We start from the raw sequence: 70,525 nt of genomic DNA, 5'->3' as shown, positions 1-70,525 counted from the left end.
AAACCATGCAATGTAGTATTTGCATATTTTTTGCTTACACCCTGTCTTCTTCAGAACTCAAACTAAACTCAGTATCCAATTAATAGGTAAAAGAATGACCAATAACATATTTGATCAGTCGTAACATCCACAGTAAAAAATGTATAGCGTGCTCCAGAGATGCTAAGAAGCAAAATCATTTTCAGGAGACAGTCTGTGGCTTTAAGTGCATGCTCGAGTATCATTAGAGGGTAGTGAAGTTGCTCCTGAAAACGCACCGTGTTGACCACAACCCATTAAGAATTACATTAATCTCCATTAGAGTGATCACAACTGTGTTTTGCTGTTTGAGAGTGACAGGTTATGACTGACCGGCTGGGGGATTATTTAATCAATTCCGTAATACTAATTACTTATAGATTCTTCCAGAGTGACTGCTAAATGGACCACTTTTCCGTTCACCCTTGGATTCAAGTCGATGATGCTTGATATTTACAAGCAGTATTGCCCCACTCAGACTCAAAACGGCAGTGGCTTCCTCAGTCCATTTTTACTCTGCACTGCAGTTAAAGATTGCCAGCTATAAATTACTCTTCTCATCACATTTTTCTGCCTCCTTACAGCAATATGCAATATTTAACGTTTCAGGTGACTTGCAAATCAATACTTTTTGTATCATGTCATCCTGACATTGCAGCTCCCTTACGCTCTCATACAGCTCACTGCATCCAAAAACACATCTTGAGTTTATCTCTGCAGGGGTATTTCATGATTGTCAAGTCAGTTTTATTTGTATAGCCCATTATCACAAATTACAAATTTGCATCATGGGCTTAATAGCAACACAATATCCTGTCCTTAGACCCTCGCGTCGGATAAGGAACAACTCCCTAAAAAAAAACATCAATGCCATAAAAATGATTGCAATTACTTTATTGTTTTGGATGCATGGTGTTGTAATTTTCTGACATCTCATGGGCAAAATTAGCAATGCATACCCCATTGCTGTGGGTGGGCCTAGGTGGGACTGGGCCCACCCACTTGGCACTCAGGCCCACCCAGTCAGAAGGCTTCCTTTTTTGTTGGATCAACCAGTGAATAGCAGTCAATGAATACTGTTTCACGTATCTGACTGTGCGACCAATAAAGAGAAAACGTTTCTTGGTGCCTGCTTCTTCTTTACCATATGATGACGATAGGTCAGATATTTTAAGCGGCAGGGCATTTCGCAAACACCAGCTAGCGAGCAGCTCCTCCTCTTTCACTCGGTGTACAGCCGGCGCATTGCACAGAGGAGCAGAGGCCTGCTTTCCGCTAGCTAGCTAGCTAGCTGCTTGCAATGTAGGTTAAGATAAAAATCATAGCTAAACAAAACTGTTTGCTTAAGTTTGTCACAAAAAAAGAAAAGTGAGGCGCAGGAGGAAGAGAATTCAGCTCAAGTTCAGGCATCATTCTTACCTTACCAGTGCCCAGTCATCTCCTGCTGTAGTCATCAGAAGTAGGCTGATTTATCCATCAGAATAAGCAGTAAGCGAATTTACTATTTCGGACTGTAGTAGCCTATTGCCTATTTCAATGTTAGTGTTAATTGGGTATAGTTTTTGTTGGGTGTACAGTTGGATTTTATGTTGATGTTGCTGCGTCTTCTCGTGTGTGTGTGTGTGTGTGTGGTGTTGTGCAAGTTTACACTTTACAAGAGCCAGCTCAAGGTTCAATTCACACAGATTAAAATTAACTAGTTCATGTTCGTAGTTCACAATTTTAAATTTTGAACTAAGTTCACAATCCCAGAAAATGAACTAGTTGTCGTTCATTTCTTCTTTTTTTTTTTTTTTTTTTTTTTTTTTTTTTGATGAGCCTACTCCTTCAGTGGTTGGATGCTTCAACTCGCTGTGTCGTTTCATGGCAAATGGATAACAAACTCGTTATTTAATGATCTGAACATACTGTAATGACCGCGGATGTGTAGACTTGCTAGCCCTTGGCTAACGGGTCTGACCCTTTAGTTGACTGGTTAACGCAGTCGCCTGTGGTTCGGGAGACCCGGGTTCGCGTCCCGGCTGCGGCGGTTCCCAGCTGCCCCCAGAATTTGCTACATTGGTGTCAGAAGTGGGATGGTGAGACAGTGAGTGGGATGGTGAGACCGTGGTTGGGATGGTGAGACCGTGAGGACATCAGAAGCGCGTGCGCCCAGAGGCGTGAGGGAGCTGATATGCTGAAGCGCGGGGACACGCTTCTCGAGGAAGGGGGGTAGTGTAACGACCACAGATGTGTAGACTCACTAGCCTTTGTCTAACAGGTCGGACCCTTTAGTTGACTGGTTAGCGCAGTCGCCCGTGGTAGAGGAGACCCGGGTTCGCGTCCCGGCTGCAACGGTTTTCGGCTGCCCCCCGAATTCGCTACAATACTATACATCAGATTTACATGGAAAAATACATACTGGGACCTTAAACAGCCCAAACATAGGCGGTGTTTATGTAAACGTCTTTTCCAGTCTGGACCTTGATCCTGACCGGGCTCGCGCAGGTCCCCCTGCTCCAGCGGTGCTATACGGCGTACGGCGTCGTGCGTGCTGAGGGCCGACGGAGCTGCAGCAGCTGTTGGAGTTGGACCCTTCCTTGACCCAGAGCCCAGAGCAACTGACCCGGTGTTTCCCCAGTGTTAGCAGCCCTGTGTGTACCTCTATCTACTATACACTTGACTAATAATGCTGTTGTGTCTGTCAGCTGTGTGTGTGTGTGTGTGTGTGTGTGTGTGTGTGTGTGTGTGTGTGTGTGTGTGTGTGTGTGTGTGTGTCCGCTGTGCCAGGCTATGAGATGCTGTTGTTAATGTTCGTCTTGGTGCCTGTAACATTACCTCTGATGGTGTATGATTAAATTGTGTCTTGTATGATTAAATTGTGGTGCATTCAGGCAACTATAGTTGTAATGGACTATTTTGCTCAACATATTCATTACAGAACCTATTAAGTATGACTGGGCTTGGACGGGCTATAGGCCCACCTGATTTTCTCTGTGCCCACCCACACTGTGATTTCTGCCTACGCCACAAATACCCCGTATCCCAAGTAAAAGAAGAGAGAGACAGTATCCTTACCATAATACTGGATGAAAAATCATGTCTCGGGAGTGTGGTTTAAGATGCACTCTGGGGGCGCTGGGAACTACAAGGTAAGTCGATTTTAATTAAAGGCTTCCGCTAAGCCAGTGGTAGGGTTTTAAGGTTGTTAGGGGTAGATGTCATCACCAGCCACTAGAGATGGACACGGAAATTCAGCAATGTTGGTACGATCCCTCAGGGGCGGCATGACAAGAGGTAGTGCGGGTCGTACGGTGATCGAAAGGTCACTGGTTCGATCCCCAGCTCCTCCAGAGAGCGTATCAAAGTGTCCTTGAGCAAGACACTGAACCCCTAACTGCTCCTGATGAGCAGGTGGGTGCCTTGCATGGCAGCCTCCACCATTCATGTGATGGCGAATGTGAGGCATACGTTATAAAGCGCTTTGAGTGGTCAGTAGACGAGAAAAAAAGCACTATAAAATGGAGTCCATTTACCGTTTATTCCATTTACCTCAGCAAGCTGTAATAACTACAGTTAAGTCAAAGCTAATGTGCACCAAACTCTTAACAACGATAAGTTAAAACAGCCTCTATGACTGATCTAGGAAAGCCTTTATGGAATAATTTCACTGTTTTATTGAACCTTTTTAAGTGAGAAATATTACAGCTCTTACCTTAAACCATAACTGTAAGCCACTGCCACATTTACAAGTCATGTTAACTGAAAGTAGACCTGCTTGAACAGCAGATAGATGTATGTAAGCCGGGACTGGTCCTTGTAATAAAACACATATTCAAATTTAAACAGCACATCTACACACACTAGTGAGCAATCCACCATCTAAAGGACAACTAGGCTTATGTAATGTGAATGAGGGCTAAAGCCTCTCGCAGCTAACCTTTTTATATCAAACAGAGGGGCCATATGAGACAATAAAATATGCTGTCTTTCCCAACAGCTTTCTCTAAATTAAACACCCAGGAGGAGGAGGAGGAAGGCCAATAGTCAATGCCGAAATAATTGCTTGAGATCGCTGTACCATATTTTCATACGCACTTAAATCCACATAAAATCCTCACTCACCCAATACAGCTCACAATCACCAATGATTAGGAGATAGATAAGATAGATAGATAGATAGATTATGGATGATAGATAGATAGATAGATAGATAGATAGATAGATAGATAGATAGATAGATAGATAGATAGATAGATAGATAGATAGATAGATAGATAGATAGATAGGTTCTTTATTACTACTACTACTACTACTTTCGGCTGCTCCCGTTAGGGGTCGCCACAGCGGATCATCCGTTTCCAAGATTCTTTATTACCATACTTGGAAAAAATAGTTCAACACATCAGGAAACAAGCTCACCATACATATTTACATATACATAAAAACCTCCATACCTCCAAACTAACTAAGACTCCAGAGTAAGCCCAACCTTAGAAATCCCATTATCTGGGTTGATAATCAGCACTTCTGTCTTGTCAGTATTTAGCTGTAAAATCCTCGATGGCCGCCAAGCAATCATGAAGAACCAGCAATCAGGCTTGTGAGGGTCGACCACCCACGAAGTGTTGTGCAGCACAGCATACACTGTGCCAAACAAACATTACACAACTTGTTATTTCCTTGTTGTGTCTCCTTGTGACGGTAGCCTGTCTCTGTATTAATACCAAAAGCTGTGGTGGTCGACTATGGGATGAAGTTTGAAAGACAGGGAGCGAGCAGAGCCGCATCTGCTCCTCCTCATCTCTGCTTCTCTCATGGTGGAAAACCGCCAACATTACACACAGGTGGCCATACCAAAACAACAAGTATAGTCTTAGTGAAGGTACCTACGTCATCGTGTCAGCTGCAAAAGTTGCCAAAAAATGAGTTAGTTTGGCACCTTGCACAGCAAACACAACCTTACACCCTGATTTGAATTGGTGTTTACTTCCAAACAAAAAGACAGAGCCAGTCAGGAGGGTTTGTTTGTTGTAAGCTGTGAGGTAGGAAGATAAGAAGCCTCACATCTCAGTTAAAAAGTAAGGTGTCCAACTTAATCAAGTTCCACTAAAAACAAACACCCCTGCACAGGGCCTCCCATAAGAGGGGGGGGGGGGGCGGAAAGCTTTCCAGGACCCACCCGCTGGGGGGGGGGGCATGGAGGCCAGCAATAATCATGTTCATCCTAAATATATGCAATGATAATGTTTAGTAGATCTTCTTCTTGCTAAGATTTTCACTGGGAGTGACGAAGAAGAACGGGATTAGGAACGAGGATATTAGAGGCACAGCTCAGGTTGGACAGTTGGGAGACAAAGCAAGAGAGACAAGTTGAGATGGCTTGGACATGTGTGGAGGAGAGACGCTGGGTATATCGGGAGAAGGATGCTGAATATGGAGCTGCCAGGGAAGAGGAAAAGAGGAGGTTTAAGGATGTGGTGAGGGAGGACATGCAGGTGGCTGGTGTGACAGAAGAAGATGCAGAGGACAGGAAGAGATGGAAATGGATGATCCGCTGTGGCGCCCCCTAATGAGAGCAGCCGAAAGTAATAGTAGTAGTAGTAGTAGATATGTTTAGTTGGATAGAGAGCACACACATGCGTTGATGAGCAAGGCAGATTTGGGGGGAGGCTTTTCAGGGGCCCCCAGCCATTTCTATGGGCAGGCCTGCCCCTGCGAACCCCCTAAAAAACAAACCCCCTATAATAATTCATGGTTGCCCCTAGTTTAAGCATAATGTTATCAAAATGTAATGGTGGACATGTTGTAATTCTTACATTCATTGATAGAGGGGCACTTAGAAATACACTAGAATATTTTTTCATCAGTTGTTTTTCGGAGGATAAACCTTACTCGGTGCTGTGAACCTATCTGGTAAAACGCCCGAGGACTTGGCAGTTTTGACAACGAAGAGCTGAACAGCTTATCAACTTGACAAATATAACATTTAGTTGTAAGAGGTGAGGTAATTGGCGTCGCTATTGATATTTTTGCTCAGTAAACCGACAGTGTGTCACTGTGATGATATGAACAGGGAAACCTAATGAACTATGCAGTAAGTCCAAGCATCGACCACTAGGCAAAGAGCTTAGATAACAAGAGCGGACGCTCCGTTGGTTCGTCCATGTAACACCTACCAGAATGGATTTTCTCTTCAAATAGACAACACTGGTCAGTCAAATGTGTTTTTTTGTACAGCTATTTGATTTGCTTGATGTTTTATTGTCTTTATGCCCAGCGGCCCGGCTGGGACGTGTTTGTTGAGTTTCTTGATAGCATATTTATATGCCCAGTGGGATTACTTCCAGTAAGGCTGTGTGTTACACCATGTCGCCACACGATGTCGCTGTGGTGAAAGTGTCAAATAACGATGATTGTGACGATAACCACTTTTGCGACTAAAACATTGTAGCATGGCGATGTGACGGCTGTCTTTGGGTAATTATGAGGAGGTGACGCCTCACCGAAGGCCTAGGTCTGAAATGCACGGTCCCCTACTGGATTATAAAAAACCAAACACCAAGGCCTGATTTCCACTATTACGATCTCACTTTTATGACGCTGCAATTATTGAACCACGCACTGGCCTGGAAAAACAGATCTCTTTATGATGTCGACCAAAGACAAGCGGCATCGTTTGTCGGCTAAAGAGAGGTGAGTGTTTTCTTCTTGAAAATCTTCCCAAGGCTGAAGTCTTCTTCATGGACCACCTCCTTCCAGAACTTATCTGCCGCTGCAAAAGACCCCCCCACCTGGCTGAAGTAATCAAATGTCTGTACTGCAAAAGGCCTTGCTTTGGCAAAATGACCAAGTGCACAGACTGCTGCCAACACATACACTATGCATGTGTGAGCAGTACCGGATACTCAAAAAAAATGAACCCCACTGCCATCTCTCCTATACATCTCCATGCCTCCGCAGGTATGTCATCAGGACCAACTGCCTTTCCACTCTTCATCCTCGTCATAGCTGCCCTCACTTCCTCCTTGCTAATCCACCGCACTTCCTGATTCACTATACCCACATCATCCAACCTTCTCTCCCTCTCATTTTCTTCATTCATCAGCCCCTCAAAGTACTCCTCAGCACACTCTCCTCGCTTGTCAGCACATTTCCATCTCCATCCTTGATCGCCCTAACTTGCTGCACATCCTTCGCAGCTCGGTCTCTCTGTCTAGCCAGTCGGTACAAGTTCTTTTCTCCTTGCTTAGTGTCTAACCTGTCATACAACTAACTCCCCATACGCCGTATGCCCTTTTCTTTGCCTTTGCCACCTCTCTCTTCGCTTTACGCTGCATCTCCTTGTACTCCTGTGAGGTCGGAAAATCCCAACTTCCCGAGTTGTCTAGAACGCAGCGTAAGCAGAATGACCTTTTCACCAATGTTTACCTTATGTAGTGTTTGTGTTGTGAAACGTGCCGTAACAACTCTGTGGTTGCCGTTTCCATTCAGTTGATTTGTGCTTTCCTGTAGGTCCCCAGTAGATGCTTGTCACGTTCAGAGACTTGCCATACAAACATACGTTTGCTGCGGGCGTCCATGTTTTCCCAAGGAGGACTGGAAGTCAGGAATACCGACTCGAAACTATCGACTTCCAACTCGCAGTGGATTGCAACGAGTTTCAACCCGCCCGCCCACTCATCACCGCCACTCCATCACGGGTGGTGTTATCCCGTGAGACAAGATCTCCTGTCAGTCACGCTGACCCCCAGGGACACAGTGACATTTGGGGAGTAGAACAATGTCACTGGCTTTTTACGTGACCTTTTAGCAAGGCTGCAGCAACAGTGTGTAAGACCGGACGCACCGACATGATCTCCACGGCTGTTGAGGACAATGCAGTCCTCACAAACACTTGAGTGATGCTGTTGACTTAAAGGCGTGTGTGTGTGTGTGTGTGTGTGAGAGAGAGAGAGAGAGAGAGAGAGAGAGAGAGAGAGAGAGAGAGAGAGAGAGAGAGAGAGAGAGAGAGAGAGAGAGAGAGAGAGAGAGACACACACAGAGAGACACAGAGAGACATAGCAGGAATTTTGAGATTTGTTCTCCTCTTCATTCCGGCGCCCTCAAAATCCCATACCTCACTTTTTAATACATCGTTTAATGCAGAAAATGGCTTATTTAATGGATTGTGACGGTTCAGAAAATACTCTTCTCGCAAAAGCACGTGCAGCTTGCAAGAGTTGAAATACAACCCTCTCGATGGTTTTATTTGTTTAAGCCCCTCTGAGAAGAGCAGGGGCAGATACGCCTCCATTTACACCGAAGCATGAGTAAGCAGAGATGGCAAACGACGCTTTCCTTGAAAAGAAACCATCATCAAGGAGGAAAGGTGCGCCCCATAAGAATTCCTTTGTTAACACTGTCACCTAGCGGTCAGGAGGAGAATTGCACCCAACTCACAGCACCCGAGTGACACTATTCAATTACCATAACTGCAAAATAACAATTCACCCCTTCCACAATAATAAATTGTGGTCACGTCACTTACTCCATGGGTGAGCTTTCATTAATCTAACAAAACCCCCCATTGTTTAGCTTGGCAGGGATGTGGCCACAGTGTTAGTTTGTCAAGGAGATTCATCCTTTTTCTTTCTTTCTTTCTTTCTTTTTTAAGTCAAAGGCCAGTAAAGTTTACAGACTTTGAATGCTGATAGTGATATTGGGATGCATTGCATGTATTGGCACCCCGGCGTTGATGCAGTGAGTGAATACAAAGCCAGGAGATGCATGCACACACGCAGAACTAACAGCTCAGCCTTTACAATATGAACACAGTATTTATCTTTAAGGTTGTTAGGGGAGCCTAAGGCTAAAGTGACCCATTTGTTGTCTGTAGTTCTTTATTCATAAACGATGGAGTGGGTGGGGGGTGGGGGATGGGGGCAGCATATGCTCTGAATTCCAATCAAGGTGACCTCTTTGTCCTTCTTTCTCATTTCTCTCCGTGTTTCCCATACTCCACTTTTCCCATTATTACACAGTCTGATTGAACGTTGATTGTAGCCATTGTTTCCTGCTAATGTTCCCTCTCAATGCAATCACCCCTTGTAGCAAATTGCCAATCCCACAAATCTCACCATCGTCTACTGTAGAACTGCGATGCCACTTTCTATATGCAAATGTCTGTGGGAAGCTACACTGGCTCTCGGTGTGAGCCGTTTGTTGGGAAACGCCAGACCAACAGGACTTCCATTGTAGGACATCATCAATTGAGCAATCGAGTCACGTATTCAATAAGTTGCCAAAAAGCATGCCGGCTATTAGGTTTGCAATCCCCAGCAGCCTCGCATAGGAGCACAGAACAGTTTTCATCCCGACTCTGGTTTCCGCGAATGGATCAACACGGTAATTTCATATTCCTTGATGTGATCTAGGGAAGACCAGGGGAGGATAGGACCCAAGCGTTGAATCGTCTGCATGCTGTTTCTCAAGGTGATGCCAGACTTGCGTGGTGTTGTTAGCAGTTGCCTATAGCGGCTATATTTGCACAGCCTCGCTTTCTCTGTTGCAAGCTCCTGTTTACACACATATATCTGTGTGAATGCATATATTTTACAGCACAGAGCACAAAATACTACTCATCCGCATTCACAAAACCAATAGCTCTGCATGCATACTGTCTGGTAAGGACCTCGCTGGGGTCTTTAACAATCCTGTATTTCAAAATACCACAGCTTCAGTACTTGAGTCGACTTGAAACTTGAATTAATTTGCTTGGAACCCAGTGGAGAATGTAGTTTTGCACGTTTTGTTTACCCATATTATGCTCAAACAAGAACACCACGGGTTTCAAGTATCATCTCTCGAGTAACCATGATAGAATATTTTTTAAAAAAAAACACCAAATAGTTGGATCCTTTCCATCTCTGCTTGAGTTCTCTGACCAAGGGAAGGGGTATCATCTGAAAATTAATCCATCATATGAAATTGTGTCCCGTGGGGTTACTATTTTCAATTGGGCAGAAATTAGCATCGGAGTGGATGTGGGCCACAGCTTCACTGGCGGATGAGAGTCCTGCAGGGTTGAGGTGAGAGAGAGGATGAAAGAGGAAGATGAGTGGCGCTTCAGCACAAGTTGTCACGTCGACGTCCAAATGTTGATCGATTATGGGTTCTGTCACGTCATTCTGTTTTATTATTCATTAGAATGTTTTTCAGGATTGCATGTTCTGTTGTTTTTATTTATTCTGTCTGTTTGCTTCTTTGCTCGCTACCATCTTTTTTATTTTCTGTGCACTTTCACGTCACGTGAAGTGCATTGCATTGTATTTTTTAGGGCAGGAAGTGCGCCATGTAATTAAAGTTTGATTGATTGGTGGAAATATGGGAATCTGCAGCAGCCGCATTTCAACTCAACGGGCAAATTGTGGTGTAAAAAGGTTCAATTAAACTGTCCTGCGGCGCTATTGAATGACCTCACATTCGATTATGCCGTAATGCTGCATTTCCCCGTCTGTTGAGACGGTGTCTGCTGGGCTTTGACGTTTCAAGAAAACGAGGCAGGATATGAGATGGATGGATGAGCGGAGGGAAGGACAGGGTCCAGGATGTGACTTGATTTTGATTTATGTTGCTTTGTTTTGTTCTTGTTTTCGTTTTGACTGTTTTGTATTTGTTTGTGTTGATGGTTTTGTTTTGTTTATTTTTAGTGTTTTGTTTTTGTTGTTTTGAGTTACCCTTCTGCTGTACTATTACTGTACTATTACCACTGTACTACTACTAGTACTACTACTGTATTACTACTAATACTACTGTATTACTACTACTGCTGTATTACTACTACTAATAATACTACTGTATTACTACTACTACTACTACTGTATTACTACTATTACTACTACTGCTACCACTTACTACTACTGTATTACTACTACTACTACTACTATTACTATTACTACTTTCAGCTGCTCCCATTAGGGGTTGCCACAGTGGATCAGATCATCCGTTTCCATCCCTTCCTGTCCTTTACATCTTCCTCTTGCTTCTTCTTCCTCTTCCATAAACCTCCTCTTTGGCTTTCCTCTTCTCCTCTTCCCTGGCAGCTCCATATTCAGCATCCTTCTCCCAATATACCCAGCATCTCTCCTCCACACATGTCCAAACCATCTCAGTCTTGCCTCTCTTGCTTTGTCTCCAAACTGTCCAACCTGAGCTGTCCCTCTAATGTACTCGTTCCTAATCCTGTCCTTCTTCATCACTCCCAGTGAAAATCTTAGCATCTTCAACTCTGCCACCTCCAGCTCCACCTCCTGTCTTTTCATCAGTGCCACCGTCTCCAAACCATATAACATAGCTGGTCTCACATATATGTTTAAAATGTGAATTTTGCATATGCAGACTGGAAAATAAAAACCTCTCTCTACTGTAAAAAAACAAAAACAAAAAAAAGGAACACAGTTTGAAGAACTCAGAATCATGTTTATTGGCCATGTAGGTTTGCACATACATGGAATTTGACTCCGGTTTCATGGCTCTCTCGGTGTACTTCACATAGAATAACAACACCACAACACAACTATCTTCAGATATTGACGTATACAGGCGAAATAAGAGGTGATAAATTGCAATGGTGCAGTTCTGCACCAGTTTGAAGAAATCCCAGGAAAGACCCGTCTTGGCATAATTTGATGTCACTGTGTCTGCATGTGTCCCTGAATGTCAGCTGCCTATGTCTCTTATAAAGTGGAAAACAGACCCAGTTTCCAAGGATGCAAATTGACATCACCTCAGAGGTCTGTTATGATAATCAGTGGGAAGGAGCATGACCGGTGTCAGATTTCTCAGGGTCTGCCCTGTTTCTGTATTGGAACATTTAAGCGTTTACATGAGACGCACACATTTTTAAAGTGATGTAAAACACTGAACAGTAACACTGATCACAGTCACCTCAACTACTACATGCCTGAGAAATGATGGCTCTATTTAGGGGGAAATGAGTTGGAAACATTAATGCGTTATTAGCAAGGCTCAGCGTTTTCGGTTTTTATTTTTCAAAGCCATCCAGTATGCCGAATTTCGCCACAAGAGGGCACTGTTACATAACCTCACACGAACAGGAACAACTTTTGGATCCGTGGAAACATAAAATCCGGGTGAAAATCAGTTTAAACCGATCTGCTCCTTTTAAAAAAATCTGGGTATTTTTCTGTGAAAATCGGTAAAAACCGGAAACGCTGAGCCTTGATCATTAGTCATGTAAAAGGATGGCACAGGGGTTAGTGTGGTCTCCTCACAGCAATTCTGGCTTTGAGCCCTAGGGTAGTCAAACCTTGGGGGTCGTCCCGGGTCGTCCTCTGTGTGGAGTTTGCTTGTTCTCCCCGGGTTTCCGCCGGGTGCTCCTGTTTCCTCCCATAGTCCAAAGACATGTAGGTCAGGTGACTCGTCCATACAAAATTGCCCCTAGGTGTGTGTGTGTGTGTGTGTGTGTGTGTGTGTGTGTGTGTGTGTGTGTGTGTGTGTGTGTGTGTGTGTGTGTGTTTGTGTATGTCGGCCTTGTGTGATGGCCTGGTGGCCTGTCCAGGGTGTCTCCCCGCCTGCCGCCCAATGACTGCTGGAATAGGCTCCAGCATCCCCACGACCCTGAGAGCAGGATAGGGGGCTGGGATAATGGATGGATGGATAGTCATGTAAAAGCTGCAGATGTAATGTTGCTGCAGAATCTCAAGGAGCTGGTAACATAACTTGACTTTAGGCTAACTCCAGTCAAAAGGCAGCTTTAAATATGTTGTGGCTCTCGAGTTCTTGTCTTACACTATTGATTCAACGTGGTATGCTGCATAAGCAACAACATTTTGCCCATCTGTTTCTCGGGGACGCGGCCTTGACCTCTATCTGCTGACAGTAAATTATTGTTTTTATGACCTCAAGTGTCTTTCTGGGGTGCAGCTCGGAATCACTTCAGCATCGAGCCTCCTCTAAGGTGGTCCTCAGCCCATGGCTGTACAGATACCGCAATTCCTGTGAGGTCATGTGTGTTACTTGGATATACCGTAAAACTTGATTCGCGACTACTTTCAATTTACGGCCTGTCATGCTCAGTCGCCTGGAAGCTGTTGGTATTGGCAGATAAACATCTGCCGCTAATGAATATCTGTCAAATGATGCTATGTTACTGGTGAAACAGCAGCTGGCACAACCGCCCGGCCATGCATCATGCTGCCGCTAAACCATAACTGCACCCCGTAGACAAATGCTTTGCAGGTCTTTAAAACGGAATATTTTCTGCCAGTGGAATCAGAATATTCCACAATTTCATGTTTTGTTTTGTTTTTTTTGGGGGGGGGGGGGTTGTGAATTTTTCCTCCTTTTTCTCTGGCCAGTTACCCCACTCTTCCAAGCCGTCCTGGTTGCTGCTCCACCCACTCTGCCGATCCAGGGAGGGCTGCAGACTACCGCATGCCTCCTCCGACACGTGGAGCCGCCGGCCGCTTCTTTTCACCTGACAGTGAGGAGTTTTACCGGGGGGACGGAGCGTGTGGAAGGATCACGCTATTCACCCCCCCCCCCCCCATTCCCCGTCCCCCCTGAACAGGCGCCCCAACCGACCAGAGGAGGCGCCAGTGCGACGACCAGAACACATACCCACATCCGGCTTCCCACCCACAAACACGGCCAATTGTGTCTGTAGGGATGCCCGACCAAGCCGGAGGCAACACGGGGATTCAAACCGGTGATCCCCGTGTTGGCAGGCAACAGAATCGACCGCTACGCTACCCGGACACCCCTTCGAATTTCATGTTAAAGCATTGTCTCTAAGCGGCCGTCTCTAATAAAATCCGGAGGGTTTCGGTTTTGTAAACAAATAAAATTGCTGGACGAGAGTTGCATGTTTCACAACGCATACTTTCGGGCACTGATTTCCTCTCAAACACAGGAAGTCCCCTTTTTTTCCCAAATCACAAGTACACATTATAGTCACACATTATTCGTACATATGCGGTGTTGAACAGTGCGCTGATGTGACACCTTTCACAGTGAAGTGGATGAAGCAGCTGTGGGAAACCGTTAGTTAAGGTAAGAAATGCTTTACTGATCCCTGAAGGGAGGCTTCTGCACAACACAGCATGCATTTGTTGGGAGCCTAAAAAACTTGACACTACAACGGACGGATAGAGACAGATAGACCCAGCTGGATGGATAAATGCATGCATGCACACATTACTTCGAGACCATTTACCAGTTCACCTGTACTGTGTAGATGAAAGAGAGGCTGCAGTGTCTTACAGAGAGAAAGGAAACTGGATTTATCTCAGATCTGTTTTCCAACGGAGGTCATTTTTCACGCATTTGCGGACACATTCATCGCCGTCCAACCACAACTTACCTCCAGGTTTGGGCCATTTGAACCGCGGACGGTTATCAGATGGTGTTATCTGGTTCCGGCCTTGTCCAAAGTAGCCCTGGGCGCACACGGGCCGTGATAAGCCTTATAAATGGCAGCCGGACGCTCTTGTTTTTCCTCACCCCAACGGACCAGAGAGCTCAGGAGGCTACCAGCCAACCAGAGGAGGAAAGGTCTGTATGGGATAAACGGAGCGGAACACACACAGAAAAGCAGTATTTGCTTTGTTCTGGGACACAACTTAATGAACAGAACGGATTCAGACTCACGAGGGAATAATGGAGAAATTGCTGGCGTGTTTGATGCTCTCGTGGCTTTTACATTAGAAACCTAAACTAGCATCATGTCGCTCTGCAAGGCCAGAACTCATTAGGAAATTGGTGCATCACCTCTGGCGGTCCTCTAATAGTGGCCAAATATGACAACTAGGCCAGAACAATCTGCGTAGAGTCGTATCCATATCTGGGTTAGTGTGACTTTGTCTTCTTTTTTTTTAACCATAGTCCTTTCAGTCATTGCCTTTACTGCAAAGCACTTTGTACCTTATGTAGAAGCTGCTCCTCTAACAGATGTGTGTATAACCCATTGCCCTGTCCGGACGCCGTGGTTGTCGTGCTGTCTGTCAAACCCACACTGTTCACACACAACTTCAGGGATTAGGAACATTTTGTCGTCTCGTTTCACAAAATATCGTTTCCCCCAGCCCACAGCAGTGTAACACAAAGACAAAAACACCTATCCAAGAACTACAAGAACACACATATCGAAACTAACACATGTATCCAAACTAAACAAAAAATCACTGTCCTACGGAATGAACGCCAGCCAGGATGACTGTCGGAACTGCCGGTCTGCATGGGCTAGCAGTTAGCTTAGCCAGCCCCGCGTCCGGTCAGACCGCCCTCGGTGTTTTCTCTTCGAGCGCATCTCCGGGCAGGGGCCATGGTCCTTGGGCCCACTGGATGCAGCAGACCAGGCTCCCTCAGCCGATCCAATGCCAGCTCTCCCAGCCAGACACCCTCAACACACCTCCCCGCACTCCACACGACGACACCAAAAACACCACGGTCAACGCCAGCCGAGACCGCCACCACACCACCCTCGGTGTTATCGGAACTGCCGGTCTCCATGGGCTAGCAGTTAGCTTAGCCTGCCCCAGTTCTGTGTCCTGTCAGACCGCCCTCGGTGTTTCCTCTTTGGGCACAGCTCCAGGCAGGGCCGTGGTCCCTGGGCCCACAGGATGCAGCAGGCCAAGCTCTCCCAGCTGATCCAGCGCCAGCTCTCCCAGTCATCACACGAAGACAAACTCAGACATGGACGTGGACAAAGACACTGCATGGACAATACAGAGTGAGTGAGTGAAGTTAGCATCGAATATTACCCCAAGATCCCTAGCAGCCTGCTTAAGGCTACCGGACAGACCACCAAGATCAGTAAGGATAGGAGGATAACGCTCATTATATTGATTATGTTTTGATCACTCTGTGTTTTGCGGTCTATACGTGTGAGAGAGTGCGTCTACATGTTTTTTCTATGCGCGTCTCATTGTGTTTATTTATGCACAGGCTTATTTTCATGCACGCTTTGGTGGCTGTGTTTCCGTCTGGTACATTCAACTCCAGGCAACAAGCGTAATTGCACAACAGGGAGACTCATTCAAAGATGCAGAATGGAAAGTGAGGCAAAATGTGGATCCCCCCCTCCTCCACAGGCGCCGGGGTAATTGGTTAACCAAGTAACAAATGTGAAGTAATTGGTTAATCAAGAGATGATGTGGATGTCCCAATAGCTCCATAATATCAGTGTAGAACTTAATCAAAATAATGAATTATGTATCGTTACCCCTCATGTGTCATTTTGCCCCAGTCCTACTGGAGTTAATGGAGAGAAGATGTGACAGCGCGCCAAAATCCAAACATTGCCTCAGACCAAATTATGAAATTTTAGAGCTCAGCAACGGCTTTGTGATTTTAAAATATGACTGTTCTTCTTGTGTCTGTGGATATAATCATGACTTCCTTGACAGCCAGGCTGGTTTCTGGCATTAGTATATAATCAAGGCTCAGCGTTTTTGGTTTTTACCGATTTTCACTGAAAAATACCCAGATTTTTTAAAAGCAGCAGATCGGTTTAAACTGGTTTTCACCCGGATTTTATGTTTCCACGGATCCAAAATTTGTTCCTGTTCGTGTGAGGTTATGTAACAGTGTCCTCTTGTGGCGAAATTCGGCACCGAAAACACTGAGCCTTGTATATAATGAACAGCAAACAGACCGAGGTGCTCTGACATCACCACATTCAGTTTTATCTCCTCCACTGGAAGGAAAGGATGGGTGGGTGGTCATTGAGCGCTTTAGAGAAACCACACGTCTGTCGAAAACACATCCTGACCTCTACGACTTCCTTTACCACCGCCTTGTCTTTACCATTAAAGTGCCTATCTTGAATTTATCTGGTTTTGGTGGACATGGCGATATCTGTTGGTCGCAATTTTTTGTACTGCAAATCAATTTCTATTGGGGCATCCGGGCGGCGTGGCGGTCTATTCCGTTGCCTACCAACAGGGGGATCACCGGTTCAGATCCCCGTGTCACCACCGGCTTGGTCGGGCATCCCTACAGACACAATTGGCCATGTCTGGTGGGTGGGAAGCCGGATGTGGTTATGTGTCCTGGTCGCTGCAGTAGCGCCTCCTCTGGTCGGTCGGGGCACCTATTCGCGGAGGAGGGGGAACCGGGGGGAATACATGGTCCTCCCACGTGCTACGTCCCCCTGGCGAAACTCCTCACTGTCAGGTGAAAAGAAGCGGCTGGTGACTCCACATGTATGGGAGGAGGCATGTGGTAGTCTGCAGCCCTCCTCGGATCGGCAGAGGGGGTGGAGCAGCGACCGGGACGGCTCGGAAGAGTGGGGTAATTGGCCGGATACAATTGGGGAGAAAAAGGGGGAACCCCCCCCCCAAAAAAATCAATTTGTATTTGAAACTAACGTGAAAGGTCAGAGGTCACAGATTTTGATGAAACACCGGCAGTAGGAGCATATCATAAAGGTTATCCCGCGGCAGCGTGCATATTTTAGAGAGCGAAGACTGATCAACAGTGTCATCCGGCATGGTAATACTGAGCTACATATGATACCATATCCAACATATAACTAAACCTAATTAAATGTTGATTAATGTTTAGCTGTATTTCAGCACCATAATGTAGAGTGGGAATCATACAATGATCATTGGGGGGGGGGTGACTTGTTCTGCAGGGCGTAAAGGGAACCCAGGCCTGTGTCTTCAGTGGTTATGAATAGGTTAACAGCTGGTACAGACGGAGGTAAAACAGACGTTTCTGCATCAAACCTTCATTATACCGCTTGCAGGCAGCAAGCACAGCTACCGTGCTTTAAGGATGGGAAGATTTTTTTATTTATTTATTATTATTTTTTAGGCACAATAGGGTGTTCAGTAATGTACTAATCAGTAAGTTTGATGTGAATGTGAAGACAGCATGTGATGTGTGTGTGGGGGGTGGAAGCATTTATGCATGAGTGTGTTGAATGTTGTGAGCTGGAGGGACACGTGTTGAAAATGAAGGAATTAATAAGTAGATGTTGGAGAGGTGGTTTGTTGACAGGATGGGGTGGAGAGAATTGTGGTTGTTTTGGGGTGGCTGGCAAAGTGACGGATGTGATGTTAGTTTATTAAATTGTGTTTTAAGCCATGACAAGCTAAGGAGGAATACAGCCCATTATGGAAAGAGGGGAGCTGAGGTGTGGAATAATTTTAGGAGTGTAATGAAAGAGGTGTTGTGTGGTTGTGTTAGAGAAGAAGAGTTGGTTGGTGGGTTCGCAGAGGGGAGCACTTTCGTTGTGACTGGGGAAGGAGGGAGAGTGATGTTGGATTATAGTTAAGCAGTATACTGTGTGTGGTTTATGTGTATTTTTTGTGTGATTCTGTGATTGGTGGAGGGGGGGTTTCTGTAGGCTGGAAGCCACACCGAGGCCTACAGGTTACCTCGCTGTTTCCTGTTTTGTCTACCTGTGTTGTAATCTTTGATTCTGTAGAGCTCGATGGGTTTGTGAAATGTTTTATTTCCCTATTTGTTTGGTATATGTGTGCTGTATTTTGAATGTTTTTTCTATAGAATAAAAAAAAAAAAAAGGGATGGCGCCGATGGCTTTTACAATTGACACGGTCTCCATTGAGGTCTTTATCTGTGACCCCGTGAGCTGCCTCAGTGGAATCCTCTGGAAGCCCTGTTCGTATCGGCGAATGAATACATGCAGCTAGTTTCAATGCACAGGACAGCCCCCTCATATCGGACCCGTCTCAAAGCCTCCGGTTGTCCTTTAGAAACTACAGCCGCCGGAGGCCTTGAAAATGTACTCTCGCTTCAAGATGGCATAGATCGTCCCGTTGTAAAGCATCTATAGTAGTGGCCTTGTTTACTCGCGGTTAGGTGGGTTTATACGAGTGACCCCAAGTGGTAAACACAAGAGAGGTGCAGAGCCAGGAACGGGGTAAAGGTGAATATTTATTGCAAGGCCGTTGGGCCAGGAATAAGCGGAGCAGAGCGGATGAGCAGATATGTGAAGAGCCGGGCTGGTGACCGACCGTGCAAAGCGTAGCCGAGGCTGAGCGTCCCGGGCTGAGAAGCAGGGCAGACAAGACCAAAACTGCAGACGGGGGCGGGGGGGGGGGTGGCTGGAGCGGAGCAGATGGAACTGCAGGGAGAAAACAGGGTCATGAGAGGGCAAGACGGGTAACAAGCAAGATCAGCAATATGAATGCCTCAGCACGTAGACTGACTTGGCGGGCGCGGGCAGCGTGGATGTGGCAGAGCCGAGTATAGGACGGTAGGAGACCGTGGTGATTGCAGAAAGAGCTGCAGCTGGTGGGGCGCCGCTTGGACTCCGGCAACCCCTGTCTGCTCTCGGACAATCACAGAGAGAGAGGGGGAGAGAGAGGCTGCAGGTTAGGGGGGACACAGTGAGAAGTGGAGGGCATCTCAGGGGAGGCAGCGAGGGCAGATGTGACACTCACACCTCCAGCAGACTTTTCCTGCTTTCGCTGCCTCTTGATGGAGACTGTGCTCACTAGAAAAAAGAAAACGAATTCTCTTGGCTTCACTGACACCTTGATAAAAGCCTGGGCAACAGCCGCGGGTATTATAGCCGGCCTGCTGGTCTGCAAAGATCCCACCAGTCGTGTTCTGGACCGGCCTTTGGTTATCTTTCAGAGACTGCACACAATGGCTTAATAATCTCCCAGAGCGTAGCATCAATTTGATATAACGGCCTGTTGACTCATCAGCCTCTGCATCAGTAGCCAGGATGGATCAGGAACCGCTGGGGCCTCTTTAGTCCGGTTTTGTAGTCTGTAACGATGGTGAGCGGTCGGTGATGGATGCTGGCAGTGAGGTTCATCAAGACTACCGTGCTGAGGGAGAGGAATGACTTTTGTGTCCCATCTGACTCTATCAGGGAAGCCGGGTGGAAGAGATGTGTTTGCTCCTCCTGCTCCTGCCTGTAACCTCGGTAAAAGACAATGAACGGGAGGTGCTGATTTGCATGGCTTTGATTTGCAAAAGGGTGACAGAACCTTTCCTCAAAGCTGCAGAAGCATGGCTGATTTGTGCTTTTGCAAACGTTTTGAAGTCAGCGAAGGGAGAGCTGGGGAGTTTTCTCCTTTGTCAGGCAGCAAAAAGTCCTTGAGGTCCCCTGCTGATGTCTCCGCCATCTCCGAAACAACTCAATTCACATGTATTTCTGAAAGAGAGTACAGCCCAGCTCCTCTTCTACCTTGCTGGTAGAATTAAAGATTTTGACCAGCTGTTTTGGGCGACACGGTGGTGCAGTGGTTAGCGCGGTCACTTCACAGCAAGAAGGTCCTGGGTTCGAGCCCCGGGGTAGTCCAACCTTGGGGGTCGTCCTCTGTGTGGAGTTTGCCTGTTCTCCCGGTGTCTGTGTGGGTTTCCTCCCACAGTCTAAAGACATGTAGGTCAGGTGAATCGGCCATACTGAATTGTCCCTAGGTATGAATGTGTGTGGTGTGGTGGTGGTGATGGGGGGGCTGGCTGCCTGCTTGTGATGGCCTGTCCAGGGTGTCTCCCCACCTTCCGCCCAATGACTGCTGGGATAGGCTCCAGCATCCCTGCGACCCTGAGAGCAGGATGGACGGTTTGGATAATGGATGGATGGATGATGGATGGATGGATGGATAGACCAGTTGTTTTAGAAAAAGGACAGTCCAGTCTGATATTACTATTCTTGAATCCTGGTTGGACGCTGATGGGTAACAAACACTATGGACGCTGTAATGACAGGAGAGGCGTGGTCAGCCTTGCTGGAGATGTCACATATACATAACCATGCCTGTTAGTATTCAGCTGAGATAGAAACCCAGCCACATGTTGTGGTAAGCCTTGTCTTGTTCGACTGTGTGTGTTAATGTGCGACTAACACACTTCAGGAATTTTCTCGATAGCTCTGTCCCTTTACAGGCCACCGGCAGAGCGGTGGACAGCTGTGCATTGACGCTGATCCTGAATTGTTTCTGCCATTGTGAGCAGAGAAGGAATTCTTTCCCATTGGCCTCAAGCAAAATCAATGGCAGTAAATCGATCCAGCCATCCATCCATTATCCCAACCGCTTATCCTGCTCTCAGGGACGTGGGGATGCTGGAGCCTATCCCGGCAGTCACTGGGAGGCAGGCGGGGAGACACCTGGACAGGCCGCCAGACCATCACACAGAGCCGACACACACACACACATTCATATCTAGGGACAATTTAGTACGGTCGAGTCACATGACCTACAGGTCTTTGGACTGTGGCAGGAAACCGGAGCCCCCGGAGGAAACCCACGCAGACACGGGGAGAACATGCAAACTACACAGAGGACGACCCGAGACGACCCCCAAGGTTGGACTAACCCGGGGCTCGAACCCTGGACCCTCTTGCTGTGAGGCGACCGCGTTAACCACTGTGCCACCGTGTCGCCGCAGTAAATCCAGTAATTGACAAATTTATGCTATATTTTATATAGTGTTATTTTAGCTGCAACACACACACACACACACACACACATACTCACACACACACACACACTCCTCCTATACACAGATGGCGGCGTCAACCAGCTCATCAGAAACAGTTAGGGGTTTAGGTGTCTTGCTCAGGGACACCCTGACATTGTTGCCAGGACGAGCCAAGGATCGAACCGGCAACCGGCAACCTTCCAGTTACCACACGACCTGCTCTGCCTCCTGAGCGGGACGACACAATCATCTATGCGGAGCTCTCGTCTGCACTTCATCTTTCCAAAGCAGCAAATGAAAAATCCGCCGGGGTCTGTTTGCACTTGTCTCTTCTACAAACACAATTTAATTTGGAAAACGTCCACTCTGAACTCCTCCATTTACACTGAGGGGGACGTTTTGCTTTCGTTCATTCACCTTCAGGTAGTTAAAGGACTCCACCTACCTACCGCCTTTCAAACTGGCCGGCCTTGAAACCGGAAACGCCTTCATGCACGTTGTAGACTTTACACTGTTTAGTGTGTAGCGCACGTTGACTCGCTCTCATAGTAAATGAGACGTCCAAGCTTATTTTACATTTAGGGGGACGGCTGTCATTTCCCCACCTCTAATTTCATTGCCTACCTTCGATATGGGTGGCGCGGTGGTTAGCGCGGTCGCCTCACAGCGAGAAGGTCCTGGGTTCGAGCCCCGGGGTAGTCCAACCTTGGGGGTCGTCCTCTGTGTGGAGTTTGCCTGTTCTCCTCGTGTCTGCATGAGTTTCCTCCCGGGGCGCCGGGTTCCTCCCACAGTCCAAAGACATGTAGGTCAGGTGAATCGGCCATATTGAATTGTCCCTAGGTGTGTGTGTGTGTGTGTGTGTGTGTGTGTGTGTGTGTGTGTGTGTGTGTGATGGTCTGGCGGCCTGTCCAGGGTGTCCCCCCGCCTGCCGCCCAATGACTGCTGGGATAGGCTCCAGCATCCCCGCGACCCTGAGAGCAGGCTAAGCAGTTCGGTTAATGGACGGACCTTCAGTATGATGCTTTCTTTATGTGCCATATCCTCACAAGCCAGAGCTGCAAGTTATTACCGATAACGGACCTTACAGTGGATAAACGCTACACGTGTAAAACAGCAGCTCACACCAGGGCGTCTCTTTATACATCACAAGCATTAAATGGTACATGTGTGCATCCTGCAAATATTTAAGGCATCCAGATTATTTATTTATTTATTTATTTTGGAAATTCTCAAACCCGGCCTCCATGGGAGGATATACCTCCATGCAGCATGGTGAAAGTGCCTGATAGTAAATATTGATCTCTCTCTCTGAGTCTGAGGTGGGTTTTCTCTCTCCTCCATGAAAACAGCGCTTCCTGCTGGGGAAAGAAGCCTCGATATGCATCATGTGTTTGTTCTCCACCGCCTGCAGCATTTCTCCCCATGTGCTTCCTGCACATCATGATGGTTAAGATAACAGGGCTTATTCACTGTGCTGGCGGCCGGTGCGGTGCTTGTCTTGCTGGAGGGTTCCTCGGCAACGGCACGTGTTTGCTAAGGAAGCGTCACGAGCTGTTTTGTCCTTCTGCTCGAGTCGTCACTGCACCCCGTTAAAATGAGGGCGAGCCGGAGAGACTGGGGGGGTGGGGTTGAGGAGTGAATACGGTGCAAGATACCCCTCTTGTGGACAACAGGCTTCATTGCAGGCATCACTTGATATTTCCGGTCTCGTCCTTATAGATGATCGAGCCAGCCTGATGACTGGCAGGTCCTATCCGCCCTGCGAGGGTACATTCCCACTGCCGGGTGTGACTTACAGTAGAGCATTGTTCAGGTAAGAGATGGCGGGAGGGATTGTATAAACATGGTCGGTGCCAAAGTTCATTTCTGCTGGAGGGGTGACAAGAGATGATTAGTCGCGAGCAACACTCGAATTCCCCTTGTCACACATGTAAGTACAGGAATCCCCCTAATTACGAAGCACACTCGTTTTCTTATGACTCTCCGGCATTAGAGGGGGCGGATACCTGAAAACCAGGTGCAACCACACTTGCTGAGGAAAGACAACAACGGTTCAGCATATCGGTTCATCAGTAGAGGAAATCAGTTTCCCACCCATTAAACTTCCAGAGTCATCCTTCCTTCTCATGTGCGTTAGATGTTGAGATGAGAGTTCTTGTGGCGCGAGGTTCTGGGGGGGGGGGGGGGACCAGAATCTCGCACCACAAGAACAGCTTCTTCCCTACAGCAGAAAGCCTTTCTAACAAGACCCCCACAGATACTGACACCCCCCCCCGCCCGCTACCCTACTGTGATCTATGGACACCCTGCATAAAACCTGCACTACCCTGTAAATAACTCTTACACTGTAAATATATATACTGTATAATACATCATAATAGTAGTAATAATAATTATTATTATTACATTTATATAGCGCTTTTCTAGACACCCAAAGTGTGTCACAGTGAAGGGGGTAACTCACTTCAACCAACACCAATGTGTAGCACCACCCGGGTGATGCACGGCAGCCATTTGCGCAAGAACGCTCACCACACATCAGCTTGAGGTGGAGAGGGAGGACTCATTGGGCCAATTACATGGGGGGGGGGGGGGTGAATAGGTGGCCAGATGGAGAGAGCCGGGTTGGGATTTTTGCCAGTGCACCGGGGAACCCCCTACTCTTGGCGATAAGTGCCATGGGATCTTTAATGACCACAGTGAGTCAGGACCTCGGTTTAATGTCTCATCCGAAGGACGGCATCTCCTACAGCACAGTGTCCCCGTCCCTGCCCTGGGGCATTGGGATTTGATATTTGTTGTTATTATTAGGACAGGAGGGAAGACTGCCCCCTCCTGGCCTGCCAACACCACTTATAACACATAATATAAATATAATATACTGAAAATGACTTGCTAAGATTTTCACAGGGAGTGACGAAGAAGAACATGATTAGGAACGAGTATATTGGAGGGACAGCTCAGGTTGGACGGTTTGGAGACAAAGCAAGAGAGGCAAGATGGAGATGGTTTGGACATGTGTGGAGGAGAGATGCTGGGTATATTGGGAGAAGGATGCTGAATATGGAGCTGCCAGGGAAGAGGAGAAGAGGAAGGCCAAAGAGGAGGTTTATGGCTGTGGTGAGGGAGGACATGCAGGTGGCTGGTGTGACAGAGGAAGATGTAGAGGACAGGAAGAGATGGAAACGGATGATCCGCTGTAGCGACCCCTAACGGGAACAGCCGAAAATAGTAGTAGTAGTGGTGGTGGTGGTAGTAGTAGTGATAGTAGTGATAGTAGTAGTAGTAGTAGTAGTAGTACTGTAAATACCTTTTTAAATTTTTCATTTAACTTTTTCTAAACACTGCTCCTGCCACCAGTGCCGGGCATCAGGGGCTGCCATGTGGTCTCATGTTCAGCTCTGAACTGGTGGTGATTGCACCTTATTGCGCCTCACAATCATTTTTACTTAATTTTATCTTGCGTATATATTTTATTCATTCTTCTTTTTAACTTTTATCTTCACTATTTACCGTTAATTTTTCCCTCTTGCACCAACATACCTAGACAAGTTCCTTGTATGTTCTTGTACTTGGCAATAAATACAACTCTGCTGATCCTGATCCTGATCCTGATCCTGATCCTGATCCTGATTCTGATGTGGCCTGAGTGCGAGTGTGTCTCTTATGCTGTTATGAGGGTCTGGCGTGCGCGCGCGCGCGTGTGTGTGTGTGTTTGTGTTGATATTAATCCCAGTTGACATCAACTGAGACATGTTGTCCTCTGTGCGGGGATGACCCAACACAACAAATACAAAACACTACCTCCAGAGATGTTCACACCTTTGGTAAAAATGACCTAAAAACAGTTCTGACGAGATCAAAACGAGCACACAAACAGGCAGACGCTCTTCTGTTGTGGTATCTCCATTGACTTCCATGTGTTCTGCACATGTAGGCATTCAGAAACTGAGTCAATACAAACGGTGTTTGACTCATTTAAGATGCTTATTGTCGGCGGTGTATGTCTTAAATTCTGTCGGCTGCTCTTCAAGCCGGCCGAAGACCTTCTGCTATGTTGAGTTTCAGATGTGGAGCTTTTGCATCACAGTCAACCAAAGTGCATTGTTTTGTTATTATTTTACCCTCATCGGTTTATTCAAAGGAATGTCTCTGCTTTTCAGGGTCGCGAGGATGCTGGAGCCTATCCCAGCAGTCATTGGGCGGCAGGCGGTGAGACACCCTGGACAGGCTGCCAGGCCATCACAGGGCCCAACCACACACACACACACACACATTCACACCAAGGGACAATTTAGTACGGCCGAATCACCTGACCTACATGTCTTTGGACTGTGGGAGGAAACCAGAGCCCCCGGAGGAAACCCACGCAGACACGGGGAGAACATGCAAACTCCACACAGAGGACGACCCGGGACGACCGCCAAGGTTGGACCACCCCGGGGCTCGAACCCAGGACCTTCTTGCTGTGAGGCGCCCGCGCTAACCACTGCGCCACCGTGCTGCCCCCGCAACCCTGAGAGCAGGATAAGCGGTTTGGGTAATGGATGGATGGATGGATGTCTCTGCTTCTGTTAGAAAAGTAAGAATAAACACTAAAATTTAAAAGCAGGAAGATTTTCTCAAGTATTTTAGAAAATAACTTTGTGATTGTAAGTAAAAAAAATAACCAATTTAAAGTTTTTATCACTATCTTAACAGTAAAGTCTTACATAAGTATGGACTATAAGACCGTAACTGGGGGGTTAGGTCATGGTGACCTGGACACGAGCACGGCACATTTCTCAGGTCATCATTTAGAGATAACGTGTTTCTGTAAACTTCAAAATACATTTGACTTCTGGGTTGTTTTTTTGTTTTGTTTTTTTGGGAGCCGAGCCGCACAACATCGACGCCTCAGTGTAAGCGTGTTTTCATGGTAGCGTGCTTTTAATCACCATATCATTTAATTTCAACATCACCTTATTAATATTCAAAAACATCTGAAGAGGAATAAATCAAGTCAATTTTATTGTGTAGCCCAATATCACAAATTACAAAATTGCCTCAAGGGGCTTCACAGCAACACAACATGATTCACTGGACAAAAGTCTGTTCTGGCTTCACTTTAAAGGCCTTGACTGTTGTTGCATAAACAGTTTTCTGTTACAGTGAAATGCTGCGGAAGAACACCATGTAGAAGCCTGCGGTTCCCACAGTCCTACCTTTTCCACCATCATCATCATCATCATCATCAGGTCGAGTACCCTCGGAAGTATGTATACCTTTTCCATCATCATAACTTACTTCATCGTTGGCTTTGCGTGAATGAAACCCCCTTGCCCAGTTGCTGCTTGGTAATATGGTGTGTAGGTATGCCTGCACAGGGTTTTCTGGAAAGACCACCTTGTTGTCTGGAAAGACCACCTTGTTGACCGTGCAGGTTCTCGCTTTTCGACACCGACCTTCCCCAGTTTGTGAGACGTGTCCAGCGCACACCGGCTAATACTGCTCATAATAAACTAGTTGAGTCGACCATTACAACCATTAGCGTGGGGGGGGGGCTGCAGCTCCCCTTAGAGGTGGGTGCAGCGCCCCCCCCCTCCCCCCTCCCCAGTAGTGGCAGGTGGCTGTGTAACATCTTAGACACAACAGTATGCCTAACTTTTCCTAACGTACAAATGCAAAAAAAACAAAAACATATTTTTGTTTTCAGCAGTGGGCGGGGCTGCGTGGAGTGGACATTTTTAATAGTAAAGTGAGTAAACACTCCATTCCCAATCTGCTACACACGCGCCTTATGATCAAAACAATGACGTCATACTGTCGCTCTGACTGTCGGCGGTTCTGCGCTGGGGGAGCACAATGGCTGATGGGACTGTTAATGTTAGATTTAAAATTGTGTTTTAATGAAGTGGTGTTCGTGCTGTGGTTGTTCTTGTGTTGTTGTTTTGGGAGTTCGACTCAGACTAAGTAGGAGACCGCTGACCGTAGGACCGTGACTCAGACTGATGTCGCCACTTGTGAGATGAGGGGGGGGTCGTTGCATTGTTGTCAGTTCTGGTCCGTTCTGAGAATGAAAGAGCACTCCCGGGGTCGTGCGGTGCCGTGGGGCACGGGAGTTGCGATTAAAACGAAATCGCTGCCTCTTGACTCATTCTTCCACGCCGGCTTGCCACAATACTTTGGGTTTTAGTTGGCAGCCCCCCTTTTGTTGAGGGGGGCTGCCAACAGACAAAAATGAATGGACCGAAACCTTTTCAAAATTCACGCCGAAGCTTTTATTTATCCCACAAGCCAGACTCCCTGTTCGTCCATCCCGACTTCTCCTTTTGTGGACTTGGAGAAGGCTTACAACCGTGTACCCCTGGGCACTCTGTGGGGGGTACTGCGGGAGTATGGGGTACCAGGGCAGTTGCTACAAGCCATCCACTCCTTGTATAACCAAAGTGAGAGCTGTGTCCGCATTCTCGGCACAAAGTTAAACACGTTTTCGGTGGGTGTAGGACTCTGCCAAGGTTGTCCCTTGTCTCCGATGCTGTTTGTGATATTCATGGACAGGATCTCAAGGCGCAGCCAAGGTGAGGAGTGTGTCCGTTTTGGGAACCTCAGAATTGCATCTCTGCTCTTTGCAGATGATGTGGTTTTGTTGGCTTCATCAGAACGGGACCTCCGGCACACACTGGGGCAGTTTGCAGCTGGGTGTGCAATGGCCAGGATGAGAGTCAGCACCTCCAAGTCTGAGGACATGGTTCTGTACCGGAAAATGGTGGATTGCTCCCTCCGGGTTGGGGATGAGTTGTTGCCTCAAGTGAAGAAGTTCAAGTATTTCGGGGTCTTGTTCACGAGTGAGGGTAGGATGGAGCGGGAGATTGACAGGCGGATTGGTGCAGCATCAGCAGTAATGCGGACGTTGTACCGGACCGTTGTGGTGAAGAAGGAGCTGAACCGGAAGGCAAAGCTCTGAATTTACCAGTCAGTCTTCGTTCTGACCCTCAACTATGGTCATGAGCTTTGGGTAGTGACTGAAAGGATTAGATATCGCGGATACAAGCGGCTGAAATGAGTTTCCTCCATAGGGTGTCTGGGCTCAGCCTTAGAGATAGGGTGAGGAGCTTGGAGTAGCGCCGCTGCTCCTTCGCATCGAAAGGAGCCAGTTGAGGTGGTTCGGGCATCTGATTAGGATGCCCCCTGGGCGCCTTCCTTTGGAGGTTTACCGGGCACGGCCAACTGGGAGGAGACCCCGGGGTAGACCCAGAACTCGCTGGGGGGACTACATGTCCAATCTGGCCTGGGAACACCTTGGGATCCCCCAGAAGGAGCTGGAGGCTGTTGCTGGGGAGAGGGACATCTGGAGTGCCCTACTTAGTAGCTTGCTGCCACTGCGACCCGACCCCGGAGAAGCGGCTGAAGATGACATGCGATGACATGACATGAGATGAGATGAGATGAGATGAGGTGAGGTGAGGTGAGGTGAGGTGAGGTGAGGTGAGATGGCAGCCCCCCTACTTAGAACATCTTCCCGCGCACCTAACTACAACCTTACGTCTGCTAAAACCGCGTGGCAGTTTAGCAACTCACAACGGTGTACCAATAGCCTACCCGAGTAACCATACAGTAAAATAATAATAATAATAATAATAAAAGGAACAGCAATAACCAGGGGAATCAAATGAAAGCAGTTATGTTGAGAAGCTACAGTGGTCAACTGCTCTACACTGCGCTACATGCCCCCACTCCCCAGAGGTTTATGTCAGGAACACCATCAGTAATTAGCTGTCAATGATAATACTTTATCCCTTAACTTGGTATGATTGTGTTACTGTACCCAAAACATTTTCTTTTTTCCCCTGCATATACAGCTCGAACCCGGAACCTTCTTGCTGTGAGGCGACCGCGCTAACCACTGCGCCACCGTGCCTTGGGGGTCATCCCGGGTCATCCTCTGGGTGAAGTTTGCATGTTCTCCCCGTGTCTGCGTGGGTTTCCTCCGGCTGCTCTGGTTTCCTCCCACAGTCCAAAGACAAGGTCAGGTGAATCGGCCGTACTAAATTGTCCCTAGGTGTGGATGTGTGTGTGTGGGTGTGTGTGTGTGTGAGATAGCCTGGTGACCTGTCCAGGTGTCCAGGGTGTCTCCCCACCTGCCGCCCAATGGCTGCTGGGATAGGCTCCAGCACCCCTGAGAGCAGGATAAGCAGTTCAGATAATGGATGGATGGATGGATGGATGGATGGATGGATGGATGGATGGATGGATGGATGGATGGATGGATGATGCATAAACAGCACTGTTCACAAAGGAGTGGGGCGGAGATCTGGTTGTGTTAATGTTTTTATCTGGATTTATTTGTGGTGCCTGCTTGAAGGATGGCAATCCATTTATATCTTAACTATGACATACACCTATGTAGCTTGCTTAAGTGTGACGTGGTTACTTCGAGGTTAAAATCCTTTTCTTTCTTCTTTTTTTTCATGTGGTGCTTAAGTTACTGTATCTACCCCCGATAAATCTTCGCATCATAAAGTACAGCTTATTCCAGATAAAGGAAAAGTAATAAAGACTATGGAAATGTTGCATGACAAGCAGCGAAGCTGGAAAAAAAATCATCTTCCGTGTGCTTTCGTCAGCTAGACTATAAGAAAGAAAAGAGAAGGGAAAAGAAGAAAAAAAATAGAAGAAGAAGAAAAGGGATATGTTGAGAAGGAACGAGGAAACTGAGAAGGAAAGGAGAGCGTCTCTGAAAAACAATAGGACCTCTCAAATTACCTTCCTCTACACAGATCAGCACACCAGACTGACGAGCTGAAGGTTGCTGGGAAACCCCTCCATGGCATGCTGTAGACCTGACCCTGGGAGCCCCAGCTAGCCCCGCAATCACACACACACACACACACACACACACACACACACACACACACACACACACACACACACACACACACACCCCTCTGTGAGCGCTAACTGGTAAATGAGGATAAATGTTCCCGCCCGTTAGCAGAGATATGAAATGAGAGGAAGTACAAGAAAGTATGCACAATTTATTTATAAACAAACTGTAAAAAAAGAAAATAAATTACACATATATATATACCAAGAAATATCATCAGGATCTTGAAAATATTGCGGCAAGGTTTCCAATGAGAGCAGACCTCTCACTCAGCTACTGTAAACACACATCGGGAGCGTTTCAGGTGCGGCGATGTTGGACGCCAGTCTGACCAATCACTTCCAGAAACACTACTAGATTTATTTCAGGCCCAACCCAAACCCATTAGTGGCCATTTCACCCCCATTTGAGAGGTACATAGAGACAAAAATACTTTCTGTTATCACAGAGTAATAAATACTGCAGTATTTCCCGTCATGTTTCCGATAACAGGTATCTTTTTTTTTAACCCCCCCCCCTTTTCTCCCCAATTGTATCCAGCCAATTACCCCACTCTTCCGAGCCGTTCAGGTCGCTGTGCCACCCTCTCTGCCGATCCAGGGAGGGCCGCAGACTACCACATGCCTCCTCCGATATATGTGGCGTCACCAGCTGTTTCTTTTCACCTGACAGTGAGGAGTTTCACCAGGGAGACGTAGCGCGTGGGGAGGGGGGGGTCATGCTATTTCCCCCCAGTTCCCCCTCCCCCCTGAACAGGCACCCCTACTGATCAGAGGAGGCGCTGCGCTAGTTCAGCGACTAGGACTCATATCCACATCCGGCTTCCCACCCACAGCCATGGTCAATTGTGTCTGTAAGGACGCCCGACCAAGCCAGAGGTAACACGGGGGTTCGAACCGCCAATCCCCGTGTTGGTAGGCAACAGAACAGACCGCCACGCCACCCGGACGCCCCGATAACAGGTATCTTAATGTTGAAAATATATCTCAGTCTTTGGATTTGGATTAAAATGTCTTTTTTGAGTTGATATTACTTAGTTTGAGTGTAAAACCTGACCCTGTGTGATGCCTGATTGACACTAAGTGGTGGCGACCTGACGGAGTTGATCTGACGAGGTTTAATCCCTGTGACACCAAAGGTCGAGTACAAATCCATGTAAACAGAGAACTCGGAAATGAGAAGCTGTGCGTATTTCTCTGAATATACTGACAAAATGCAAAAGCGTGTTCCTGCACATTCCCACATGAGGCTAATTACACACTAAGCATGTGCACATGCACAAACACTGTCCCATTAGATTGTCGAAAATGTGTCCTTCGGGGGAAACAAACATGGGGTTGTGGTACCCCCAGCAAAGAGGATAGAATAAGCCCTTCCTCTCTTCCCGGTGGTAAAAAAAAACACCTTTTTAAATCCTTGGAGAGGCCTGCTAATCCATAATCCTGCTTGGCCCTTCACTGCCTCCTTCATTCTCTGTTGAAGGCCTGACCCACAACACACAGGTCCGGGTGTGAAGCAGAGCGTGGCGTTGCTCTGAGATCTGACTGGCTACTCCACATTTCATCCTCCCGGGTTGGTTCATCCTCCAGCCTATGAAAGGTGAAGGGAAGATGTGGTCATGGGAGATTAGTGAAGTAGGCCATGTGGGTATGTTACAACACGGCACGGTGCATCACAGATTAGCCACTTACAGTAACACAGTTATGGTCTGAAAATATCAGAGTATCCATAATAACGGCACAAAAAAACCTTATCTAATTCCATAATTGTAACTTGTAAACATAGAAAGTCAGTTGTTACATAACTGAAAAACAACTTATTGTAGGATAAATATGTTGAAAACACAAGCCTGGCCAGGGTTTAGTTGGATTTTTTTTTTTTTTTTTAGGTTTACTTGTGGGAATGGATGTGTACAATTACCTGTGATTGGATAAGTTTGTTTGTTCTGCCAAAACTGTGTTAATTTGTGATGAGAAATGAATTAGTGTGTTTGATATAACTCAGTAATTAGTGAAACAGTGTTGAATTACTTACATTACAATTCTGTTCATGAAATTGCTTGCAGAGTTCATTGTAAAATAATAAAGTCCAATTACTGATATCTGCCCCTCCTCTGTTAATGTCTCATAAATAGTCTTGGTTTTTTCTTTATTTATGTGTATATATATATATATATATGTGTATGTATATATGTGTGTTTTGTTTTGTTTTTACTCTCTCTTCTTGACTGACTTTCATTTCACCGTATACATGCCACCTTAAAGTAAGTATCACTTTGTGAATTTGGCTGGCATCAAAGTTGAATGAATTTAAACCTAACCAGAAATAGAAATTGTTTCTCCTTCTGTTCTAGTCATGATGTGGTAACGATAATGATGTCATAGCAACAGCGTTACCAACTAAGCAACAGGTGAAGATATTTGTGGCATTGCAGGCAGCGAGACTTGACTAATATGACTCTGTCTCTGTTTTTGAGAAATGCATCATGCCTCTCGAAAGAAGTTTGACAAAAATAGATGTTTTGACACAACAACAAAAAATTGAGCAATACAAAAACATAGAGGTCTGCATATTCGTCAACTATTATTTCAACAAAATTAGCAGAGGTTAGAGCGGTTAGTAATAATTACAACATGTGAACCATTTTCTGAGTGAGCAGTGTATACACTACGGACCTAGCTTTCATTATAGTCTTTAGAATACTACACCCACAGGAATACATATTAAGGTTTATTTAATCTTGTTTGGTAGATTTGGGGAATGCGGTGCCTTATATCAAGGTCTAGGATGTGAACCATGGATAATACATACCCTTGTGTGCTTATTGCTGGCTCACTCCCACAAGTGTGCGCCACTGAAATGTTGCAAGGTGACCGTGGTGGCAAGCTTAGACTGGGCCTTCGGTCTGAATGGCTGCGTCGGATGAAAGATTGTGGCCCTCGCACAGATAGGGGAAACCTGCCGTTAGAGCCCCAAGGACGTGGGAGAACAGAGACCCCAGTAGAGGACCATGCCTGGGGAGGTTGGGGCACTCGACAAGGCTGGGCCTCAAACAAAGATGGAGAAGCAGGGCAAAAGACAGAGCGAGCGTTGCTCATTAGCCGAGGAGTAGGGGAGTCTTCATTGCTGTTGTTTCTTGACCATCTTTGAACTTTTGGTGAGGCTGGCGGAGATGGTGCCTTGAAAGAGTAGGAGGGGGCTGAGTTTTGATTTGAAATGTTTTGCCTTGAAACGGGTGGACTGGGAAGTCTCCTCTGAGCTGCTGGTGGAGTAGGGAGTTTTCGGGAGACTGGGGGGCTACCAGATGAAGAGGGTGGGGTAGGCTGCCTTCTGAAATTCTGGGGACTGGGAAAACGCCGATTCGAGCTTTTTGGAGTAGAGGGTGTGGATGGTAGCATCCGTGCCCGAGACATTGGTGGGGTGGCTGGTGGCTGGCTATTAGCTACTGACGTTGGAGGCACTGAAGACATTGCAATGTTAGGTCTAGGCACTAGAAGGCTGCCTCCATCTTGGTCCTCTATTGATGCAGCTTGAGTGGGAGATGGCTTTGAGGCTGAAGGACTTTTATGGGATTTCTCTAGAGGAGAGTCTGCAGAGTGCTGCAGGTGTATGATTTTCCTAGCTTGCTTGTACAGAGAGGCAGCTGTTTCTTTTTCTGTATCAATTTCTGGATGAACATCTGGTGGATTTATTCTTGACTGGACAGAAGTGTCCTGAGGGGATGCTATGCTGTAACTCTGTGGTGGAGGGCCTTTGCTAGGCAGCACTGTCCCTGACTGGACAGAGGCCCTTAGACGCTGTGATACTACAGGCCTTCTTAAAGCAGGTGATTTGTTTCCTTTGGCAGCCCCTTCGTCTGATACACGAGCTGAAAGATTCTGGGCCCCTTCAAAGGAATTGTCCATTAATACTTCGAGTGGAGGCGGTGGGAGACTTTCCAGATCTAAAGCATCAGTTTTCTCAGACGATGTTGGTTCAACTCTACAGCTGGTTATGCCAGTACTGAGGACAGCCTCTACATTTCCTAAACCTGGCAACACAGGAACTCCACATTTTCGCACACCTCTGAGGGGCCCTAAAACTTTGGAACCCTGTTGTTCCTCTCTCCCTTGACTGAAGGTGTCAATAAGTTTTTTGACAGAATTCCTGCCTCTGCAAAATCCCACAGATTGTTGTGGCGATAACGGAGGGGTAGGGGGCGGGGTGGCTTTCAGCGGACCCTTGGATGTTTTGTTGTCTCTCGTTTTGTTTTCATCTTCTATATCACTAGTTAACTCCCGATCTTTACTGTTACCCTTCCTAGGGCCTGCCTTATCTTTCGTTGGGTGCAGATTGTTGTTCTTCTCTTGTGAAGGGCGTACACGATTTTTAGCTGAAGACTGTGCTGGGGAGTTTCCCTGGCTTTGTTTAGATGTAACAGTCCCACTGTTCCCTCCTATCCTTCCTTTGCTCATCCTCTCTAGCCTGTGGCTTAGATCCTTCTGGGTTCTCTCCAATTCAGCCAGAGTAGGATCTTCAGCTTTGTTCCGCAGAGACTCTGCTGACCGAGAGCGTTGCTCTTTAGTAGCTGGGGTCTTTTTTACTGCTGCCCTCCGAATAGGCGCTACCGTCTGAGGTCTCTTCCGGCTTTGCTCCTCATCCTCTGCCCACTGGCGTCTAGTGGTTTTAGGGCTGTCACTTATCTTTGTTTTGGCACTACATTGCGATGATTGGACAAACTGTATCCGGCCACTTATAGCATCTTTCATCTTCAGTGTCATCTCTACATTTTTAGGATTTTCTATGCGCTTTGATGGTAGACGTCGAGGTTGTTGAGCAGGGTCACGAGATGAAGAATTTGATCTCATTCTAACATCCACTTTCCCATCTCCCATGTCTCCATCGTCCTCATCATCATCATCATCGTCATTATTATCTTCTTCCCCATCATCTAAAGAAGCTGATCCCAGCAGGGACTCTGTGTCATTTTGTTCCTTAGCCATAATGGTACACGTGGAATCAATCGAGTTGAGGGAGACACTTGGACTAATTTTGCACATAACCTTTCGCCTCATCCCTCCTTGCCTAATAGTCACAGTGCTGTATCCCATAGGACTGTCAGGGGTCATTCGGTTTGTCCCAGTAGATTCACAACTCCCTCGTCTATGACGTCTTTCAGATCCTGCAAGGGATTCACTCTCTGCCCCAATACCACTGTCCTCACTGAAGAGAGCAGAATCTTCTGGTCCGGGCCTGCGTATGGATGCAGATTCAATGCGAGTTAACAGCTGCATTAGCCTGGCCTCTGCTACACGCTTGGCTTTCAGTTTCTCCTCCAAAAGCTCAGAGACAGAGGTGAAGTACTCAACTGCCTCCTCCAAAGCAGAGTCCCCGATTCTACCAACACTGTGGCTCACATTCCGCATTCTCTGTGTTGTATATTGAAGCAGCTGCTGCAACAAATCAGGTGGGGGCTCAACGGTAGCACAGCCAGACTTCAAAGGAGGGGAAGATCGATTTTTCAGTTGACTTGGCCAGGCGAGATGCTTTCCATTTTCTTTCAGAAGTTTTTCCCCCTCGTCTGCCATTTCTTCAAGTCCCCGATTAATTTCCTCAAAGCGTAGAGCCAGGAAAGCAACCATAGGCTGTACGGAAACCTGAGTTTGGGTTACCTGTTCCAAAAACCCCAAGAGAATGTCGTATTTATTTATACTAGGATTCAGAAAAGCATAAGCAGCTTGGTGAGCTTTTACCAGAGGTTCTGGAAAGTCAACTTTCTCCTCTGAAAATGGAGCTTTTTTCTCCTTCTCTTTCTTTTTTGTCGATTTAACATTCCTGTTGTTTTTCTTTGGTTTCCTGGAGGACTTTTTGTCTATAACATCTTGCTTTTCCCCATGTTTCTCTTTTCCCTGTGCTAGCGTGTTGTCGATTCCTTGACTGCCCAATTTTCCCAAGTTAACCACTTCTGGGGTCAACTCGGAAACAGAAGATCTCTTTTTTTGAGGTGTTAAAGGAGTTTCCCTCTGTGACGAGTTGTTTTGCCCAACTGGTTTCCTCTCCCTTATATCCCCATCTGTTATTCCGCTTGAATCTTTACACTCTCCATCGTCAGACTGGGACTCTCCAGGATTTTCTTGGGTCCCAGGCAGCAACAATCTACCCTTTCGAAATGGACCTTGAGTCCCAAAATTGTTACCCTTGGATGGAGAACAGCCCATTTCAGCTGTTTTGAATACAAGTTGCTAATGTAATTTCAGTGCAACTACTATAACAGAGCAGAACCTAATATGAATGGTTAAAAAGAAATTGGCAAAGGTCCTTTGCCACCTGCTGTACTTGTCATGTTCAGATGGCTTAGGTTCTCAAGTATGACAAGCTTCCTTTAGATGAGGATGTTACCCAAAACAAAATATCAATAAATCCATCTCGTAAATGTCTTCTACCTGCAATAGACAGTCCAAAAATATATCCACATGTGCGTCTCCATGTTCATTTATTATAAATTTCCTCATAACATGCGCCAGGACATAACCCTCTGTACCTCGCAAGAGACAAAGAGGTGAAAGGATTAGTTAGGCTTTCAGTGAACTCTTCACTGTGCCCATATGTCACGTTAAACCATATAAAACTCACCTACTCGTAAGACCATAAGCTCATTTGGGTAATGAGGGCTGGCCTCAGGCGGCTTTTTATAGCCTGCACAACAATATCACCCTATTAAGTTCCTCTGGCCATTTCACTGCAAAAGGAAAAGCGATGGTAAACAACAAAAGATTATTCAACAAATGAATTAAAGACGAACTTGTTGTCTGTTGTTGATGGTTCATAATCATTATATTGACCACATCAAAATTACATTTCTATGAGAGAAAAGGTGGTTATTGACTAACTTAATAATTGACTGACTTGGGTGCGGCAGAGAGAGAAAGAGAGAGAGAGCGAGAGAGAGAGAGTATTTAAAGAGGCATCCCAGAAAAGTTGAATGAGATCATCTGGGGACAAGGTTTAGTGGGACTAAACCTTGAGAGTCCTAAGAAGTACAGCATGGTTTTTGGTTATTACCATACGTTCCCTACTTGGGGCCATGAAGAGATATCAGGTTGACAAAAAAATATTAACCGTATGTTTTCTTATTTTTTTGGAGGGGCCCTTTGAAGAAAATAACACAGTTACAAATGTATTGACAATACATGGGCATGGGTAATGAAAGAAAGAAAGACAGTTGTGTTGATTTTTTTAAGAGAATTCCTGCAATTGACAACTAGTATCTTCAGTTTTGCATGTGTTAACTACTTCTGGAAGTGCTACAATCATCAAGGTTTGAAAAATGTTAGATACGTATAGCTTTCTATTTATTCTGACCTGGGGTTCGTCTCTTCTGACCCACGGTATGATTTAACAAAACCGGTTCTGTGGCACAGATTTCTAAAGTGTATGTACTGGGATTGTCCTTCAGAGAATAAATGCATTGAGAAATTCATCATCCTCTCAGTCCCCTTTACCCTTTTTACCAATTGATTCTTTAAGGAGTTGTAAACTGGGTATCTGAGAATGCAGGGTATGACAAACTCTTCGACTTTATTTCTGACAATGGAAAATTATATACATGTCCATGCATGGCAGAGAAACACATAATCAGTTAAGTAGATCCTACCAATGAAATATTTACTGTCACACAACAGTCATAACAGGAACATTGTATTATTCACGGATACACAAATGCACGTTTTATAATGGTATGTACATTAACAACATAGTTTACAACCTTCTATATCCTTTATTCTTCCTATTATTTGCTCCCCCTCCTTTTTTTTTTCTCCCCTGTTGTACTTGGCCAATCACCCCACTCTTCCAAGCCGTCCCGGTCGCTGCTCCACCCCTTCTGCCCATCCGGGGAGGGCTGCAGACTACCACATGCCTCCTCTGATACATGTGAAGTCGCCAGCCGCTTCTTTTCACCTGACAGTGAGGAGTTTCACCAGGGGGACGTAGCATGTGGAAGTATCATTTTATTCCCCCCCAGTACCCCCACCACCACCCCAACAGTGTAGGACACTGGCGACTTGGACACATACCCACATCCAGCTTCCTGTCCGTCCACAGACACGGCCAATTGTGTCTGTAGGGATGCCAGCCCAAGCCGGAGGCAACACGGGGGATTCGAACCGGCGATCCCCGTGTTGGTAGGCAACAGAATAGACGGCTATGCTACCCAGATACCCTCTTTATTTGCTTTCTTAATATACCTATTACATTTATTAAGCTTTTTTTTTTTACCTTCATACAATTTTTAAATATTTTACATATATTAATTCCTTTGTAACCGGATTGCTGAGAGCACCTCGAGGAAGCGTTTCACTGCAGTTGCTCCCCTGTGAAAATGTTGCACATTAGAAAATAAATTTGACACTTGAACTTGATACAAAAAACTGCACATACGGTACATCAAGGTTGATAAATCACAAAAGTGCCCCCTGCATCTGTACATACAGAGGTCAAAATAAAGGGCTTCTTTTTTAATTATAGAGCCACACATCGGGTTATTTGATGATTCCTTGTTAACTGCTCCGACATGTTAGCCAGAACTGTCCCTTCAATTTTTCATTTGCAAAAAAAAAAAAATGCAAAGAACTTTATCAAATTGATTTAGCTCGAACCCTTTCCCTAGCTCTTGGAGGTGGGAAAGTATCACTTGATTCATTGGATTTTTTCACAGCTGTAATTGAGAGGGTGGAACAATGAGTGCTTACCCCAGAATCAACAGACATTTTTGAATCCCCCTTATATGGAGATACTGACTCTATAGAGCTTTGTTCGGCATCAAGAGAAATGTCTGGCAGTACATTTCTCATGGAATCAATTGAAAAGGCCCGTATACTGTTCATATAGGCCTTCCGGCTTATATCTTCCTTGTTCTTGCAGAGGATCATGTAGCACTTGGATAAAAAATGGCAACAAATTATGCCAAAGTTGGAGACAACAATAGCAGAAGCCTGGACAGCCGAGCGCTGTTTAAATTTTGTCACATATATAGGGGTAAAACAAATCCAAACAAAAAGATAGATGACCATGCTAAAGATGATGTACCCTGATTCATTGAAGCGTTGGGGAACCTTTCTACCTTTCCGGGCAAGAACGAAACAAATGGCAGCAAGCACAGCAATGTAACTTAGCATGATGCCAAACCCCCAGTTAGATCCCTCATTGCAAATTAACACAATGTTCATACTTTGCCTCGAGATGGACTTCTCAACCTTCGGGGAATCAAAGATCAACCAGAAGAGGCAAATGAGCCCTTGGATGGCTGTACAACAGATGATGATGGCTGTAGGGTTGTACAGTTTGTGTAGACTGTGCTGCTGATTTCCGTCCATTAGGAATGCAAGGAATGTGCGGAAAGTTTTGACCAGGATGCAAGAGACAGACAACGTGAAGCCAAGGCCGTACATTGTTTGACGAGCTCTGCAAATGTAGTCGTTTGGCCTGCCAACAAACAAGATGGCTCCACCGAAGCTAACTGTTAGCCCAGCCATTATGACAAAGCAGAGTTTTCCGCCCGCCACTTTAAAAACAATGCTGTGACGCCCGATCAGAAAAATGATAAGCACACAAAGTAGCAGCAGAAACCCTATGCCAGTAACAACAAGCAAGGAAATAGCAAAGGGATCGTTCCAGTTGAAGTAGACTTCAGTCTGTTGCCTACATTTACTCCAGCCTCTTAAAGACCAGGTTCCATTTGGACATTTCAGACAGTTGGGAAGATCTATAAAAACAGATTATTAACATGTAAGAGATTTTATTCCCATCAGCAGCCATAACTGTTAAAAAAAAGCATATAAAACTAATATAATAATCTGTAATTTCATAATCTGTATTTTTATTGTTGCGCACTCACTTGAAACATTGGTATAGGTTCCTTCTTCACACTGGCTGCAATTGTAGCAGCAAAAAATTTTTGAGACTTTTTTAAATGTCCCCGGACTGCAGGGAGTTGAGCACGATGATTCAGGGATCTGACAAAAAATAAATGCTTTAGATTAACGATCATCTAATTAGGATGGAATGGAGGTAAACAGCCCTGTGATGGTCTGGCGGCCTGTCCAGGGTGTCTCCCCGCCTGCCGCCCAATGACTGCTGGGATAGGCTCCAGCATCCCCACGCCCTGAGAGCAGGATAAGAAGTTTGGATAATGGATGAATGTGGATGGATGGAGGTAAACATTACTCATAGTCAAGTAAAGTCAAGTTTATTTGTAGGGTTGTAAATCACAGTTATAGTGTCAGAAGGATTTATATCCCCGCATTGATAAAAAAAGGATACAGTAAAGAACAATGAATGACATCTATTTTTAGACCTCCTCACCGTTTTGTTTTGAGTTTCCCAGTCTATGCTGTCTGCAGTGACCGTCACAAGTTTTTTCTTTGCATCATACTCTCCAATAACCTCAATATGCCTCTTTTGTCCTCTCTTCACCCAGTGAGTCAAATGATAACCATTTGCAAAGTTTCCATTGTCATCGAAGAAAAACTCCCGGTTGTCAAGAGTGAAACGAACCCTCTTCAGCTCCTGGAGAAGCTGCAAGAAAATAAGGCATAATTGTTATGTTGGTTAACAACAAAATACCCTGTATTTTTCTAAATTTCAAAGGGGTATGTAAACTGTAAGTCTGCAAAAATATATTAAATTGCTCAAATATTGCTCAATTTAAAATTTGCTTACTTTCCAAGGTGGGAAGTCTCTTTCTCCTGGACAGTGCGTCTGGTTGCATTTGAGAAGATCTCGTAGGGCATATGCAATGGCCCATGTAGCCACTTTCTCAGAATATGTCAAACTTAAATCAGTCGCATGTGTCAGAAAATCATCATTTGCATTTTGGGGGTCAGGAAGCTCGCAGGCAAATTTGGAATTAAATCTCACTGAGTGGGGCAAGGGACACAGGGCTGCGGGTTTTCTGTTTAAGCACTCCTTGTGTTCTTGCACTTCTGGAGAACACCCAAACCTTAAATCTTTGTACTCATCAATGAACCTGTTCACAGCCCCTGGACCTTGTGTCAGATTTGCAAGGAAACTGTCGAACCCTGGGTTCTGACCTGTGATGAAGCTGATTCCAAAGATGTCTCCAACCACGTTGATCCCTTTCATTAAAGCCAGAGGTCGAGACATGGACCAGGAATCAGAGGCAATCCAGGTCCTGGAGATTCCCCTCTCAATCATCACCTCAAAGAGCTGTTCAACAAGCTCCGCTCTCAGAACAAGCAGGACCACACGGGCATTAGAGGACTGGATACGATCCGCCACCTCATGGATCCGCTGCTTGATTTCAGCGTGGTCCAGGTAATGAGGAAGGACCTCATTAAAGGCAATGCACACTTGCACATCTTCAGCATCTTTTAGGAAACCCTGGAGAGCAGCTCTGCCATAGCTGTCATCTCCTGATACCACACCCACCCAGTCCCAGTTAAAGTGAACCATTATCTGAGCCAAGGCACGAGTCTGATGTCCATCACTCGGTATAGTGCGCAAGAAGGATGGAAAGCGTAATTTATCATCAAGAGTTGTTACAGATGATGTGGTGCTTATCTGCAAGACAGAAGGAAAGTCAAAGACTGGTGGTTTTATTGTATTGTGGTTGCATCATGTTTAATAATAAAACATGCTAATATTTTATGCTCACCTGAGGGACCATATAGAGACCCAGAACCCTGGCCACAGCACTGGATACTTCTGAGTATCGTGCCCCAATGATGGCCTTAACCAATGGTCCTTCGAAATCACAAATTGGTAGGGTGCTGTTGAAAGTCAACATATGGAGAGTACTTTGGATGGCTTTTAGGGCGTGGGAGCATGTGTCACAGATAATATAGCCGAGACGAATGCCGGGCAGAAAGCCAGAGTCGTTGATGGTATCAATAGTGTAGATAACAGCCAAGGCCTGCACAAATGATCTTAAATCAAACCTGGAAAGAAACAAAACAAATATTTACCATTTTAGTGCATGTTAACTTTCTGTTCCTCATAGAAGCACTTAGTAGCAACCATCAAATTATAGGTAATGCAGCTGCATTGGGGCCCACAGCAGTTTAAGGCCCGCGAACCGGTGATCCCCGTGTTGGTAGGCAACGGAATAGACTGCTACACTACCCGGACGCCCTCTTAAGCCTTTTTTTTAAATAGTAAAAAAAAAGTGTTCTTGTCGTGGCTGGCATTATGTAATTAGATATTTCAAGTGCCTCCTGGTGCTTTCTTAAATCTGGCCAAATTTAAAACGGAATAATTTATCCTTTAAAGATGTTCCTGTGATTTATGACAAATTGACTTAAAGTGAGAATCCACCTTAAATAGAGCGTATTCTTGTGACTCTGGACGTGTCTTGATATGTAACTATAAATATTTTCCCAAGCTGGAGACAGGAAAGCTAAGAATCTGATCAGAGACTATTATAGCTGAAATGAAAAACTGCTTATTTAGATATGGTCATAAAAATGCATTGGTCTTCAAAGTGGGTTTCCAGTTTAGTTCCACAATTTGATCCGCAGTTGACATCACATATTTAACCCTTTGTTCTCTGACTTCTGGCTTAGAAAATATTTTGTTGAAATTAATGTCTATGATAATAGGAATAATATGAGCGTAATAATTGAGGGCCGTCATTATCTTTAATAAGACTGAAAGCTGAGGGGGTTTGTCTCAGTACGTAAGCCCTTTCAGTGTAATGCAAACTGATGCATTTAAAATTCTGATCCAAATTTCATTTTCCAGTTGCATTTGCAGATGCATCACAGGACTAGCTGCAAGGTCATGCAATACGTTTAGTTGTAGGCCAAACTGAAACTTAAAAACACTTACTTAGAGTTAGTCCTTGAGTTAGTATAGTATAATTATTCCAGTTTTGTAGAAAATATTCAACAAAGTGCAGTACACCGTTGCTAAATGTAAGTGTAAATCAAATTTTTAAGGATGCACGGTATACTTCAGACCAATGTAGAGGATTCTAGATTCTATCCATTTACTACTAATAGAGGCCAATAAATATAACTGCGCATTAGGCAAGGGATTTTCTATTGTTATCTAAACCAAACGGCTTCATAAAAATCATTTAAATCTTATCATCCTATTCTACATTAATCTAATATTTCTGTGTGTGCCTTTTCAAAGTAAAATATATCTGGTATGAACCTTGAAGACTCACTCTGTGCACTTGAATCTCTCTGGCCGGATCCGTTCCTGCAGGGACTCCACCTTAGTGTGACAGGGGCTTAACACTCCGATCACAATGTCCCCCGGACTTCTTGCCCCGCATGTAGACTGAGAATAATCACAGCATGACCCCAAATTCAAAATAAGAGTCCCAATCAGAGCGTAATAATTCACCCAAGGCAACATCATGTAGGAAGGGGAAAGGTTTGTGTGTGCTGTGAGTCAAGGGGAAATCCTTAACCTGCAAGGCCGAGCGTCCTCTTTTATAGAGCCAGCTTCTCTCTTCACCACGCCCTCACCTGTGTGACAACGAGATGCATTCACTGGTATGCAAATGAAATAGAGAATGTCATGCAGCCATGAAGAGAAACTCCCAGCTTGTCTGTTTTTTGTTTGTTTTTTTTTTTTACTACTAATCCTATCAATCCTTTCTGGAGCATGTTGGATATAATTTCAGTTTAATAATACTTTCAAAGACAAACGACGTCTTTCCTGCAGATAAAAGGAAATTTTACAATTTAGTGGACACCAGTTTTGAGTAATCTATTCTTTCCACTTCATCCATACCCTATATATTGTGGTTTCGTTCAAGTTGTAGGAGGCATGTTTTCCTCTCAGCTGGAATACGCCGGTTCTCTGAAGTATTTTGTCCAACCTTCAGGGCAGAGGGATCGGAGCAGACCAGCGGGACAGTCAATTTGGGGCAGTTTGGGTGAAAATTATTTCGACAACAACCACACACATGCTGTAGAATTTATGAACGAGTGGGATATATTGGTGGCAGCATGGGGGCTTCAGCGGTTAGCGCTGTCGGCTCCCGGGCTTTGTGTGTGTTCCCTCCACAATTCTCCCAGGTTTCCTCCCATATCTGAAAGCTGTGTAAAGCTGTGTGAAAACGAGACTCTAAATTGCCTGCAGATAGCCCATCAGTGCGAGTTGGGCTGGTTCTGAGTTGACCGTGACTGCTTTGATCCATCCAGTGTGTCCACCAGCCTTCCGTCCAATCCCTGCTGGGGGAAAGCCTTGACCCCCTGAAACCCTAAATGGGATTAAACGTGTGTACACAGTAAACACATGGCTGGTTCATATTGTCTGTGTCCATTTATTTACACTACCACAGCATAAACCATATTAGGTAGAAAAAGCCCCAACTTTTGTTTGGGTGGTGTAGGAAGGGGTCATTCGTTTCCTAAACACTGATAACACAGCCGCATCCTGCAGCTCTAACACAATTCTAACACACCATGATGTGAATGTACCGTTGACAGGTCTGTCCTGAGGCATAAGGGGTGTGTGGGGGGGAGGGGTGTCAAATTGCGCTTAAGGCCCCAAAAAGCCTTTTGAAGGTCCTGGCTGATGACACAATCTCCTCCGTTGACACTGATTCCCAGCACAACCATTCTGCTGTGAAATGCTGGTGCCCGGTCACACCTCCGCGGGTATTCTCTCAGTCTGTTGTTGAGTTATGGCTTCTGTCCGTTCAACTCTAATCAGTTTTATTTCAGTTCGTGGCAGCCCTGCCATCTGGGTTTCCAAGGCTCACCGGTCTTGCCATTTCTGCTCCTGCCCCTGCCTTGCTCACCTGTTCCCCATTTCCGTGATTGGCTCCCCAGCAGCTATCCCCCCCCCCCCCCCCCGCTCGGGTTGGTAGGTTAACCCGCATCAGCCCGGGGCCTCACATCTTGTCCTGGAGCCTTCCTTGCCGTTTGTGCCGCCCCGGCTTGTGAGTTTATTTCCTTCATGAAGTATTGCTCTGTCCCAGCCCGTCGCCACTGTCTGCTCCCGGCGTGCTAATAATAAATTAAACTTCTATTGTGGCAGGATGAGGAAAAACACAGGAGTCACCCTGCCACAATACGGCGCTTTCCTGACACTCAGAGTCGCTTTACAGGGAACGGGGTGAAACGAGACGACGGGCAAACGTAACGCGGACATACAGGGGCGGATGGGAAGGGGGGCTGCGAGAGGGAGCGGGGTGGCCACGCTCCGCGGCAGCGGCGCTCCCCGATGGAGGCGGATACAGACGGGCAAGAAAAACAAACACCATCAATCACAGATGAAAGCAAGTCTGGAGAGGTGAGTCCTGATTGATGACTTGAATGTGGGCAGATCGCGGGGAGGGAGTTCCAAGAGGAGGCGGCAGCGGGTCGAGTGCTCGGGTCCTTAGTCTGCCTCAGATTAAGGGTGGATGAGGGGGGGGGGGCACGAGAAGGCAATAGAGAAGAGGAGGTGTGTCTTGAGACGGGATTGGAAGAGTGGGAGGGATTCGGAGTCTCTAGTGATTTGGGGGAGTGAGTTCCAGAGCGTGGGAGCTGCCCTGGAGAAGGCTCGGTGACCCAAGCCGCGGAGGTTGGACCTGGGGGTAGAGAGGAGGGAGGCTGAGGTGGATCTGAGGGACTGAGTGGGTTGGTAGGGGGGGGGGGTCGGTGAGGTATGGGGGAGCCATTTTGTGAAGGGCTTTATGTGAGAATCAGGATTTTGTAATGGATCCGGTGGGAGATGGGTAGCCAGTGGAGGTCTTTTAGGACTGGGGTGATGTGGTGCCAGGTGAAAGTTAAAAGTCGGGTGGATGCGTTTTGGCCCAACTGGAGTCTCTTGATAGAGCTAGCACTGACGCCATAGAGGAGTGAGTTGCAGTAATCGATCTGGTTCCAGCGCCGTTTCCCGGTGGCCCCGACGCCGGCCTCCCGGACGGCTGTCTGTCCACGTCGCTGGACACCAGAGCAGTCCGCCGACATCGCTGGTCTCCAGGTTATCCTCCTGCCCGTCTGCCAGAGCGGCTCCGCCCTTCAGGTCTACATGCTGGTCGCCCTCCAGATCGGTTGCATCCATCAGTCCAGCCCTCAGACCACCCACCTGAGATCCCTGGCCCCATTCATCCGCTCTCAGACCACTTGGTACTGAAGCCGTCCCCCAGACCTCCTCCGCCCACCCTGTTTGGTGCTCCTGGTCCGTTCATTTAGGGTGTCTGGAATCTGTCCCTTGGGGGAGGGGGGGGGTTCTATCATGGTTGTTTTGTCTGGGTTTTCAAGGCTCACCGGTCTTGCCATTTTCTCTTCCTGCCCTGGCTTGCTCACCTGTTTCCAGTTTCCCTGATTGGCTCCCCAGCAGCTATTTCCCCCCGGTTGCCCGGTTCTTGGTCGGATTGGGTCAGCCTACGTTAGCCTTGTGCTTGGTGTCTTGTCCTCGGCCATCCTTGCTGTTTGTGCCTCCAGCTCCTGTAAGTTTTTATTTCCTTCGTTAAAATGCTGCTCTGTCTGCGTTTGGGTCCTCCGTTCCTGCGCCCGGCGTGTCGAGTCTTCGTCATTCTTTCAAATCTTCTTCATGCTACTTTTTGAGGTCGAAATGGTCGGAGGGGGGGGGGTCAATTTCTCTCTTGTGTTGCATGGTTTTTTTGTTTTTTGAGTAAACCATATTTACAGTACTGAAACTTTCTCCACCTTATTTTAGTAAGTTTCATATCAAGACTATTTCATCTGTGCACTTTCACTTGACATAACGTGTATTGCATGTCATGAATGTAGGTATTAAATTTTTTTTTGGGGGGGGGGGGGGTTCTCCCCAATTCTATCTGGCCAAATACCCCACTCTTCCAAGCCGTCCCGGTCGCTGCTCCACCCCCTAATAATTTTCGCTGATTTGGACAGTCGCAGTTCTATTTGATGACCTATTAAGATCTGGATCGAGCACCAAATAAAGTCTCCACCTATTATGACATGTAGGAGTCCGTATTAGGTAATGCGGTGAGGAGATGAGCGTCCCTGTCACTTATGGCGCATCTCCCATGAGGATCCCCCCCCAATTCTATCCGGCCAATTAGGCCACTCTTCCGAGCCATCCCGGTCGCTGCGCCACCCCCTCTGTCGGTCCGGGGGGGGGGGCTTTCAGATTATCACTTGTCTCTTCCGATACATGTGGAGTCGCCCACCTGACGGGGAGGAGTTTCGCCAGGGGGACGTAGCGCGTGGGGTGGGAGGGTTAGGCGCCCCGTTCGACCAGAGGAGGCGGTAGTGCAGCGACCAGGACACATACCAACATCCGGCTCCCCACCCGTGGACACGGCCCGACCAAGCCGGAGGTAACGCGGGGATTCGAACCGGCGATCCCCGCGTTGGTAGGCAACGGAATAGACCGCTACGCTATCTGGATTCTGGACAGACCTTTTTAAATCCTGTGGGGATATTCCCACCAGGACTAACACGCCCCTGTGTCTTAACCGAATTCTGTCCTTCAGCTAGGCGTTTAATACTACTTACATGGAAACACGTGTCGCCACCTACCCACAGCAGCTGGGTCAAAGACGTGGTCTATACTACATCAAGTTAGAGTTTCGTTCAGAAACTTTGGGGGGGGGGGGACAAAACCACGGTAACCTTTTCTGTGTAAAGACCTTAACGGTTGCTCCAGAGGACGGGGATCGCTAAAGCCCCGGAAGGTTAGATGGACGGTTCTGCATACATGCAGACTTTCTCCCACCCCTTTCTCTTTAGAGGGGGGGGGGGGTCCATGCATGTACTGCAGGAACCCTACTGTTACTGTAACGGCATCACTTTGGGGGGGGGGGTACAGGACATCATCTACACATAATGCTAATTCTGTCTTTGATTGTCACCTGTACCTTTTCTCTGCTTGTGTCCGCTGTGGGGGGGGAGGGGTGCATGTACTCGTTTGTGTTGTGGTTTAGAAAATGTTGCAGAAGTCCAACACATAAAAAAAGAAAAAGCGCTGGCACTTACTTAGAGTTGTAACCGGTTATTTTTTTGCCCGGTGCGGGATTCGATACGGGGTGTACTGCACCACAAGGCGACGTCACTAACCGCTCGGCTAAAGGGTCAGGGGCTAACGGGTCAGACCCGTTAGCTAGGGGCTAACGTGTCATATTAGTAGTTTACAGAGCGAACGCACGCGCGCGGGATGCATGGCTTAATGGGCGCGTAATTTAAACCGCGTGCTGTCCTCGGCGCGGCCGCCCGGTTCTTCTTGTCCTCCATTTTCTCCGTTGTGAACGCGACGGATTTACTTTGTCTCCCTTTTGTCCCAGCTGTCTGAAGTAACCTGCTAACTGTTCTACTTTTTTATTATTATTATTTTTAACTGACGGCTGCTCCGTAGTCGCCTGAAAGCAAAGCCGGACGCGTCTGCAATCCGGAGGTGAGGCCCCGACCCTGAATCAGAACCAAGAAAACGGACCAACCTCGTAAACCAGACGACGGGTTACTAGACCCGCCTCGCCAGCTGCGGCCCGTCTCTGTCTGCTGGCAACTTGGGTTGTCTAGTAAGCTGTGTTACGGCCGGCTAGCTAACCGAGCCTTTATTTATTATTGACAAGAATACCAACGATACGAGTCCGCGGTGGTGTGGCGGCCTAAGCGTCGGCTTTGTGTCGATGCAGTGTCCCACCGGGGACCGGGGTTCGCGCCCCGGTCTCGTCAGATCCGACTATTGCCGGACTCGATGAAGCAGCGATCATTGGTCAACGCTGCCTTCGGGAGGGGGGGCGGAGTCGGCTTGTGTTCGTCACATGAATGCGTCTCTGTGGGTGGGGGGGGGGAGCGGTGATTCGGCCTGGAGGCGCCTTGTCACGGAAGTAGCGAGGCGCCTCCTTGGAGACTGCCGGCCAAAGAGAGATGCAGTTGGCGAACGCATGCAGTACGAGGGTGGGTGTTTGAATTAAAATAGGGATCCATGATCGGCCACCAAATTGGGAGAAAAAAGGGGAAAATCAGACTTTTTTTTTTTAAATAATACAAACGATACAGGAACATTGCACATATATATCATCGGACCAATCGGCTATAAACAACTTTACATTCGCTAAGCTAACAGGACTCGTACCGGGAGCCGTGACGGAGTTGCGCCATGACGGGCAGCGAGCTAGAGTGGTCATGAGGCGTTACAGATGTACTCATGCCAAACACGTGCCCTGATTTGGCTTCTCTTTAATAAGGGTGAAGTGGCAGTTTTGTTGGCCGAGTCGGGTCACATGCGAGGAATTTGACCCTGTGTTGCTCTCCGTTACACAGTCGCATGTGCGCGTCCTGATGCACGCTCAATAATCCAGGTAAGGAGGTCTGGATACAACGTTTCTGGACTCAAAACGTTGTGTCCAGACGAACTGATTCAACCTTCTTTGATCCACATGTACGCAGTAAGACAAGAGAGGTGTCAATTTAAGAGAGCTAAGTAAACTGTTAAGAAACTTAGTATAATTAAAAAGTGAAAATATGAGTGACTGCAGATCCAACTTTGAGCAGTATTAGGCGTGTGATTTAAGTATGGGAAGACCAGTTACTGTGAGGCATGGAACATGTATTTTACAGTAAATATAATTTAATATTGTGCAGATTGACAGTATTTTACTAGTGCAGGTGCTAGATACCAGCATAAGGGGCAGTTCCTTTAGAGCCCCATACCTCATCAGTGGTGGTACTGCCAGTGGGCAAAGAACCTGTCTGGATTCTCAAATATAGCCTACCTGTTATGAGAAATGACTTACTTTGATTAAAATAATTAATTAGTTGCATACCAAACTATTTTAATTGATGCTTTTAGTGATTTTTTTTTTAATGTCCTCATTTGGGTTTTTTATCTCACAGAACACAACCAAGGTTTTTTCACCACAATTCTGAAACGGCATGATGAAAACCACAACTAGGTGGTGCCAGACTCCTCCCTCAGTGACTGTACGTATCAAACCCAACACTGCACACATCCGCCAGATCAAGAGGGGTATGCAGTTTAAAAGACTCAAAGTCCAAGATGCCCAGGGTCCACCCAGAAAAATCCAGCCGAACTGGCATCGGCTTGAGTTTTATAATTCCAAATTTACTTCGGGTCTGAAACTTGTCATCCACAGAGAAGAGATGGTGGCCTTCTTTCGACTGTTTGGTGAATGACTCATTCAGTCTTGAAAGCATGTTTAAGTTTGAACCTTACAAGTAAATCTGTTATTCCAACGCAAGTTATAAGTTAAAGAGAGTATTTTGATGTTGAATTGGTAGTCTAGCTTGTTCACATATTAAATTAACTCCCTTTGGGGTTACAGATGATGACTTCGTACAAGAGTTTCTCTGGATGGACTGCTGCTGTAAAATCTCTGACAAAGTAAGCGAATTACCTAGGCAAAATCATTTAAACACTGCATAGTAACTTTAATCCACTGATTTCAACTTTTTTTTACTTTGCCTCCCTCGCATATCAGTATTTGCTAGCCATGACCTTTATCTACTTCAAAAGGGCCAACTTCTGCATCAGTGACCACAACAGAATGAACTTTTTCATTGCACTGTAAGTTCATATGGAGGAAAAAACGAAGATTTACTCAATTGGACTGCTTTCACAGACATTATTTAACAGTTGAACATTGCTTACATTTCATATTTTTTATATCTAATTTTGAAAATTTCCTTTTTAAAAAGCATGTGATTGAATAATGAATATTGGATTAGTTTCTGTAACGTTAGCCTTTGCAGTTAAAAAAAAAACAACCTAAAATTGGCTGATGTATACCTCAACTACAGTTACCTTGCCAACACCATGGAGGAGGACGAGGAGGAGAACAAGTATGAGATCTTCCCCTGGGCGCTGGGCAAGAGATGGAGAAACCACTTTCGCGGCTTCCTTGAGCAGCGAGACAAGCTTTGGGCTCGCATAGGGTATAGAGCTGCCGTCAGCAGACGTTGCTGTGAAGAGGTACACAACTCCAAAAGATTAAGCAGGAGCTTGTCTCCATCTCGTTTTACGGGCAATATATTTTTCAAGGTTTTGCAGTGTCATTCAATCTCTGCTTTGCATTTGAACTCAGAGATGATTTTGAACAACATGGTTATTTCAAATATTAAGTTTTTGTTTTTCTTTCCTGCATTGTGGTTGTGTTTACATATCTTTTTCTTATTCTGTTACATCTCTGGATTAATGTGTGCTTGCTTGTGTCTACTTATGTATGAGTATCCGTTCTTCTGTCATAAAGGTGATGGCCATCATACCCTCACACTTTGTGTGGCAGCGAGAGCGAGCAGAACACCACAGTGGCGCCAGGCGGCATTACACTGAGCAGGACCAGCTCTGCGTGCCCCGAGGCCCCTCAGCCTCTCCTGTTCCCTGTGCCCTCTGCAACCACAGCATTAGGCGACGTCAAAGCTTGAACCTTTCGTCTTCCTCCAGTGGCTTCTTGGAGCTGACCCCCAGTCCCACATTTCAGCTGTCAGTCGCCACCTCCAGGGCCAAGGTCTCACGCAGAAAGGCTGGGAAGACCCAAAGAGAGGCTCAGCATCTGTCGTGCCACTGTACTGAGGAGTTCCCTAGTAGGTGTTTGGAATTAATGAGAAACAGTGTAAATATTCTTTAAAAGATATTTTTACATTTGGAGCAACCTGTCAATTAATGTAAAGCACAGCAGTGATTACTTTCTAGGGATTTTCATATACTTTTTTTCTGTTATTTTATTGCAGCCTCCCTCTGGAAACATTACCCTGCATAGAAACCAAAGTCATCTTATGCAGATGATAGATTTACCTTAATCAATGATTACAGCAAATTATTTGGACATAAAGAATTGTAACCTACAATCTCCAAACATCCATCCACAAATATTTCACTACCTACTAAAAAAAAAAAAACTTTTTCACTTGTGTATTGGGAACTGACAAAAACATATATACAAAACTAACCCCACATAGATGCAATTTCATTCAAAATAGAAAGTGGATTATAGCGATGTATCCAAATTCAAAATCTGTTTCCATGTTCTATTATTTCATGTAAATTTTAGCACAAACATTTTGTTCCTCTTTCCTTTTGTGAACCACGACTTTTGGCTCTCTGTCCCATGACGGAAACATTCAAGCAATGCCAAAAATGTGCCTACGGTAGAGAGATGACCTTCTCTCTTTGCTGATTGGTCTGAGCGCGCTGGGATAGCGCATGGGTTTTACTGATTCACTTTGTTTAATGCAGCTTGTGTCACTGCTACATTTGATCATATTGCTGCAAATACTGTCATGATTATTTTGACAAATTAAATCAATAAGCACATGTGACTTACTGCAGGCTATCAACTTGAAGGAGAAGCCAATTTCTGCTGTTCCAGTACACATTCACTTATTGGTACTCAGTTACTTGCCCATTCGTGGCATTTAGAATCAGATTCATGTTTATTAGGCATGTAGGTTTGCACTACATGGAATTTGACTCTGGTTTCGTGGCTCTCTCTGTGTACTTAACGTAGAATAACAACATGACAATCTTCAGATAGATACACAAGGATTGACTTATACAGGTGAAATAAGAGGTGATATGGTGCAGAGAATATATTAGAGATGGTGAAATAGATGTTGGCAGGTTACTTGCATACATGCCTGAGGGAGATGGACATGACGGAGTGTACAGTATATACAAAATGGTTGGATTTGACAGTGTTGAGCGTTCATTTGAATGACAGCCCATTGAAAGAAACTGCTTTTATATCTGGTTGTTTTGGGGTACGGTGCTCTGTGGCGCCTACCAGAGGGGAGGAGTTGGAACAGGGTGTGATGGGTCTGTAGTGATGTTGCCTGCCCATTTCCCGAGTCTGGAGGTGTATAGGTCCTGAGTGGAGGGCAGGTTGGCACCAATGATTTTCTCTGCAGACTTAACTGTCTGTTGTAGTCTGTCCCTGTCCTGTTTGGTGGGCGATCCAAACCAGACAGTGATGGATGTGCAGAAGACACTGGACAGACAGCCTGGGAGAATAGGAAAGTTTGGAGTTTGCTTTTGAATGTGGGGACAGTTGTGGTGGACCTCACGTCAGCATGCAGCTTGTTCCAGAGAGCAGGGCCACAGTAACTGAAGGCGCCCTCATCAGACTGGGTCTAGCACATTGTAGCAGGGTGTAAGGGGGGCAGGGGTTCCATATGGATATCTATAGATATGTATCTATATGGATAGATACGTTGATTTGGACAACAAAATTGTACATCACAATATGACAAAACCTAAGTTCATCCTGACACAATATCTTTGAAAGGTCTTGTTTGGCTGTTTGTCCCAAGCTAAAGACCTGGGGCCTCATGTATCAATTGTCACTATGGGCAAATTTGTGTGCACACACCCATGAGATTTTTTAGCCCTCAAGTTTGTCTGACAGTCAGCAGCAAGGCAATGATGGTTATTTGTAATTCCTTTCTCCCAACATCTATTGTCAACCTCTTGCAACAAGCAATCACCCAGGCCTGCAAAGACATCAGTGTTAGCCAGTCGGTGTCTAAATTCAGGGGTCACCCAGGTTCTACACTTGTCTCTGAGAGAAACATCAGGGCTAAAATGGCGGCACGGTGGCCCAGCGGTTAGCGCTGTCGCCTCACAGCAAGAAGGTCCTGAGTTCGAACCCTGGGGTAGTCCAACCTTGGGGGTCAATCCCAGGTTGTCCTCTGTGTGGAGTTTGCATGTTCTCCCCGTGTCTACGGTGGGTTTTCTGCGGGTGCTCCGGTTTCCTCGCACCATCAAAAAGATACACGTTGAGGTTTATGCTCCTGTCTGTGCCCCTGACCGAGGCATGGCAAGGCGAACTGGAGTTGGTCCCCGGGTGCTGCACGGCAGCTGCCCACTGCTCCTAGCTACACAGCTAAGATGGGTTAAATGCGGAGAAAGAATTGCCCCATGACACGGGGATTAATGTAGTAAAAATAAAAAAATCCCATGGGTGTGTATGTACAAATTTGCCCATAGTAATGATTGATGCATGAGGCCCCTGATCCTTAATATACTATGATTGATAGGAAAGACTACAGTGGCAATGACAATTTTATTTATATAGCACATTTCACTACAAGTAAGCTCAATGGGCTTTAAATTAAAAAACAAATGGGTAACAATATGAATACAAGCATGAGTAAAATGCAGAAACTGAATCAATGAAGCATACACCCTATAACACTAAACACACCATACAACAATTAAAACCCCATAAAACACAATCAAATAAAAACGGGGTTTACATTTATTTACATATGACTAACTGCACAAGAAGTGGTACCACACGGGTACACGCACACAGTACTCAGCTCGGGGGAATAGGAAAGGTTTGTTTTTGAATGTGGACACAGTTGTGGTGGACCTCAGGTCAGCGGGCATCTTGTTCCAGAGAGCAGGACCACAGTAACTGAAGGCGCCCTCACCAGACTTGGATCTAATTCTGGGTACAGCTAGAAAACCTCAGCCTGATGACCTCAGAGGCCTGACCAAGTTATAGAGCCCATTTCCCCTCGGGGGACGAATAAGGTATTCTGATAGATCAGCTTATAGTTAGTGAGCAACTCCGAAACGTACCGAGGAGCCAAACCAGTAGGAGCCTTATGGACTATGAGCAGGATTTGGAAAGTGATTATGTATTGCACCAGGAGCCAGTGTAGTGATTTCAGTACCGGGGTAATATGTTCACATCTCCGTGTACGTGTAAGGACTCTGGCTGCTGCATTCTGAATGAGCTGAAGCCTTCCTACTGACTGACTGGATAATCCTGCAAATAGTGTTACAGTAGTCTGACCCGCTTGAGGTGAATACATGAACCAGTTTCTGAGTCAGTTTGAGATATGAATACTCATAAGTTTTGATGTATTTTTGAAGTGATAAAATGCTGGTCTACAGTAGTTTGCCGTTAAGGATTTATAGTATCTCCCTGTCTCCCCTGTTTTTGCTTTTACAGGGAAGGAATCTGCCTGTGGATCCACTTATGACTCCTCCATGGACTGGATCGACGAAGAGTAGAACGTTTTCCGACATCGAGAGTTCTAGTACTACGTTCTGTATTGTGATCTGGGAACACCGCACTCATCTTCCTCACTCCCCGCATAAACCCTTGTTACCTTAGCTACTTCATTTGTTGTAAGAACAGTACTGCATAGTTTTTTCTAACAGTTTGCCATAGCTTCAACACAATTTTTTTTAAATGCATTTTTTGCTTTGGACATCTGTGACATGTCAAAGTGTAAACCACAAGTTTAACTCAACGGTTTGCACTTATGAGTACCTTTTTAGATTTCCTTTAAAGCAAAAAAAAAAAAAAAAAAAATGCAAGTGCCGCTTAACTCATCTGACAAGCGCTACCCAAACATAACAAATGTCAACCTTTAAGTACTTGTTATTATGACCTAATGTCCTTATTTATACACTGTTCAAAATGTATTTTTCACATTTGTTATGACCTAATTTCCTTATTTACACCCTGTTCAAAATGTATGTCACATTTGTTATGACCTAATTTCCTTATTTGTACACTGTTCAAAATGCATTTGTCACACATTATTTGTAAGTGTTGTTTCTGTGCGTGAGTGTGCCAAGGTTGGCTACTGTTTGAAAACTTAGGGTATGCGCATTGCAGAAGGTTCCCAGTATTTACTTATTGACTGGAGCACTTGTTGAAATTTACTTTTTTGTTGGTCACATAAACGGGCTGTTGATGCCTTGGCTTAATATGTAATACAGTACTGACAGATGTACTCAGCAGTCATGGTACAAAATACTGGGATTCAACTTGTTTGTGATATTACTGCCTTATACTCTCCCCATTACAGTGATCCAAGTCTGCCATTAAAGTTTTCAGTTAGAGGCAAGATTATACCTCAGTCTGTTCAGAGTTTTCATTGCATCCCACTTGGTGTACCAAACTGGGATTTAATTGCTCACGTGTCCATCCCGGTTTCCTTCTCCATCACCCAAATGCTTTACAGTGCCGCGGCTCTTTTTTAATTGGTGTGTGTGTGTGTATATATATATATATATATATATATTATTCCATCCATCCATTATCCAAACTGCTTATCCTGCTGTCAGGGTCGCTGGGATGCTGGAGCCTATCCCAGCCTCATCTTAACCTAATGTTGATCCCCAAGTGAAATGGCTTACACATGGTGTAACCTCTGTCTAAGCAGAGGTTGATGCAGCTTTTCTAATACTCCATTGTTCTCTTAAGTCTGTTTTCAAATTATTACAGATATGTTGACTGGTTTACAGGCACAAACCAACCCCGCCGGCGGTGTGAAAAATCCATCAACACACTGATCTCCGTGCTCCTGAATCATCCCAACACACGGCAGTGGGCTGATAATTTGGTTTTATTTGATTGGTCAAACTACAAAACAATGCTTCTATTTCCTGGGATGCTCACAGGCAGGGCAGCTACCAGGCGCATTTCCTCAGTCTCATCAGGAACGCTGCAAGTGTGAAAAGAGAATAATGTCCATTCCCAGCCGTTGCGTATGTACATAAGACATTCATCCATCCATCCATTATCCAAACCGCTTATCCTACACAGGGACACGGGATGCTGGAGCCTATCCCGGCAGTCATTGGGCGGCAGGCGGGGAGACACCCTGGACAGGCCGCCGGACCATCACAGGGCCGACACACACACATTCACACCTAGGGACAATTTAGTACGGCTGATTCACATGACCTGCATGTCTTTGGACTGTGGGAGGAAACCCACACAGACACGGGGAGAACATGCAAACTCCACACACAGGATGACCTGGGATGACCCCCAAGGTTATACTACCCCGGGGCTCGAACCCAGGACCTTCTTGCTGTGAGGCAGCCGCGCTAACCACGGCGCCACCGTGCCAGGAAATATACATAAGAAATTATTTTGGACAATTAATATTCTGATTTACCTGTGTGGCTCATTTGTTCTGGGTGAGGTCTGGCAATGTAGGGGACACTTCCAAATGGTGGCTGCTTCTTGGTGTGCAACTCTTCTGAAATATAAATATTACAATTTCAAAAACACGCCATACCGCCAAAACAGCTGAGAAACGTTCCCATCCATTTCAGTCGTACGTCAAGCTTATTTTAAATCACCTTCCTCATCCTTATCGGACCCTTCATTCTCCTCCTCCTTTTCTTCATCTGTGATGGGGCGCTTCCTGGCACAGTACTGTCCGTCCTTCTGCAGAGCTGAGACGACAAGCCAGTCGCGGACTGGTACCTCAATGATGCGTTCGCACAGCAGGGGCAGATTTGAACAGCGGAGCCCCTCCATGAGGTCAATGGTCTGTGTTATACTGGATCAGAGTAACAGAATCCGGGTTTGTGGGTTTTCTTCTGTCTATGCAGTGAAACCTTACTTGAGATTAGCAGAGCACAGGTGAGAGGCAAATGGAAAACTTCTAGATCGACTACTACCAGCAATTTCTCCCAATTTAATGCGCGTCATTGCCATAGCTTCTCTGTAGGAATTAGGGATGCACGATATTGGATATTTGCCGATATCCCACCGATATGCGGATATTTTCCAACTCATTTTGGCCGATCGCCGGTGCCGATATATGCACTTTTTTTCCCCCACCTTGTTGCAGAGAACAAGTCTCTCCTGTAGTGGAATTAACATTATGCTTACTCTTGATCGTGATGGCCCCACTGGCAGATGCAGCCATCAAATGCAATGCTTTTCAAAATGCACACATTCACTGGGCAAAATAAGAAAACTACGTCAACTTAGGTTACACGTAAAACATGCCGTATTTATCTTTATGGGCACGGTGGCGCAGTGGTTAGTGCGGTTGCCTCACAGCAAGAAGGCCCTGGGTTCAAGCTCCAGGGTAGTCCAACCTTGGGGGGGTCATCCCGTGTGGAGTTTGCATGTTCTCCCCGTGTCTGCGTGGGTTTCCTCCGGGGGCTCCGGTTTCCTCCCACAGTCCAAAGACATGTAGGTCAGGTGAATCAGCCGTACTAAATTGCCTGTGTGATGGCCTGGCGGCCTGTCCAGGGTGACTCCCCACCTGCCGCCCAATGACTGCTGGGATAGGCTCCAGCATCCCCGTGACCCTGAAAGCAGGATAAGCGGTTCGGATAATGGATGGATGGATGGATGGATGGATGGATGGATTTTCAAACAAAACAGTAAAATGAAGGCTTGGATGATACTCTCCCCTAAGACAATACTTACAATAGCCACAATCAAGGGCAAATTTGACCTATTTCACAAGTTGCCAAGCAAGTAAATAAATGTAATCTCTGTGCACAGCGACCATGTGAAAGTGCATTGTACAACTGTACAGCCATTAAAGCCAACTGAAAGAACACAAGTATAGCTTTCTTCCCACTACCGAGTAGATGAGCCTACATTAGTAGGCTACATATGCTTTACAGACTGTTGCTTAAACTCAATAATATATTAATAGCATTAAATAATTCAAAAATATGAGGCTATACAATCCTTAAAATGGTAAACTCAAAACTGGGCTCAGTCTGCGCTGCACTTTTCTGAGCTACACACAACCCTGTAACACCCAGGCGATGTGCAAACAAAGGTGAGCAAAACATAAGCTGCTTCAGCCCTTGGCAAACTCTGAACCATACAGCGAACGTTGCCCTCCTTCTAGGTCCAATGACCGTGGCTGAAAGACTGACAGGCCCATATCCTGGAAGTCCAGTATGCAAGGCAGATTTTTCTGTACAAAAATGAGCATCTCTGCCTTGTCGCGATCTACGCGATCTCTTCTATGACATGGAGACGGCGCTGAACAGCCTTTCACTATCAACACCCGAGCTGGGCACACTGGGGTACCGGTGTGCTACAAGAGCAGGGAAGCTGGCCTGGTTGGATTTCCAGTGCTCCAAAGGCCTGGCATTCCAGGGAATGCTGGCTTCGCCCAGGTGTGCGTGTACCGAAAAAGTAACAAAAATAGTCGCCTATTAACTTTTTTCTTTTTCTGCCTCGGCTGTGACCCACGGGCCGTGAGCATTTCATGTGACTGAAACGTAGCCCAACTGAAAAAAAGCGGACATGGGAATATCGGAATAATCTACCCAGTCACATTTTTTGTTAGGCTAGTTTACATTATGTAGCATCTAGTTTACATTATGTAGCATACAAATATCCATCCATCCATCCATTATCCAAAACCGCTTAACCTGCTCTCAGGGCCGCGGGGATGCTGGAGCCTATCCCAGCAGTCACTGGGCAGCAGGCGGGGAGACACCCTGGACAGGCCGCCAGGCCATCACAGGGACAAATATCCTAAAGGCTAATAAAAACAGGCTGTGGACTAGAAGTCGGCTTTACTAACTTGTGATACTGTCTCGCTTGTGGATGCCTGTTGCCAGACTGGCACCTCCGTGCTGATCATCATCGCTACCGTTTCATTCACGACCTTCAGTAGCAAATTCCAATAGTCTACTTTTGGCAGTTTGGACGCCGCTGTACCTGAGTCACTTCCCCTGGCAAGCAGCCGTGTCGGTGCCACCAAAGTGGGGATGACATCCGCAGCGGAGGCCTGTGCAGAACTGATCTCTCTCGTCAGCTGCTCAAAGGCTGATCCAATTTTCAACAATTCCCCACTGACTTTTCGCCGATGGGACCAGATCAAAATCAGCAGCATACGCACCTAAAGCCCTCTTCTGCTTCACCAGGCTCTGCACCATCTAAAACGCTGAATTCCACCTGGTGGAGACGTCTTGCCGTAGCCTTTTCACGGGCATCCCGAGCGCATTCTGTACATCTGCCAGTCGACCGCATGCAAGTTGTTAATGCTTAAAATGTCCTCCTCCTCTCTTCCCCAAGGCCACAGCATCTACGATGAGCCAGGACACCTTTGTTCAGAGCAAGCTGTGAGGTGTGTGCCATGCACGGCAACCTCGCTACACTGCTCTGGGCATGTTAAAGGCATTCTCCCTCACCACTACATGCACTTTCTCCTATGGGATTTTCCACTTCCCAAACATGCCATCAAAAGCGGACGCGATTGCAGCTACCATACGAGACCCTCGGCACGCCTGTGAACGAAGGTCGGCCTTTTTAGGTACAAAGTCTTTGTCTTCGTGAGGCTCAGCATGCTTACACTTGACCTCCAAATGTCCGCTGAAAGAGCTAATCGAAGTGGCTTCAGGGACGAGCTTCACCGTGTTGCTGTAGATGACAGCTTGAAACTCCGCTAAGGCCAAACCCGAAAAATACCTACGACCGGGCGTCGTGTAGTGTGGCTCAACGTAGTCCACAAATCCAACCCAGCATCTTCAACGAATGAAAACAGCTGGTTGCAATGCACGCCATGAGTTTCTGAGTGATATCTTTGGCCCTGGGGTGGGCACGGTTATATGTTTTTTGGCCTTATTAAAGGACCGGAGAAGAGTCTGCCGACAGGTTTTCGCTGGGGCTTGTTTCTCTCTGGTCTTCACAAGTTCGCTGTAATGATCAGGATGACGGCTCTTAAGATGGGCAATTACATTTGTAGTGTTGAAGGAATGCAATTTGGCTACTCCTCGCATGACCGACGTCGAGCAGTCATTGCAAATAGCAACTTTGCGATCCGTTTCAGACACTTTTGAAAAACCTCCGCACTGCAGACACGCTACACCCTCTTTCACGCTCGAGATGCAGGAACACTGCACCAAGCGTTTAGCCAACGGTTCGTGTCACGTGCGCATAATTAAAGCATCATCTTACCGGCCTGCCATATCGGCACATTTAGGGCTGATGCTGATTTTTCATTTTAAAGCCTTTATCTGCCGATACCGATGACGTGCCAATATCCTCGTGCATCCCTACTAGGAATACAAGAGTCTTAAATCTAGTTTGAATGTTGACAAACTGACAAACCGATGTTACACACTTAGCAAGGTAGACAGCACAGACAGCCCCGGGGTGGAGATGGGGTATTACAGTGGGTAACACCAAATGAGGGTTGAGGATGTCGAGGGCAACCTGCAACAGACATAATTCATCAGGTCACTGTATAATATGAATGAGTGGGTGACATCATTTAATAATTAAAAATCCACTTCTCGAAGACTAGATACCTCCCATTAGACAACCTTAGGGAATGGCTCATTTATTAACTTTCTAGTGACTTCCGGAGCAAAAAAGGGACCAATATAAATAGCACATAAACGTCCCCGACTATTGTGTATTATTCGATGGTGGAGACACATGGCGGCACACCCACCGAATGAAATCCCCAGCCCGAGAGGAGCGAGGAAGCCTTGGAGAGGTCTGCCTTATGGAACTGGACATTGTTGGGCCACTCCTCCTCCCGTCGGATGCCCCACGATGCACGCCATCGATCGTAGTTTTGCACCGCTCTGATGTGGTGGTCCTCCCTGATCTCTACACTCAGCACACGGCCCTTGGAGCCCACTAGGGAAAACGGAGATGTACTGTGACGTAGACTGTAAGTTACAATACTAATTTGACCTCTGTTGTCCAGGGGTGCACAGCTGAAACTCTATTGCGTGTCACATATAGCATTGTGTGTGTATAGAAGTCACACACACACACACACACACACACACACACACACACACACACACACACACACACACACACACACTCTAACCCTTCACAAGGCAGAGCCAGCAAACTGTGGGAGATGTGTTTGGGTGGAAGAGGTTGAACGGGGTGGGATGGAGGGTTGCAAACCTGCTCGGGACAAGAATAGTGACATGGCTCCTGATCCAGAGCCTGACTCCAACACACAGTCTCCTTCTGTGACATCCATCATCATCAGCATGGCACTTACATCCTAGAGGGAGAGGAGCGCAAGGCGGCCAAAAAACTTACATATATTGTTATCCTCACTCCCTTTCGATTATTACTTGATTACAAGAGTAAGACTTCCGTTACAGATAGATGGGGCGGGGCAGTGGTTATTTATTGAACTGGTTGGTCTTTTCTCTAACAAACCCCACTTGAGCCTGCAGTAAAGAAGTAGTTCTTGGTAGACAGGTGGCTTACAGGCTATCAGTACCTTTGGGTAGGCGATGGCTGGCCCCCTCTTCATATACAGAACATAGTCCTCCAGACTGGCACGGCGCATGAGGATGGGCATCCCCAGAGTGGTCTTCAGGAACCGGCCTGAGGGTTGGCCCGCCACGTCATTGTGCAGAACAGTCCCCCAGTTGCTGTGCAGACGGGCTCCCTCCTGAAGCTGGAACATCTTTCGGAACTCCACCTGCCTCTTCTTGCGGTATTCGGCGACGAGAAGCTCCCCGAATTTAAGCAAGGTGCTCCCGGGAAGAGTGGCTGGCGCGCGCTCCTCCGGGTGGGGGAGGGTGCCATTCCCGTGGCTCTCCAGACCATTTGTCTGGGCAGCTGTGTCAAATGAGTCAGGGTGTCCAGACAAATGGCTATGGCGGGGTGCGGCTGAGGAGTCCACGGCGGCGTCACCTTTCTGGACGTCCAAGTCAGGTTCAGGTTCCTGCTGGGTTTGTTCTCTGAGCTGCGTCACCTCCGGGCTCAGGGAGCCCTGCGGCAGCAGGCGGCTGACCCTTTCCAGGGGGGACAGGGGCTGCCTCCTCCGGGATGGCAACCTCCCCAGGCGGGTAGTGGTGCCAGGGCCCAGGGGTGGGGAGTCCGAGTTAGCCTCCTCATTGTCGTTCCAGTGGTTTTGGCCCACTGAAAAGGTTCTGAGGCATCTGGGTTGCTTTGAGAGTCTCGTTGAGCTGCGTGTTGCCTTGTGTGGCTGATGCTCAAGACAAGCTGCGCAAATACGCACCAGCCTGCACACGAGAAGAGCCCTGCCAGGGGGCATCTGCACATACATGACTCCCCAATACGCGTTTCCATAGACTCTCCACTCTCACCCGTCAGTCAGCTGGTCCTCCACATTGGAGGAAACTCAGCTGGCAGATGCAAACGCCACCGCCCTCCACGGAGCGGACACGGATGAAAACTGAAAGGGGGATAACAGCGTGGGGGTTCCGGTATTCACGCCTCACTCACGGCATGAGGCAGGAATAACGCGCCCTCGCGGCGCCGGTCCCGTGCGCCCGGCGTCCTCCGCGCTGCGAAACGCCTGCCTACGTCAGAACTATGCGACGACGTCGGCTTTGAGTTGTAGTAAATCGAGTCTGCCAGCAGGGGGGGCGAGTTCAGCCTTACCGCCTTCCCGTGTTAGCCGCGGCGAAGAAGCAGTTAAGCGACGGGGGGAAATACCGCTTTTAAAGGTTTGCATGATGACGCGTCTGCGACGAGATCAATGCGCCCCTTTATCAGCTTATTCCTTTATCAGCTTATTCCTTTATTAGTTTATCTCGTCTTGCTGGCAGGCGATAAAAGCAGACTTATTGTTAGACCGTTATTAAAAAAGCAGCAAGCATGACAGAATAGGCTACTTGACCAAAACAATACGTATTTGCGCCATATAATCATTCGTACTAATTAATTGCTAGTCAGAGTGAATAGTCTTGTCCCCCCCCCTTTCTAAATCTTTACTCCTTTATATTCCGCTTCTCTCTCTCCAGATGTGACAGCGTTAGAAGTAATGGTTTTTGTGTTCATATTGTCACAGTGGAATCAGAATTGCACCAAATGTTCTGTACGAGCGTAGTACACAACTGATGTGTTAAGTACGTAAAGATGAACACCGGGGTACACGTGAACACAACATGCCCACCACGCACATGAAGGGTTTGCTTTACTTCGTATTCTTTTCACATGATCAAGCAAATTATACGGAACCAAACTGGAGATTAAATGGTAAAAAAAACATAATTGGTTTCTCCTTTGACATTTATATTGAAGTGTGTAAAATGTACCATAGTGCTCTCTCTCTCTCTCTCTCTCTCTCTCTCTCTCTCTCCCTCTCTCTCTCTCTCTCTCTCTCTCTCTCTCTCTCTCTCCCTCTCTCTCTCCCTCTCTCTCTCTCTCTCCCTCTCTCTCTCTCTCTCTCTCTCTCTCTCTCTCTCTCTCCCTCTCTCTCTCTCTCTCTCGCTCTCTCTCTCCCTCTCTCTCTCCCTCTCTCTCTCTCTCTCTCTCTCTCTCTCTCTCTCTCTCTCTCACTCTCTCACTCTCTCTCTCTCTCTCTCCCTCTCTCTCTCTTTCTGACGTTACATGTTTCACGTCTAACCAAATTTGTTAAAACGAGTGATGCATGACGGGAAATGCTATCAGATGTGCTCTTGGGTACATCCGCCAGGCCAGGACTCCGCAGTCTACACCCATCTACAAGCCGGTGGCCACTCTTTCAAGGATGAGGATGTGCACATCCTTGATAGGGAGGAACGCTGGTTTGAACGGGGAGTCAAAGAGGCCATCTATGTGAAGAGGGAGGGACCAGCCCTGAAACGGGGGCGGGGGGGGCTAAGAGTACATCTGTCACCATTTTGCTATGCTGTGATTGCAACTATTCCCCAATCCTCCGTGAATAGTACACATGGCCACTCTAGTTAATGGTCACAGCAATCTGCATATGAAACCAATCGTTGGTTTCAGTCGTTATGCCGCTGTCTTGTTTATGAGGGTGGGGGTACCTGCAGTCAGTTGAGACTGAAGAGGTCACTTATATGAGTGATGAAACGCTTCTGTCAATAAACGTTGCGTCCTGATGAACAGATTCAACTATCTGTGATTTTCTGACCTGGATTATTGAGCATGCATAAAGACAAAAGTGGAAATAGGAGTGTAAGTAGCTCAGGAACAGAGTATGACGAAACGGTCAAGAGAGCTAGGGCGGGTACTAGCCCCAATGCTGAAAACCAAAACAATGACTGGAAAGTGATAATCGCGTTTGTTGAGCATCTCCACCTTATAACGGTGGCTAAAGCTCTAGAAAATGATACAAGCAAAGTGAAGTTTGCAAATTACTTAAATAATAAGATAATTTAGCATACAGAAGAATTACTCCTTCAGGTGGACATGAATACACAGTTGTTGACTCAATCAAAATGATTAATTTTTCTAATCCATATCATACATTAGGGTGGCGCAGTGGTTAGCGCGGTCGCCTCACAGCAAGAAGGTCCTGGGTTTGAGCCCCGGGGTAGTCCAACCCTGGTGGGTCATCCTGGGTCGTCCTCTGTGTGGAGTTTGCATATTCTCCCCGTGTCTGTGTGGGTTTCCTCTGGGGGCTCCGGTTTCCTCCCACAGTCCAAAGACATGTAGGTCAGGTGAATTGGCCCTAGGAATGAATGTGTGTGTGTGTGTGTGTGTGTGTGTGTGTGTGTGTGTGTGTGTGTGTGTGTGTGTGTGTGTGTGTGTGTGTGTGTGTGTGTAGGCCCTGTGATGGCCTGGCAGCCTGTCCAGGGTGTCTCCCCGCCTGCCGCCCAATGACTGCTGGGATAGGCTCCAGCATCCCCACGACCCTGAGAGCAGGATAAGCAACTCTGATAATGGATGGACGGATGTCATACATTAACTTCTACTTACTTTACTTTTACTTTTTCCCCCCTCCGAGAATCGCCACCTTAACGTAATGGAGGTGTTTGGGCGTCCTGGTGATACTGGGAGCTGTGTTGTCAGGGGCAATAGCTCCTGGTAGCGTCTCCCAAGGCAAATTGGTCCCAGCGGAGGGGCCAGGCTAAGAGCAAGTCGCAAGAAACCCAATGAAAGTACACCAGCAGAGCTACAGCACTTCGCCTGGAAAAGGGAAACCGGGGCCCCCTCCTGGAGCCAGACCTGGGAAAGGAACTCACTGGCAGGCGTCTGGTGGCTGGGCCTTGGCCCATGGGGCCCGGCTGAGCCCCTGAAAAAACAACATGGCGCCACCACCACGTGGACCCACCACACGTGGGGATGAGCACTGGGGTAGGGTGCAATGCAGACCAGAATGCAGGCAAAGGTGGGGACCAGCAACGACTTCCAGCATCACAGATTGGTCCTCGGGACGTGGAATGTCACCTCTCTGGCAGGGAAGGAGTCTGAGCTGGTGCGGGAGGTGGAGCGGTACCGACTAGATATAGTTGGGCTCACCTCCACATGTAGTATGGGCTCTGGTACCAAATTCCTGGAGAGAGGCTGGACTCTTTACTTTTCCAGAGTTGGCCAAGATGAAAGGCACCAGGTGGGGGTGGGGATACTCACAAGTTCCCGGTTGAGTGCTGCCGTGTTGGAGTTCTCCCTAGGGAATCAGAGGGTCACCTCTATATGACTGCAAGGCTCTGACTGTTGTGTGTGCTTATGCGTCGAATAGCAGTTTGGAGTATCCAGTCTTCTTGGAGCCTCTGGATGGTGTCCTGGATAGGGTTCCACCTGGGGACTCTACAGTTCTGCTGGGGGACTTCAACGCTCACGTGGGCAACAATGGAGAAACCTGGAGGGCCGTGATTGAAACTCGAGTGGTGCCTTGTTATTTGACTTCTGTGTGAGTCTTGGATTGGCCATAACAAACACCATGCTCGGACATAAGGTAGTTCATGAGTGTACTTGGTACCAGAACACCTTAGGCCGAAGATTGATGATAGACTTTGTGGCAGTATCATCAGATCTGCGGCCGTATGTTTTGGACACTCGGGTGAAGAGAGGAGCGGAGCCGTCAACTGATCACCACCTGGTGGTGAATCGGATCAGATGGCGGGGAAGGCCGCCGGACAGACCTGGCAAACCTAGCGTATAGTGAGGGTGAACTGGGAACGTCTGGCGGAGGCCCCTGTCTGTGAGTTCTTCAACTCCCACCTTCGGAGGAAGTTCTCGTTTATCCCGAGGAAGGCGGGGACATGGAGTCTGAGTGGGCCATGTTCAAAGCCTCTATTGCAGATGCGGCAAGTAGGAGCTGTAGTCATGAGGTAATCGGTGCCTGTCGAGGTGGCAACCTCAGAACCCACTGGTTGGCCCAGGGGTCTCCTGAAGCAGCAGACAGGTACCGGGAGGCCAGAAGGGCTGCGACTTTGGCAGTCATGGAAGCAAAAACTTAGGTGTGTGAGGAGTTTGGCGAGGTGTGGAGTCGGGTTGGAATGAAAACCTACATATACACACGGCTCTCCATGGCCCATGGTTAGCCACCGCTGCTCTAGGCCGTTCAGATATTTTCCAAACCTTTCACAGTGTAAATGTAGCCATAATGGTGCATGCAGTTCATTGATACAGTTCATTGATACTTAATTGATATACAGTTTATATATAGTTATTAACATTTCATATTAATAATTGATTCCATGATTGGTTTGTACGTTGTTTGTTGGTTGATTATTGAGTGACACGTGATTTGATTTGTTTGTGATGTTCCCATGTGTGCAATTCCGGCATGCAGCCAACGAGGTACGTTATGTATGCTATGTGTAGCCCACGTTATGTGCGGTCTGATTTTATGTTAATTGTGCTAATTGTGTTGTTTCATGTATACAGTTTTCACGGTGTTGATGGAGATGTGGAGACTTCGTTAAACCTGTTCAAGAAAGCTACTTGTGTTCGCCGTGCCTTGGGGGGATTTATACACAGGCACAGACGCTCGCCAGACACTCTCTCTTAATCTGAGCATACCTGGTTTCTGCATCGCTCAGACATCGGGAGCAGTATGCCACGGGCTTCCAGTCCTCACCGTGAAGCTGCATCAGCACGCCACCAACCCCGTAGCTGCTCGCATCTGCAGAGACTGCCGTGGGCTTGTGGACATCATAATGTGTCAGGGTAGGTGAGGTTGTGAGGAATACTTTGATCTGTTAGAATGCTGACTGTTGCGCCGCACCCCACGTCCATGCTGACTTGGACTTCAGCAGTTCATACAGCGGTTAGCCCATAGCGGCCAGGTTGGGGATGTATTTCCCCAAGTAGTTCACCATGCCTAGGACCCTCTTGAGCTCCTGAACATTCTTGGGTGGGGAGAGCTCATTGATGGCGTTTCGATCCTGTCAGTGTGGATCCTAGTGGGACCCCCTTCTCTTCTCCTATGGTTTCACCCACCTCCTCACCATGGTGGACAGGACCACAAGGTGGCCGGGGGCTATTCTGCTGTCATCCACCATGTTTGCCGAGGTGGCCCGAGCATTCGTCGGGTCCTGGGTGGCCCGGTTTGGCATGCCGTCTGACCTCACTTCTGACTGGGGTGTGCTGAGCTCTGGACTGCCGTTGCTGAAGGCCTGGGGGTGACACTCCACCGCACCATGGCGTACAATCCACAAGGCAACGGTTTGTGTGAGCAATTTCATTGCTCTATGAAGGCCGCTCTTCGAGCCAGCCTCACAGACAGCAGCTGGGTCCACCGGCTCCCGTCGGTCATGCTTGGCCTGCGGTCCACCCCTAAGTAAGACCTCCAGTCCTCATCGGCTGAGCTGGTTTACGGCCAGCCACGGCGGGTCCTTGGGGAATTTCTCCCGGATGGTGCAGCACCCTGGTCTGCTACCAGCCAACGGGCTCTGTTCCAGGATGGCACTGTCGTTTTCACCCCAGTCCCAACTTCGCAGCACGGCCTCCCTCGGTCTTACATCCCCAAGGACCTGCAGTCGGCCAGGTATGTCTTCATCCACCATGACGCCCACCATATCCCCTGTGGCCCCCCCCCTACAACGGCCCCTTCCGTGTTCTGGCAGCGGGGGCTAAGAACTTTGTGGTGGATGTGGGCGGTAAGCCGGAGTGGGATTCGGTGGACCGCCTCAAGCTGGCTCACCTGTACTTGGACAGGCCGGTTCAACTGGCCCAGCTCCCTCGGGGCCCCCCTGCCCCTACACCCTTCAAGAGGAGCCGTTTTGGCTGCATTATTCGTCTCCCACCACGTTGATTTTTTTTCTTTTTGTCCTGGTGAATTCTGGGGAGGGGGGGGGCGTGTGTAGTGACCTACTTTAAGCAGGTTAGACATTCACCATGTTTACCAGACTGTCCCTTTAAGATGGTAGGTGGGGTTCAGGGGTTAGCAGAGAGGGATTGTGGGTGGTGCGGTGTTGAGGGGTTTTGTGTGGCTATGAGCTAGCATGTTAAGCAGCCCGAGTTTATGATAGTGAACTGTGCACTTTACGTTTTGGTGGAGTACATAAACGACCTCACGGCTGTGTGGTCAAAAGGAGAAGATGGTTTCGTCTCCTTTCTGTCATCCTCCACAACATAGCGAAATGGTAGAAATCAGACCAGAGGAGACACTAGTGCAGCGACCAGGACACATACCTACATCCGGCTTCCCACCCGCAGACACGGCCAATTGCGCCTGTAGCGACGCCCAACCAAGCCGGATGAAACACAGGGATTCAAACCGTGTTTGTAGGCAACGGAATAGACCGCCACGCCACCCGGATGCGATATTAATTTCTGTTGAATACATGTTGGAATGGAGGGAAATGAGGTTGCAGATAAGCTTGCTAAAAGTGTGTTAAACAAAAATGATAATGATATTTTGGGAATGTTTTTCCGTAGATCAGAAGCAAAATCACAAATTCCTCGTGGAATAATGAAATCGTGGCAGGAAATCTGGAATGATGACACTAAGGGTAGAGATTTTACAAATTTCAAAAGTCTGTTAGACTGAGAAGTAATAGAGGTAGAGAAATTAACGTCTTTATTTTAAGACGTTATTTTCTCTTGATTGAGAGTAGGAAAAACATAACTTAATCAAGGCTGGATTACAGACCGGGCGTGCCGGGTGAGTGCCCCGGGGTCCCAGACCATGAGGGGCCCCAAAAGGTCAGGAGTATTGTGTTCGCGTATAGTAGGGATCCCCAATCATACCCTACAAGGGACGTTTATTCCAACTCTGTGTCGCGATGGAGGGCCCAAGCTAGTCTCTATTGATGCGGGGCCCCAAGCTACAGTCTCTACTGATGCAGGGCCCCAAGCTATAAAGTCTCTATTGATGCGGGGGCCCCAAGCTACAAAGTCTTTATTGATGCGGGGCCCCAACCTAGTCTCTACTGATGCAGGGCCGCAAGCTACAAAGTCTCTATTGATGCGGGGCCCCAAGCTACAGTCTCTACTGATGCACGGCTCCAAGCTATAAAGTCTCTATTGATGCGGGGCCCCAAGCTACAGTCTCTACTGATGCAGGGCCCCAAGCTACAAAGTCTTTATTGATGCGGGGGCCCAATCTACAGTCTCTACTGATGCAGGGCCCCAAGCTACAAAGTCTTTATTGATGTGAGGCCCTAAGCTACAGTCTCTACTGATGCAGGGCCCCAAGCTATAAAGTCTCTATTGATGCAGGGGCCCCAAGCTACAGTCTCTACTGATGCAGGGCCCCAAGCTACAAAGTCTTTATTGATGCGGGGCCCCAAGCTACAGTCTCTACTGATGCAGGGCCCCAAGCTACAAAGTCTTTATTGATGCGGGGCCCGAAACTACAGTCTCTACTGATGCAGGGCCCCAAGCTACATAGTCTTTATTGATGCGGGGCCGCAATCTACAGTCTCTACTGATGCAGGGCCCCAAGCTACAAAGTCTTTATTGATGCGAGGCCCCAAGCTACA

The 70,525-nt window shown here is 46.9% G+C and overlaps 4 protein-coding genes across 5 annotated transcripts; 1 reads left to right on the top strand and 3 right to left on the bottom strand.

Moving 5' to 3' along the window:
• Window positions 1-31,743: 31,743 nt before the first annotated feature.
• On the bottom strand, window positions 31,744-36,474 carry pcare1 (photoreceptor cilium actin regulator 1). The gene is made up of 3 exons (XM_056296523.1): window positions 33,840-36,474; window positions 33,089-33,806; window positions 31,744-31,867 (listed from the first exon to the last, which is right to left on the bottom strand). Exons 1-3 carry the CDS (start codon window positions 36,472-36,474, stop codon window positions 31,744-31,746), a joined length of 3,477 nt encoding a protein of 1,158 aa, XP_056152498.1.
• Window positions 36,475-38,611: 2,137 nt separating this feature from the next.
• On the bottom strand, window positions 38,612-46,285 carry LOC130126725 (G-protein coupled receptor family C group 6 member A-like). The gene is made up of 9 exons (XM_056296342.1): window positions 46,190-46,285; window positions 43,446-43,561; window positions 41,931-42,213; window positions 41,237-41,836; window positions 40,976-41,143; window positions 40,689-40,831; window positions 40,152-40,186; window positions 39,135-40,019; window positions 38,612-38,628 (listed from the first exon to the last, which is right to left on the bottom strand). The coding sequence occupies exons 1-9, from the start codon at window positions 46,283-46,285 to the stop codon at window positions 38,612-38,614; spliced, it is 2,343 nt and encodes a 780-aa protein (XP_056152317.1).
• Window positions 46,286-50,088: 3,803 nt separating this feature from the next.
• spdya (speedy/RINGO cell cycle regulator family member A) lies at window positions 50,089-55,195 on the top strand. Its single transcript, XM_056296341.1, has 6 exons — window positions 50,089-50,341; window positions 50,499-50,557; window positions 50,655-50,740; window positions 50,974-51,145; window positions 51,423-51,756; window positions 55,134-55,195. The coding sequence occupies exons 1-6, from the start codon at window positions 50,089-50,091 to the stop codon at window positions 55,193-55,195; spliced, it is 966 nt and encodes a 321-aa protein (XP_056152316.1).
• A 1,261-nt stretch (window positions 55,196-56,456) lies between these two features.
• Window positions 56,457-63,214, bottom strand: trmt61b (tRNA methyltransferase 61B). 2 transcript variants are annotated; one of them, XM_056296224.1, is made up of 7 exons: window positions 62,173-63,214; window positions 61,845-61,947; window positions 61,372-61,562; window positions 61,039-61,130; window positions 57,287-57,489; window positions 57,100-57,183; window positions 56,457-56,640 (listed from the first exon to the last, which is right to left on the bottom strand). In XM_056296224.1, the coding sequence occupies exons 1-7, from the start codon at window positions 62,965-62,967 to the stop codon at window positions 56,606-56,608; spliced, it is 1,503 nt and encodes a 500-aa protein (XP_056152199.1). In that variant the 5' UTR covers window positions 62,968-63,214; the 3' UTR covers window positions 56,457-56,605. The 2 variants fall into 2 exon arrangements, with proteins under 2 accessions (XP_056152199.1, XP_056152200.1); XM_056296225.1 differs by lacking the exons at window positions 56,457-56,640; window positions 57,100-57,183 and having other exon boundaries at window positions 57,338-57,547.
• Between the last annotated feature and the right edge of the window lie 7,311 nt (window positions 63,215-70,525).

The sequence above is a fragment of the Lampris incognitus genome, chromosome 16 (assembly GCF_029633865.1).
Source record: "Lampris incognitus isolate fLamInc1 chromosome 16, fLamInc1.hap2, whole genome shotgun sequence".
Classification (NCBI taxonomy): Eukaryota; Metazoa; Chordata; class Actinopteri; order Lampriformes; family Lampridae; genus Lampris; species Lampris incognitus.
This window is presented reverse-complemented; position numbering and strand designations above follow the sequence as displayed.

What these genes read in the sequence shown, in the direction of transcription:
- pcare1 (XM_056296523.1), bottom strand. Translation starts at nt 36,474, where the DNA reads ATGGGCTGTTCTCCATCCAAGGGTAACAATTTTGGGACTCAAGGTCCA. An exon ending in TCTAGAGAAATCCCATAAAA is followed by an intron (nt 33,807 to 33,839) that starts GTCCTTCAGCCT and finishes CTCCCACTCAAG; the next exon opens with CTGCATCAATAGAGGACCAA. An exon ending in CCAGCAATAAGCACACAAGG is followed by an intron (nt 31,868 to 33,088) that starts GTATGTATTATC and finishes CACCTTTCATAG; the next exon opens with GCTGGAGGATGAACCAACCC.
- trmt61b (XM_056296224.1), bottom strand. Translation starts at nt 62,967, where the DNA reads ATGTATGTGCAGATGCCCCCTGGCAGGGCTCTTCTCGTGTGCAGGCTG. An exon ending in CGGGCTGGGGATTTCATTCG is followed by an intron (nt 61,131 to 61,371) that starts GTGGGTGTGCCG and finishes TGTCTGTTGCAG; the next exon opens with GTTGCCCTCGACATCCTCAA. An exon ending in GTCCGATAAGGATGAGGAAG is followed by an intron (nt 57,184 to 57,286) that starts GTGATTTAAAAT and finishes TTTATATTTCAG; the next exon opens with AAGAGTTGCACACCAAGAAG.
- spdya (XM_056296341.1), top strand. Translation starts at nt 50,089, where the DNA reads ATGATGAAAACCACAACTAGGTGGTGCCAGACTCCTCCCTCAGTGACT. An exon ending in GCTGTAAAATCTCTGACAAA is followed by an intron (nt 50,558 to 50,654) that starts GTAAGCGAATTA and finishes CTCGCATATCAG; the next exon opens with TATTTGCTAGCCATGACCTT. An exon ending in ATGAACTTTTTCATTGCACT is followed by an intron (nt 50,741 to 50,973) that starts GTAAGTTCATAT and finishes CCTCAACTACAG; the next exon opens with TTACCTTGCCAACACCATGG.
- LOC130126725 (XM_056296342.1), bottom strand. Translation starts at nt 46,285, where the DNA reads ATGGATGCAACCGATCTGGAGGGCGACCAGCATGTAGACCTGAAGGGC. An exon ending in GAGAGATTCAAGTGCACAGA is followed by an intron (nt 42,214 to 43,445) that starts GTGAGTCTTCAA and finishes GTTTCTTTCCAG; the next exon opens with GTTTGATTTAAGATCATTTG. An exon ending in GGTTTGGGTGTTCTCCAGAA is followed by an intron (nt 41,144 to 41,236) that starts GTGCAAGAACAC and finishes TTTGCCTGCGAG; the next exon opens with CTTCCTGACCCCCAAAATGC.